This window comes from Phragmites australis, chromosome 21 (assembly GCF_958298935.1).
Source record: "Phragmites australis chromosome 21, lpPhrAust1.1, whole genome shotgun sequence".
Lineage (NCBI taxonomy): Eukaryota > Viridiplantae > Streptophyta > Magnoliopsida > Poales > Poaceae > Phragmites > Phragmites australis.
Genome location: NC_084941.1, coordinates 7,691,932 through 7,754,013, shown reverse-complemented (window position 1 = coordinate 7,754,013; position 62,082 = coordinate 7,691,932). Strand labels below are relative to the sequence as shown.

At 48.0% G+C, this 62,082-nt stretch overlaps 2 protein-coding genes, 1 long non-coding RNA gene and 1 other non-coding gene across 4 annotated transcripts in view; all 4 read right to left on the bottom strand.

Moving 5' to 3' along the window:
• Nucleotides 1-34,878: 34,878 nt before the first annotated feature.
• LOC133904168 (E3 ubiquitin-protein ligase WAV3-like) lies at nucleotides 34,879-39,177 on the bottom strand. Its single transcript, XM_062345679.1, has 2 exons — nucleotides 38,874-39,177; nucleotides 34,879-36,915 (listed from the first exon to the last, which is right to left on the bottom strand). Exons 1-2 carry the CDS (start codon nucleotides 39,045-39,047, stop codon nucleotides 35,005-35,007), a joined length of 2,085 nt encoding a protein of 694 aa, XP_062201663.1. The 5' UTR covers nucleotides 39,048-39,177; the 3' UTR covers nucleotides 34,879-35,004.
• A 4,375-nt stretch (nucleotides 39,178-43,552) lies between these two features.
• Nucleotides 43,553-44,525, bottom strand: LOC133903093 (uncharacterized). Its single transcript, XR_009907201.1, has 3 exons — nucleotides 44,387-44,525; nucleotides 43,764-43,849; nucleotides 43,553-43,672 (listed from the first exon to the last, which is right to left on the bottom strand). It is a non-coding gene; the product is annotated as an uncharacterized LOC133903093 (long non-coding RNA).
• A 15,088-nt stretch (nucleotides 44,526-59,613) lies between these two features.
• On the bottom strand, nucleotides 59,614-59,752 carry LOC133904183 (small nucleolar RNA Z247). Its single transcript, XR_009907418.1, has one exon. It is a non-coding gene; the product is annotated as a small nucleolar RNA Z247 (small nucleolar RNA).
• Nucleotides 59,753-60,989: 1,237 nt separating this feature from the next.
• LOC133903978 (E3 ubiquitin-protein ligase WAV3-like) overlaps nucleotides 60,990-62,082 on the bottom strand; it is a 2,075-nt gene continuing 982 nt past the window's right edge. The window contains exon 1 of the mRNA XM_062345478.1: nucleotides 60,990-62,082. This exon is cut by the window's right edge and continues 982 nt beyond it. Coding sequence (XP_062201462.1) covers nucleotides 61,145-62,082 — 938 coding nt within the window. The 3' untranslated portion in view covers nucleotides 60,990-61,144.

Here is a 62,082-nt window from a genome sequence, read left to right as displayed (position 1 = left end):
ATTTTGTGCTGATTACTCTTCGCTATGACTTCTATGAAATATAATATTCTGCTGCTAGACCGAGATACAAGGTTTTCTATATAGCAAGTCAAGATGCAAGCTGTTCTTGCGCATACTGATCTGAATGATGCACTTGATAATTTTGGAAACAAAGATCAAAAGTCTTGATCCGATGAAGAAAACAAAAAGAATCGTAAGGCTTTGTCACAAATTCATCTTCATTTATCAAACAATATTTTGCAGGAGATTCTGCAGGAGAAAACCACTGCTTTATGAGTAAAGCTGGAATCGATCTGCATGTCCAAGGATCTAACCAGTAAAATGCATCTAAAGATGAAGTTGTTTACGCACAAATTACAGGAGGGTGGTTCTATGTTGAATCATCTTTTGGTCTTTAAGGAGATCATTGCTGACCTACAGTCTATGGAGGTAAAATACGATGATGAGGATTTGAGTCTTATTCTTCTGTGCTCATTACCCAGTTCTTTTGCAAACTTCAGAGATACCATATTATACAGTCATGATACACTAATTTTTAAAGAAGTTTATGAGACCTTGCATGCCAAGCAAAAGATGAAACAGATGGTATCAACTGATGGCTCTACTTCCAATGGAGAAGATTTGATTGTGCGTGGCAGGACAAAGGAGAAGAATTCGCATAATAGCCAAATAGATAAAAGTTCTTACGGTTACAGGGGTCGTTCAAAGTTCAAAGGTAAAAAAAATTCTGCAGGTATTGCAAGAAAAATAATCATGACATATTTAAATGTTACAAGTTGAAGAATAAAGAAAAGAGGAAAGGTAAATCTAATAAAGAAGGTAAAGCATCTGTTGTTGTTTCCGATAATAGTTTTGATGGAGAGACTCTCGTTGCTTTTGCTGGATGTGCTAGTAGTGGTGATGAATGGATTATTGACTCTGCTGCGTCTTTTCATATATGCATACATAGAGATTGGTTCACCACTTATAATTCTGTTCAAGATGCTGGTTTTGTTAGGATGGGTGATGACAGCCCACGTCTAATTGTTGGAATTGGATCAATTATGATAAAGATGCATTATGGTATTGTTAGAAGTTTGATAGATGTGAGGCATGTTCCAGGTATAAAAAGGAACCTTATTTTTTTGAGTACTTTTGATAATAAAGGGTATGATTGTCAGGTGAAGATGGTGTTTTGAAGGTGAAAAATGGTTCTCTTATTGTAATGAAAGGTGATTTGAAATCTGCCAATTTATATCATCTCTGAGGCACTACAATCACAGGTGATGCCGGTGTAAGTTCACATTCATTATCAGATTCTGATGCTACTAATCTTTGGCATATGCGTCTTGGGTATATGAGTGAACTTGGTTTGGTGGAATTAAGCAAGAGAGGTCTTCTTGATGGATATAGTATCGGCAAGCTAAAATTTTGTGAGCATTGTATTTTTGGCAATCATAAGAGGGTGAAATTCAACACTTCGGTTCATACAACAGAAGATATTTTTGATTATGTGCATTCTGATTTATGGGGACCATCTTATAGGTCTTCACTAGGTGGTTCTCGTTATATGTTAACTATTATTGATGATTACTCAAGAAGTGTTTAGCCTTATCCTTGAAGCATAAATCAGAAGCATTTAAAACATTTAAAGAGTGGAAGGTTATGGTTGAAAGGCAAACTGAAAAGAAGGTAAAGAAGCTTCGCACTGATAATGGGATGGAATTCTGTTCTAATGAATTTGATTCATATTGTAAGTTTGAAGGCATTGTAAGATACTACACTGTTCCTGGTACTCCACAACAAAATAGTGTAGCTGAATGTATGAACAAAACTATCATCTCGAGGGCCTGTTGCATGTTGTCTATTGCAGGTATGCATAGACGTTTTTGGGCTGAAGCCGCTTCCACTGCTTGCTATCTTATTAATCGATCACCTAACATTTTCATTGATAAGAAAACTCCAATTGAGGTATGGTCTGGTCTCCAACTGATTATTCAGAATTGAGAGTTTTTTGTTGTCCTGCTTATGCTCACGTTGATAATGTTAAATTGGAGCCTAGAGCTGTTAAATGTATCTTTCTTGGTTATAAATTTGGTGTTAAAGGTTATAAATTGTGGAATCCCGCAACACAAAAGGTGGTGATTAGCAGGAATGTTGTCTTTAATGAATCTGCTATGTTGCTAAATGCTCCTGTTCAGAGTCAGCAGAGTTCTAGCGTGCAGGTGGAGCATTTTATTAATGCAGAAAGTACATCAGATACCGTTGTGCAAGATATACATATTGCTGAAAATTTATTTATTGATCATGATTCATCTAGTGCTCCACATTCTTCATCCGTTGTGCAGCCTATACAAAATCTATTGCAGTTGATAGGCCTAGAAGGCAAATTAATCCATGCAAGAGGTTAATTGAGGAGTGTAATATTGCTGCTTATGCTTTGAGTTGTGCAGAAGAGGCTGAAGATAATGCAGAACCTTCTAATTACAATGAGGCTATTACTTCTGTTGATTGCAATAATTGGATGACTGCAATGCAAGATGAGATGAAGTCACTTGAAATGAATGGTATATGGGATTTAGTTAAATTGCCAAAAGAGAAGAAGCCTGTTCGTTGCAAATGGATTTTCAAAAGAAAGGAGGGTATTTCTCCCAATGAAGCAGCAAGGTATAAAGCAAGGTTGGTTGTTAAAGGCTATAGCTAGATTCTAGGTATTGATTATAATGATGTTTTCTCCCCTGTTGTGAAGCATAGTTCTATTCGCATTTTACTCAGTATTGTTGCTATGCGTGATTATAAACTTGAGAAATTAGATGTTAAAACTACATTTTTACATGGGGAGTTAGATGAAGATATTTATGTGGATCAACCTGAAGGTTTTGTTATTCCTGGAAAAGAAGATTTTGTCTGTAAATTAAAGAAATCTCTTTATGGTTTGAAGCAGTCTCCTGGACAGTGGTACAAGAGGTTTGACTCATTTATACTCTCTAATGGTTTTAAGCGTTTTGATTATGATAGTTGTGTCTATTTAAAGACTGTTAATGGTTTAGCTATTTATTTGCTTCTCTATGTCGATGATATGTTGAGTGCTGCAAAGGATAAATTAGAAATAGCCAAATTGAAATCACAGTTGAGTAATTAATTTGAGATGAAGGATTTAGGTGTAGCAAAGAAAAATCTTGGTATGGAGATCATTAGAGACAGGAAAACTGATAAGTTATATCTTAGTCAGTAAGGTTATATTGAGAAGGTCCTTCGTCGTTTCAATATGCATGATGCAAAACTAGTGAGTACTCCATTAGCTGCTCATTTCTTATCTTCAGCTCTATGTCCTGAGTCAGAGTATGATATTGAGTACATGTCTAGAGTTCCATATTCTACCGTAGTTGGTTCACTTATGTATGCCATGGTCTGTTCTCGTCCTAATTTATCTCATGCACTAAGTGTTGTTAGTAGATTCATGGCTAATCCTGGCAAAGAGCATTGGAAAGCTGTTAAGTGGATTTTTCAGATATTTGCGTGGTACTTCTAATGCTTGTTTGCAGTTTAGGAAATTTGGAGATGGACTTATTGGTTATGTTGACTCAGATTATGCTGGTGATTTGGATAAGAGGAGATCTCTCACAAGTTATATTTTCACCGTTGGTGGTTATGCTGTTAGTTGGAAAGCATGTTTGCAGGCTACTGTTGCTTTATCAACCACTGAAGCTGAATATATGGCTATTTCTGAACTATGTAAAGAAACTGTTTGGCTGAGAGGTTTGTACACTAAGCTTTGTGAAGATAATTCTTATATTAGCATTTTTTGTGATAGTCAGAGTGCTATTTGCCTTACAAAGGATCAGATATTTCATGAAAGAACAAAGCACATTGATGTGAGGTATCATTATATTCGAGATGTCATTGCTCAATGTGATATTAAAATATGCAAGACAAGCACTAATGATAATCCTGCTAATATGATGACAAAGCCAGTTTCTGCTACTAAATTTGAGCTATGCTCAAGTTTAGTTGGTGTTACAGTTTGAGTCTGTCGGAGTATCAGGAACCGGGGGTCCCTGAGTCCCGAGGCCAGGCCAGCCGTCCGCCACGCGTCACCATCCTGTGAGGTCCCTCCTGCGGGATGAGGAAAATCTAAGTTCCGGGAGAAGGTGCTCGGGGCCACAGCCTCTGGTCCCCGAGCACCCCAGTTCCCCAATGACCCGCAGAGTCCAAGTACCGGGAAGAAAGTGCTCGGGGAGGTGCCCGCTCGCCCCCGAGTACCCTAGTCCCCCGATGGGCAAAAGAGCTAAGTGCTCGGGAGAGAGTGCTCGGGGCTGCACGTGACAGCCCCCGAGCACTCGGTTCCCCGAAGGTTCTACAGAAGTGCTCGGGAGAGAGTGCTCCGGGCTGCACGTGGCAGCCCCCGAGCCCTCGGTTCCCTGAAGGTTCTACAGAAGTGCTCGGGAGAGAGTGCTCGGGGCTGCACGTGGCAGCCCCCGAGCGCTCGGTTCCCTGAAGGTTCGCGCGAGAACACCCGATGCCCTTACGACCCAGAAGGGCCCGCCGACGAGGTGTCAACCAGTTAGAGGTCCAAGGCCGCATTTAATGGGCATGCGCGGCCTGACATCTTGACATCCCCAACTGCTCCCGCCGCAGTGTCAGTCCCTGCCATGCTTTGGCAGGGGGGCGTGGGTCCATTAATTGCACGGGTCCCGTCCCGTATCATCCGTGGTATCTCGTGATAACGTTGCCAGGATCAAAGCGTTCCGCCTGCCACCCTGCCCTGGCAGAGGAACAAGACAGGGTGGGCGCGCCGGGTGCCTCTGTGGCTGCCCGGTGGGCCCTCTCAATGGCGGCAGGGCGTCCACAGTGACGGGTGGTCGGACGCGCACCGCGTTTTTCCACCGCCCCTGTCACTTCGCCCAGAGGGAATGATGACGCCTTTCTCAGTCGTGGCGTCTTGGAACATGTGCCCCTTATTTCCCATTTGGGGTATGTCGTGGCCGACGAGTGCATAAAAGGATGGGCATACAGAAAGAAGACGAAGGGATCGAGAACACAGACCAAGACAACCCGAACACACAAAAAAAACATCCGAAGACAGATCGAGACGATCGAAGACATCATCCGAAGAACACCGCAAGCAAGCTTGAGCAGAGCTAGAACAAGGGAGCCTCAAGCTCTCAGTTAAACAATATATTCTTGTAACCAGACATATCCCTGAGGGATCCCCTTCAAGGAAGGATATTGCATCCACACAGGAGTAGGGTATTACGCCCCCGTGCGGCCCGAACCTGTCTAAACTTCGGTGCATTTATTTCTCTTTGCACTAGGTCGATCATCCCCCACCACCGGCCGTTGCATTTATTTCCACTTCCATTTATTTCTCCGACGAACTCATTCAGGATCATCCCCCCGGCCGAATCTCTAAAAAGGGGTCTCTCGGGATCCCTGCGACAGGAGTTCATCCTCCGACAGCTGGCACGCCAGGTAAGGGGGAACATCCCTGAATCTGTTCGTTTGTTTTCTTCACAGGAAAAGATGGCCGGTGGGCACCGTCTCCAGCGTTCCGGCTCCACTTCCAGTGACGGAGTGCTGCCCGACGTCCAGGAGGCCCCAGTCGCTGCTGCGTTCCAGCAGCAGCCACTATCTGCGCGCGCGGTTTTTCCCTCCCAGGGGGACCAAGGCGCTGGGCCCAGCAAGGCCTCCGCCGCCGCTGCCGCTGATGCACCCTCCGACCCCCAGCAGGTGGTCGAAACCCCGGCCGCCAGGTCCGCCTCTGGACAGCACCGGGTGCCACTTCGGCGTAGACTCGCCTTTAGCGAGGCCAGCCCGGGAAGCGCACTGCTTGCGGCGCATGCTCTCCTCAGGCACCCACCAGTCCAGGCAACGCCGAATACTCCGGAAGGCCGGTGGATCCAAGATGTCGTCGCCCTGGTCGGCACTGCTCGCCGCCAGGTGCTGGCCGGGAGTTCTCGCACCACCACCCAGCGTGGCGCTGCCAGAACTGGCTCATCAACGGGTAACATCCGCACGGGCCGGGGGGCCTCCAGGCGGAGCGCCGCCCCCCTGGCCGTGTCCGAAGCTCGGGACCTCCGCTTGCGTCTCAACGAGCGGAGGGGCCACGAGGATGCCCGCGTCACTCTCGAGCGCCCGCGAGAAACTGTGAGGAACCGTCCAAATAGTATTCTAACTAATCATCAGGAGGATCATTATTCATGATCACAACCTCGACGATTAACCAGAATACCATTCCGGTAGTCCCGGCACGTGTTTTGTGCCCAGGATCGGAACACATGCCTTCCAACTCAAATATCACAACACAGTTTAATAGAGAGCAAATAATTAAACTGGATTACAATTATTAAACATGCAACTGCTTCCACAATTTACAACAAAAGAGGAACAACAACAACTACGCAGCGGAAGATAAACCTATACAACAAAAGAGTATGGAGCCGTATGCCCTTAGGCTCCATACCAAAAGCGCCGGAGTTCGGAGCAGAAGGTGCTACTCCTACCCGCCACCCTGATCGGCAGGCACAAAGTAGCCGAACACCGCCTCTTCCTCGCCAACCTGAGAACCTGAAAACAACTTAAGGGCAGCACCCCTTAGTACGAAGGTACTAGCAAGTCTTACACAGTATGAGTATATATATTCTCGACTCCAAGGATCATGCATTTAAAGCTGTAGCAAGGATTAAGACATGTTTAAGTTCATTAAGCGGTAAGCAACCTAGACTCTAGGTGTAAGCAACTGACTTAACCAACCACCGACTCAAACTCTGCCAACCAACTGACCACATCAGATATGTAAACAACAAGTGTATAAAAGTAAGCCCTTACCACCAAATCACCGACCACATACCGACCAAACCACCCAAATCCAACCATGCCACAACCCACATCGAAACTCTACGACCAAACATGGTCGCTCGGTGGAGATAAGCGATAGCGATGCTCATGACCGAGAGCGCGACAGTTCGAACTGATTATACACCCTGCAGGGGGATACTCCTGGACCCACACGACACAGGGACCATACGGCTTGTGCCACCCGCTAAGATGCACACAAGGGGCTACCCGTGACAACCTTTCCCAACCAGGCCCAACCATGTGGATCAACCATAGCTCGGCACGGCGGTATTAGAACTACTCCCCGAGCAAACTAATACCGCTAAAAGCCCGGACTCAAACCGGACTCACACCGTCTATGACGAGGCCCACATGACCACGTCTGCGAAGGTAATCGGCTCGCCTACCATTATATCAGCATGTGGTGAGTAAGGTAAGTGCTAAAGCCGACTACACCGATGATCGGTGCTTAACCGGTGCAAGCGGTCTACGGTGTCCGGGTTCCCTCCCCCAACTGCCTGAGGACTCCTCGTGAGCAGATGACACCCCTAACACCGCCCACACCTCGTCTCAACTCACCACTCACCAAACCGACTCATCCTCAACACAACCACAAGTGTGAACAAGTAATAAGCCCTAGGCTCGCGACAACGGTGGACGCCGTCGTCGACTTCTACCGGAAAGCCTAAGTACCACTAAGCATAGCGAACTATCATTAGACCTCGACGACACCACTAGGCTCCTAGGAACAACACATGACACGTGACCAAAATGGGATAATGCATCGGCATAGGTTCTACCCAACTCGGTACCCGACACATGCAATGTATACATAAGCGTAGATAACATATTAAATTTTTAAGTAGACACGGTGCAATATGAACGATGCTTGCCTTGCTGCCCTAGCTGCTGCTCACAGCTACCCGAGTCACAATCACCACTGCGGGAACCTCCGGGGACAGCCTCGTTCGCCTCGTCGAAGTTCCCTAAAAGAATCACGCATGCAATGTAATGAATATGAATGACATGTAATGAAAGATGCTTCACTGTAAGACAACAGTGGAGATGCAATGCACTTACGCCATGAGTTAAAAGCCTTAAGGATTTCCTTATCTGAACTACTGTTTAGCATTTAACAACTCATTAATCCTCAGTAAGTATTTCATAAACCCTAGCATTTTTAAAGAACATGGCATAATTTAACAAGATTGACAAAATTGGATTTACCAACTTTGGACTTATCAAAATTTGTTTAAGAATTATTGAAGATTAAACATATTTCATTAATTGAACAAATTTAATTATACATTTCACAACACCTAGTATTTTTCATGTGCAGAGTATGACAATACAAGGCCAACAAAATTAGATTCATCAATTTTGGAAATACAAAACTTTAACTATGAATTATCAAAGCCTAGACATATTTCATTAACTCAATAATTCACAGCACACATTTCATGGCTACTGGTATTTTTAATGGATAGATCATGTTACAACAAAACCAACAAAATTGGTTTCACGAATTTTGGAGCTCTACATAATTTCCTATGCATTTTTCAAGTTTTCAGCCGATTTATCAACTCAACAGATATTCATTTCGCAATTTCCGATTTTCTCTAATATTCAAATGGGCCCACACCTTTTTCTACCGGCACCGCTCCAGCCCCAGTTACTGACCGGTGGGGCCGGCTCCCTTGACCGAAGTCAAAATCGGTCATGGCAGCTGCGCGCGCGCAAATGGAGGACGGCCGGTGGCCCTTGCGGTGGCTGCCGGCGGCGAGCGGCAGCCTGCACGGCTCGGCCGAGGGCGAAAATGGCACTAGCGCGAGCACGCGGTCACGGTGGGGGCACACGTCGACGCCGGCGACGGCCGGAGCACGGCGAGCGGCGGCGAGGGGCAAAACTAGCACGGCGGCGGCACAGCTTTGACACGCCGACGGCGAACGGCGACGCAATAAGCCCGGCCGAGCACACCAATACGTTCTACGCGAGCGCGTAGAGCTAACGGCGCGCTTCCCGACCGACGAGCTCGATGGCAGCCCGACCGGCGGCGTGCGTGGGGAGGCGGCGGCGACTCAACCACCGCGGAACACCGCGCCGGCGACGGGACAGAAAGAAGACGGCGCGCGCATAAGGCGTACAGGAGTATGGGGAAGCTCACCGTGCAGCGGTTTAGGCTGGCGAGGCTGTAGAATAGCGGGGCGACGGAGGACGGCGGAGCTCGGCTGCCGCCGTTGGGGAAGAAGGCGCGGGCGGCTCCAATCCGCGCGGGAAACGGCCGGGGAAGGAGGGGAAACGGCGGAGGAGCTCGGGGTACTCCTCCCTGCGGCTCCACGGGGCTCGGGCTCGATGGAAACTGTCAACGGCGCGTCGGATTTGGCCGGCGGTGCGGCGCAACGTGGCTCTGCTCTGAGGTGTGCTGGGCGACCGGGAGAGCAAGCGAGGAAGAGAGAAGAGAGACACCACGAGAGAGTGTCCAGGGGGGGGGGGGGTTATGGCCGACGACGCTTCCACTCGAAGGCTCGGCCGGTGACTCGACGGCGTGCTGAGTTTGCCGGCCGCGGAAGTCAACAAAGCCGGCACCGCGCTCTGGAAGCAGCGCGGCTGAGTGAGGAGGGAGGATGACGAGTGGGTCCCGTATGAACAGTAATCGCCAGGCAAAAATATCTCCACCACTTTAGCCATCCATTTGAACACCTTCCCAAAGTCCAAAATTTGCAAAACAAATTTTGCTGGAAACTAAAGCTCATAAGGAACCCATTTGAACTTGTTTGACTCAGAAAGCTTGCACCAATTTCAAATGAAAATTCTCCAAAGAGGCAAGCTTTTCAAACTTGTGCTGATTTTTATGCCTATAAAATAATCCCCAAAAATTTGGGAAAATTCATTTATATTCTCCTCCAGGCACCTACTAATTTCTAAAATTGTCACCGGGCCTATGTTCCATAGAATTTTTAGGAGATGCTTCACAACGCATCAGTTAAACCCAGTTCAATTAAATTCGGTTTAATCCACACTGCAAGTCTATGTGGCTCAAAACGAAAACAAATGATGCTCATTAGCACTTAATTACGTGTTTAGAAACTCTGGGCCGTGACAAACCTCCCCCCCTAAAAAGAATCTCGTCCCGAGATTCGGTACGAGCCAGAGAGGGGACAATGAGAACGCTGTGATGACTTAGCAGGTTGTGAGCCGACATCACGACGCATGAGATGGAATCCAACGCAGATTTTTATTCAATCATAGAGATGAACACATACATGCGAGAGATTCCAAATACGCTATATTACATTGGCATTACAAATTCTCAAAGAACTCAGGATACTCGGAACGAAGCTGATCTTCCCGCTCCCAAGTCGCTTCGGACTCGGAGTGGTTACTCCACTGAATCTTCAAGAATTTGATTGAACTCCGCCGCGTCTTGCGCTCGGTTTCACCCAAGACTCGCATCGGTTTCTCACAATATGTCAAGTCCGGTTGCAATTCTTCGGGCGCAACATCAACGACATCGGTCAGGACTCGGAGACACTTCTTGAGTTGTGAGACATGAAACACATTATGTACCGCGGAGAGGGACGGTGGCAACTCCAATTGATATGCAACCTCTCCACGCCGAGCTAGAATCTGAAATGGCCAACATACCGAGGCGCCAACTTGCCTCGGACTTGGAATCGACGAACGCCTTTGAGAGGTGAGACCTTCAGGTACACGTGATCCCCCACCTCAAATGTGAGCTCTCGGCGACGTCGATCTGCATAACTCTTCTGCCTTGACTGGGCCGTGAGAATACTCTTGCGGACATTCTGGACATGATCTTCTGCCTCCTTGACCAAATCCGGACCCAAAAAGGCCCGTTCACCGGATTCGAACCAATTCAGCGGCGTACGGCACCTTCGACCATAAAGGGCCTCGAATGGCGCCATCTCAATACTAGCCTGAAAACTGTTGTTATACGAAAATTCCGCGAACGGCAGGCATATGTCCCACTTCTTCCCATAAGTGAGCACACAAGCACGGAGCATATCTTCGAGAATCTGATTTACCCTCTCCGTCTGACCATCCGTCTGTGGGTGATACGCCGTGCTGTGGAACAACTCAGTCTCCATAGCCTCCTGGAAATTTCTCCAGAAATGCGAAGTAAACTGTGTACCTCGATCAGAGATGATCTTCTTCGGCACCCCATGGAGGCAAACAATTCTAGTGAGGTACAATTCCGCATACTGCTTAGCAGAATAAGTGGTTCTGACAGGAAGGAAGTGTGCGGACTTTGTCAACCGGTCCACGATGACCCAAATAGAGTCATACCCACTCGAAGTCTTCGGTAAGCCGGTAATGAAATCCATCCCAACTTCTTCCCACTTCCAAGATGGAATGGGCAAAGGCTGGAGTGTGCCGGCAGGCTTGATGTGTTCAGCCTTCACCCTTCGGCAGACGTCGCACTCAGACACATACCTAGCAATCTCCCGCTTCATGCGAGTCCACCAGAAATGGGGTTTCAAATCCTGATACATCTTCGTACTGCCAGGGTGAATGGATAGCAACGAATCATGAGCCTCATCAAGGATCTTCTTCCTCAGCGCCTCGACCCTCGGAACCACTAGACGGTCCCCAAACCAGATAACGCCTCGATCATCCTCAGTAAAGCACAAGGCCTGCCCGATCTTCCTTTTCTCTCGAATTCGGGCCATACCCTTATCATCCCTCTGTGCAGCCTCAATCTCATCAATGAGCGTGGACTTAATTTCGAGATTGGCAATAAAACCATCCGGCACCATATCAAGCCCAAGACGCCGGAAATCGTCGCATAACGTGGAATCCATCGGCGAGGCTACAAGGCAGTGACAATGAGCCCTTCGACTCAAAGCATCGGCGACCACATTCGCCTTGCCAGGATGGTAGTGAACCTCCAGTTCGTAGTCTTTGATCAACTCAAGCCACCGGCGCTGCCTCATATTCAAATCTGACTGCGTGAAGATGTAGTTCAGGCTCTTGTGATCCGTGTAGATACGGCACAAGTTGCCCATCAAGTAGTGGCGCCACATCTTCAGAGCGTGCACGACAGCTGCAAGTTCAAGATCATGTGTCGGATAGTTCTCCTCGTGACGCTTCAGCTGTCGGGATGCATATGCAACGACTCGGTCCTCCTGCATCAAAACACAGCCGAGACCGATGCCGGACGCGTCGCAATACACATCAAATCCTCTGGTCACATCAGGCTGAGCAAGCACTGGAGCGGTCGTGAGCAGCTTCTTCAATGTCTGGAAGGCAGACTCACAGGCATCTGACCACTCAAACACGCTACCTTGCTTCAACAACTCAGTCATCGGCTTCGCAACCTTGGAGAAGTTCTCGATGAACCGACGGTAATAGCCCGCAAGTCCAAGAAAACTCCGGATCTCACTGACATTCTGGGGCTGAACCCAGTCGAGCACATCCTGCACCTTGCTCGGGTCAACTGCCACCCCGTTCTCTGATAGAACATATCCTAGAAAGGCCACCTTCCTGAGCCAGAACTCACACTTGCTGAACTTGGCGTACAGCTGATGCTCTCGGAGTCTGCCCAGAACAACCCGAAGATGCCCAATGTGTTCTTGCTCAGTCTTGGAGTATATCAGAATGTCGTCGATGAAAACAATGACAAACTTGTCCAATTCCTCCATGAACACCGAGTTCATGAGGTACATAAAGAAAGCCGGCGCATTAGTCAAGCCAAATGACATAACGGTGAACTCATACAAGCTGTATCGAGTAGAGAACGCTGTCTTTGGAATATCCTCTGGCCGGACCTTGATCTGGTGATAGCCCAGCCTTAAGTCAATCTTTGAGAAGACTCGGGCTCCAGTCAACTGATCAAACAAGATGTCAATCCTAGGAAGCAGATACACATTCTTCACCGTGACTGCATTCAGCGGACGGTAATCAACACACATCCGAAGAGTGTCATCTTTCTTCTTCACAAAAAGAGCCGAGCATCCCCAAGGTGAGGAACTCGGACGAATGAAACCCTTCGCCAGCAGCTCCTGAATCTGCTTCTTCAGCTCAACTAGCTCAACTGGTGACATCTTGTACATCTTCTTCGAAATCGGGGCCGCACCGGGCACGAGATCAATCGAGAACTCCACTGCCCTGCCAGGCGGCATTCCAGGCAACTCATCCGGAAAGACATCCGGAAATTCCCACACCACAGGAATGGTCTCCATAATCCTGGCGGGGACAGCCTTTATGGCAAACAGGCAGGACTTGACCCCCTTTATCTTCAACTTGACCCGAGTACCTGACAGACCATTTAGGGTGACAGTTCGCCGAGCACAGTCCAACACAGCCTTGTTCTTGGAGAGCCAATTCATTCCCAAAATAACATCAATTCCCTTCGAGTTCATCACTAACAGATTGACAAATAAAGGCACTTCGTTGACAATTACCGCCGCTTTATTCACACACTGGTTGATTAGAACTTTGGCCCCCGGGGCGTCTATAAGATACGGTGTGTGGGTAGCACTGACTCTCAACCCACTCTTCCAAACATAATCCGAAGATATAAAGGAGTGAGAGGCTCCTGAATCAAACAAAACCACTGCAGAAAAGATGTCAGAGTTGAAACTCATATCCAACGTACCCATCAGGACGGTGTCACCCTCCTGAACCTCATCGGCGGTAGTATGGCGAGCTCGACCACGATTGGGAACGTGGGTCGCCTGCGAAGACTGCGGTGCTGACTGAGCCGGCGGTGGTCGTGGGGCACTCACCGCGGCTCCCGGCCTCGGATACGGGCACTCCCTCGAGAAATGGCCGACGCGGCCACAGTTGAAGCACGGACCACCTGAGCCACCGGTCACGCTCACTTGGGAGCCGGCTAGTCGTGCAGCCTGCCCCTGTGGAGCAGAGAACGCAAGACGTGGTACAAACCACATCGGCCGTGGGTAGCCAGCAGACGGCACCTGAGACTGTGGAGGCTGACTCTCAGTGCGGGCGCGCTGCGAGCTACCGCCCACAGAAGACGAGGAACCCCTCTTCCGCCTCTTCTCCTCTTGGTGGCTCTTATACTTGAGCTCCACCGTGATCGACGTGCTCACCAACTCGTTGAAGTCGGCGAACTTATGCGCAGACAACCGGTCCTGCATCTTCGAGTTCAGGCCATTCACGAAGCGGCGTTGCTTGCGCGCATCCGTGCTGACCTCCTCAGTAGCGTATTGTGCAAGGTGGTTGAACACCTGCACGTACTCCATCACCGCCCGACCTCCTTGCTTGAGGTCCTCAAACTCCCGCCTCTTAGCCTCCATGAGACCACTAGGTATGTGAAACGAGCGGAAGGCCTCACGGAACTCCGCCCATGACACGCGGTGATCGGCGGGGTGCATGGCCAGAAAGCCGGACCACCACGCACCCGCCGGGCCCTAAAGCTGATGGGCGGCGAAAAGCGCCTTCTCGTGATCCTCGCAGTGAAGAAGGACGAGCTTCTGCTCGATCGTCCGGAGCCAGTGATCGGCATCCAGAGGATCCTCAGCTCACGAGAAGACCGGCGGCTGAGTCCGCAAGAAGTCCGAGAAGTCGTCTCGGCGCACGGCTCCACCTCCTCCATGAGGAGCCGCGTTGCGCACGAGAGCCTCCAGGAGCGCTTGGTTCGTCTGGAGGAGAGCGTGATTCGCTTGGCGGTTCTGCTCGATTTGCATGAGCACATCCGCCATAGTCGGTGGTGGAGGAGGGTTGTTCTGATCGGAACCCTCCGGAACTTCCCCACCACGCCGAGTGACAACCATTCTGAACTGTAAACAAAAGGGGAAACATCAAACTCCGACTTAGCACCATGCATTTGCCGGATACATTGTTAGAATCCCTTAATACATGCATAAATATGAATGCATGCATGAATGCCATGAAATGATGCATGCTCGAACCTCCTCTCCAAGGAGGCTTTTGAAAAGCTACAGGTGTCCTCCAGGCGCCTAAGGCCGTCGCTCCCCTTCTGCGGAGTGACCCCCGGGCACTCCCTGCCCCTCGGGCAGGTCGAGCTACCCGTGACCTTTGGGAGTCGGGACAACTTCCGCACTGAGAGCGTCCTCTTCGACGTTGCGGAGCTCCCCCTCCCCTACAACGCCATCCTCGGGCGTCCGGCGCTCGCCAAGTTCATGATGGCCGTGCATTATGCGTATCTCACGGTTAAGATGCCGGGCCCAGCGGGCCCCATCTCCTTGATCGCCGACTCCGGCGGCGCCGTCTCCTGCACCGAGCAGTCGTACATGGCCTTGGTTTCAGCGCGGGTCGAGGTCGAAGGCTGCACAGGGGGTCCGGGACCCTCTTCATCCAAACCCCGACTCGCCGCCGACGCCTCTGTTCCTACGAAGGAGGTCGTGGTGGGCGAAGGCGCTACCCAGGTCGTCCGGATCGGCGGTGACCTGGGCAGCAAATAGGAAAAAGCACGCTCGTCACCTTCCTCCGGGCTAACGCAGACGTGTTTGCCTAGCAACCGTCCGACATGCCCGGGATCCCTAGGGAGGTGATCGAGCATCACTTGGCGGTGCGCCCGGACGCCCGCCCGGTGAAGCAGAAGGTCCGGCGGCAGGCGCCTGAGCGCCAGGAGTTTATCCGGGAGCAGGTCAGCAAGCTCCTTGACGCCGGAATTATCCGAGAGGTCCTCCACCCCGACTGGCTGGCAAATCCAGTCATCGTCCCGAAGGCCAACGGCAAGCTCCGCATGTGTGTGGACTACACCGACCTAAATAAGGCTTGCCCTAAAGATCCCTTCCCCTTACCTCGCATTGATCAAATTGTAGATGCAACTGCGGGATGCGATCTTTTATGCTTTTTAGATGCAAACTCTGGGTATCACCAGATCCGCATGGCCGTAGGGGACGAGGAAAAAACTGCTTTTACCACTCCGGTGGGGACTTACTGTTATATGTCAATGCCTTTTGGTTTGCGCAACGCTGGATCCTCTTTCCAGCGCGCCATTCGCATTACCCTTGATTCACAGGTTGGCCGCAACGTCGAGGCTTACATCGACGATCTCGTGGTCAAAACCCGAGACCTCGCCACCCTGCTCGAGGACCTTGCTGAGACTTTCAACAGTCTCCGCACCACCCGCCTCAAGCTCAACCCCGAGAAGTGCGTCTTCGGGGTGCCGGCGGGCAAACTCCTCGGTTTCTTGGTTTCTGGCCGAGAAATCGAGGCCAATCCAGAGAAGGTCTGGGCCATCAAGCAGATGCAACCCCCGGCTCGACTCAAAGAGGTCCAGCGTCTCGCCGGCTGCATGGCGGCCCTCGGGCGCTTCATCTCCAAGCTCGGGGAGCGAGGGCTCCCCCTCTTCAAACTTCTGAAGAAGACCGATCGTTTCGACTGGACGCCGGAGGCCGAGCAGGCCTTCCGCGATATGAAGAAGTACCTCACCTCGCCACCCGTGCTGGTGGCTCCCTCTGAAGGTGAGCCCCTACTGCTCTACGTTTCGGCCACTCCTCAGGTCGTGAGCATGGTGCTGGTGGTGGAGAGTGATGAGTGCGTGGGGCCAGGTGCTGGGTCCCAGCTCCCAGTGGCCCCCGAGCACTCACCCGTCCTTGCGGCTCCCCTCGAGCAAGGGGTCGAGCCTGAGCACTCTGCTCATCCCAACCAGGGAGTCGAGCCCGAGCACCCGGCCAGCCCCGACCATGCCGCCAAGCCTGGGGGCTGCAGCAGCCCCCTGGGTAAAGCCGCCGTCCGAGCCTGCTGGGTACAACGACCGGTGTACTTCGTTAGTGAAGTCCTCCAGGAGGCCAAAACAAGGTATCCCCAGGCTCAGAAGCTGCTCTACGCCGTGCTCATCGCTTCCCGGAAGCTGCGCCACTACTTCCAGGCGCACAAGGTCTCGGTGGTTACCACGTATCCACTGGGACCCATTCTTCGGAACCGGGAAGGCACCGGGCGTGTTGTCAAGTGGGCAGTGGAGCTGGCGGAATTCGACCTGCACTTTGTCAGTCGCCAGGCGATCAAAAGCCAGGCGCTCTCCGACTTCGTGGCAGAGTGGACACCCGTCCCCGAGATCGTCCCAGAAGAGATCTCTGCCTATCCCGGGCACGACGCGCCCGGGTACTGGGTCATGCACTTCGACGGCTCCCTCTCGCTGAAAGGCGCAGGGGCCGGAGTGGTTCTCACCTCCCCAACGGGTGAAGAGCTCCGGTACGTCGTGCAGTTGCAGTTCCGCGCATCCAACAACATGGCGGAATATGAAGGTCTCATCGCCGGCCTCTGGGCTGCGGTGGGGCTCGGGATTCGTCGCCTCCTGGTCAAAGGAGACTCCCAACTGGTGGTCAACCAGGTATCCAAGGAGTACCAGTGCACGGATCCTCAAATGGCGGCGTACGTGGCAGCGGTCAGGAAGCTGGAGAGGCGTTTCGATGGCCCGGAGTTGCGGCACATCCCTCGCCATGACAACACTCTGGCCGACGAGCTCTCTCGCCTGGCCTCCTCCCGTGCGCGTGTCCCTGCCGGAGTCTTTGAAGAAAGACTCGCACGGCCTTCCGTCCTGCCTGCCGAACAGGACAAAGGGGAAACCTCGAACTCATTTTAGGGGACCCCGACGGTGCCCTCAGTGGGAAGCCCCGTCAGGGTGCCGCCGTCCGGCGAGTGCGCTGCGCTCGCTGAATGTTCTCAAGATGCCTCGTGGATGTCTGACATCCGAGGGTACTTGAAGGAAAAGTTCCTTCCCGTGGATGAGGCGTCTGCCGAAAGAGTTACTCGGCAGTCCAGACGCTATGCCATAGTAGATGGGGATCTCTACCGGCGTAGCACAGGAGGTGTCCTCCTGAAATGCATCTCCCGGGTAGAAGGCGGCGAGCTTCTCGCTGAGATCCATGAGGGCGAGTGCGGTGGCCATTCATCGTTCCGCACGCTGGTCGGGAAGGCCTTCCGGCAAGGTTTCTACTGGCCTACAGCTCTCCAGGATGCTTTCGAGCTGGTTCGGCGCTGCAGGGCGTGCCAGTTCCACGCAAAGCAGATTCACCAGCCAGCTCAGGCTCTTCATACCATCCCCCTGTCATGGCCTTTCGCGGTCTGGGGGTTGGACATTCTGGGTCCATTCCCCCGAGCAATCGGGGGCTATGCGTACCTCTATGTCGCCATCGACAAGTTCACCAAGTGGCCGAAGGCGGTCCCAGTCCTCAAGGTGACCAAAAACACGGCGCTCCAGTTTATCCGCGCCATCACCAATCGCTTTGGCATCCCGAACCGGATCATCACCGACAACGGCACCCAGTTCACGAGTGCCCTGTTCGGGGACTACTGCGAAGACCTCGGCATCAAGCTTTGCTTCGCCTCCGTCGCTCATCCTCGGAGTAACGGGCAAGTCGAGCGCGCCAACGCGGAGATACTGAAGGGCCTCAAAACCCGGACCTATAACGTGCTCGCCAAGCAGGGGAAGGGATGGGTGGACGAGCTGCCCGCCGTGCTATGGGCTAATTGGACCACGCCAAGCCGCGCCACCGGGGAGACTCCATTCTTCCTCGTCTACGGCGCTGAGGCGGTCCTCCCCTCCGAGCTCACTTTAGGCTCCCCCCGGGTGCATGCATATTCTGAGGGTGAGCAGGAGCAGCAAAGGCGCGACGACGTTGACTACCTGGAAGAGCGCCGGCGGCGTGCTGCCGTCCGGGCGGCTCGGTACCAGCAGAGTCTGTGGCGATACCATCTGCGCCATGTCCGGGCCCGGTCTCTCAAGGTGGCAGACCTAGTTCTCCGACGCGTCCAGTCGCACGAAGGAAAGAATAAGCTGTCCCCCATGTGGGAAGGTCCCTTCACCGTGATCGGGGTCCAGCGAGAAGGTTCTTTCAGGTTGGCGGCAGAGGATGGGCATCCACTCCCGAACCCGTGGAACATCGAGCACCTGCGCAGGTTCTACCCGTAGACGGCCGTGCTCGCGCCTCAGGTCAACCAGGCCGGGGGCTTCCCCCCGCCCAAGTTGACCGGGGGCTACCACCCATTGGGTAAGTCACCCAAACTGTAAAATTTGTAAATTCAATATCTCAAATATTTCAGTCGTATGTCAATTTCTTTTTCCTGGATTCCGTATGTTTAACCTGTCTGGTGAGATGCTCGATTGTGCGAGAAAAAGTTCGCTCCCTCATTTTCCCCGCTGATAAAAGAATCCCAATCGGTATGCATGCGGGCAGTTGCCGCTGACTTACGTCCGACATGGTAGGCTGTGGTGTTCGGTGTCGTGGCAGGCTCCCGGGCACTACCGAGTTCTGAGGCGCTCTGGGTAATCCTATCGCTCGAGCCACTCGAGTAGTCCGGAGCTCAGGCCCCCGGGACGGGCTGTCGGTGCTCGGTCTAGTCTGTCATACCCGGGTGCCACCGGACCATAGGACCTCTGGGTTATGCCTCTGTCTGCTCTCGTCCGCCGGTTTGGGTATTCGAGAGGTCTCGGGTCGAAAACGAGAGCAGTCTATAACAAGTACCGCATTGACAGAGCGCACCAGGCAAAGAAATTCCCTATTCTCTCTTAAGTCACAGGCCGACAATCAAGAGCAGCTCGACCACGAGGGCCTCGATGCCCAGGTCGCTGATCGGCCCCAAGGGTCCTCGGGTGGTCCTACCGCTTAGGCATAAGTGGTCGAGATCACCCGACCCCGGGATCCTCATGTGCCCCTTGACGCTCGGGCACTCCGGCTGAAGGAACCAAGTCCCCAGGCACCCCGAGCTCGGAAGCACACGCTCCTCCTGGATCGGTTGGACGGAAGGCCGACAGCTGTCCGGTGAGTGGTTAAATTCAGACAAATTTGCGTTCAATAATATTATGTTCCCGAGTCATCCTCGGGGGCCCTCGCATTTTAATCTACCCGGTGAGATGATCTCCTCGCACACAAAACCCTACCGTGTGTCTACTTTTTCCTGGAACGACAGAACGGTTTGTAGAAAGGTGTACCGCACGTACGGTAATGTCCGTCCGAAGCCCTTCGTGGTGGTCATGGTGTTCAGTCCGCTTTTAAGGACCCCGAGCACTACTGAGTCCTTGGGTGCCCTGGGTAATCCTATCACTCGAGCCACTCGAGTAGTCTGGAGCCTAGGCCTCAGGGGCGGGCTGTCAGTGCTCGGTCCGGTCCATCTTAAGCCCGGGCACCACTGAACCACGGGGACTCTTGGTCACATTTCCGTCCGCGCGCGTCTCCGGTCTACTGACTGAGTGGTCGCGAAGTGAAAAAGTATTCACCGGTCATGGCGTGTTCCGTGCTGGATCGATCCATCTCCCGAGCAAGGAAGTTCGTGTCTTTGTCTTTTGACTTAGACGATGCGGACTCGCGAGGGCTTGGGGGCTAAACGCGCCAAGAACGACGATCGGGACGACTTCATTCTCGGGGATGGAAAGGTCGGGAACGGTCCGACTGAGTACTCCCCGGGGCTTTAAGGCAAAACATCGGAAGGAACCCTAAGTACTCAAGAACACTGGAGTTGCGAGCCCAAAGAAAAGCTGCCATTGTATTCACAAGGAAGATACAAGCATTTCTGAGGGATCACTCCCATATTTACATCCATCCAAGACAACAACAAAAGAAAAAGAAACTATTGCAAAAAGCCTAATCGGCGGCGGAGTCGGCATCCGAGTCGTCTGGGTCATCCCCGGGGGCTGGCGGCGGTGGCGCTTCCTGCCTATCGCCGGCCGCCACCTCGGCAGCGGTACTCCGAACCGCTTCCCGGGCGGCCTCTCCCTCGGCTTCAACCACTCCTTCCCGCGCCGGCTCCAGTGGGAAGTTCGGGTCTCTGCTTCGGTAGCAGGCCAGGACGTGCTCGGCCACCGTGTGGGCCAAGCCGCGTCCTTCCTGGGCGGCGAGTTCCTGGACGGCCCAGGGTAGCGCCTTGAGGCGCTCGCAGACCTGCTGAAGCCCTAGGACTTGTCGTGCGGGGCTATCACTCTTCTTATCCTCAACGAGTCGCCCGAGATCGGCCTTCTCCACGGCCCGCCGCATCCGGCGGAGTATGTCCTCCAACATTTGCTGCAGGTTGACCCGCGAGACGAACGCGGTCTCGAGCTTCTCCTTCGCAGCCCGCAGCTGCGCCTCGAGTCCCTGGCCCCCGGCCGGGCCAAAAGAACCGCCGACGGTTGCGGAGCCGGCGGCTTGCTTTGTTTGCGCCACCAGTTCGGACAAGGCGCGCTCACGGGCGGTTAGCTCCGCCTCGTGTTTTGCGTTCTCCTCCTCCCTGGTGGCGACGGCCGCTACCGCCGCGGTTGCCTCCCCCTCTCGACGGCTCAGCTCCCCCTCCCGGTGGGTCAGCGCGTCCTCCTGGTGGGCCAGCGTGTCCTCCCGGGCGCCCAGATCCGCCACCGTGATCTCATTGTCCACCTCCCAGAGGGAGATGTCCTCCTCCCACCGGCGGATGTCTTCTTCAATCTTTCGGAGGTCGTCTGCCCAACGCCGGAGGTCGGCGCGCGTCTGTTCGGCCTCGCCCTCCCGGCGGGTCAGCTCGGCCTAGAGCTCCTCCGCCGCCTTCTCACGGACCGCGACCGCTGCCTCCCTCTCCTGCGCCGGCCCCGCCCTGGCAAGGGCCTCGGCAGCTTGCTGCCATGACGCCTCAGCCAGGCGGGCGGCGTCTTCTCGCTCCCGCGCGACTTCGGCGCGGGCGGCTTTCAAAATCTCTCATTCCCGCGCGACCTCCGCGTGAGTATCTTCCAGGAGTTTCTGCTCCCGCGCGGCCGCCGCGCGGGCCTCTTCCTGAGCGCTCGCAAGCTGCGCCCTCTCCAGGATCAGCCAGGCGCGCTCTGCTTCGAGCTGCCCCTCCTTTGCGTCCACCGCCGCGCCCAGCCGCCCGACCGCCACCTGGACGCCCTCGATCGCGGCCAGGAGGGGGTCGGCGGGCCGGCCGGGCGCCGATGGAGCGCTGGCCTCCCCACGATCCGCCTCCGGCGGGTCCGAGGCCCCCATGGGACGCCACACAACCATCCGCCCCGGGCTCTGCATGCCCGGGGTAGGTTCCACCGATGCCAAAGGCTCGTGCGACGGCCGCATTCCCGCCTCGGTCGCCGCGTCCGTCGGCCCCAGCAAGGCCGCTGTTTCCGCCACCATCCGCCCCGGGCTCTGCATGCCCAGGGTAGGTTCCACCGGTGCCGAGGGCTCGGGCGACTGCTCCGTCCTCCCCTCGGCCGCCGCTTCCGCCGTCCTCCCCTTGGCCGCCGCGTCCACTGGCGCCCCCGCCGTCGCTGCGTCCGCCTGCTTCGACGCGGCCGGCGGGCTTGGCTCTGGCCCCGGCGCCTGCGCTCCTTCAATCGCGGTGGCACCTACGGGCGGCCTGCGGGAGATAGGCGAAGATTACAATCAAAGCTCAGTTCGGGCAAAGAGCGCCCAAGAAAGAGCAAAGAATGAAACTTACTCGGTCGTCGTCCCCCGGTACTGCCATTTGGCCGCCGGGAGCCTGAAGTCCGGGTCCGGCGGCGCCGGCCTGGAATCCTCCCATCTCCTCTTCCGCCGGGGGCTCGGCGGGGCCGCCGCGCGGCTCTCAGGCGCCGGGTCAGGCCCCATCCGCACAAGTCGCGGTTCCAGGACTGGGAACGCCGCCGCTGCCGACGGCGACAGCGGGGAGTCCGGCACTGGGATGTAGACTCGGGGGCGCTTCCCCCGATCCCCCGGCGCCGCCACCTCTACGACGTCGGTGGTGCCCTCTTCTCTGGTGCGGCGGCTGCTGCCCGCAGCGGCCCCGCCACCAGCCCACGCCGGGCTGCTCGTGGCCTCCTCGCTGGCCATCTCGTCCAGCCCCGGGAGCTCGGGGGCCTCGGGGCTCGGGGGCCTCGGGGCTCCGGCTCCTCGGCCGGTCCACAAGCCCCTGGGTGTCGAACTCTAGCAGCTGCGCCATGTTCACCGTGTGCTCGGGGTTGGCGCAGAGCACCATCTCCGGCCACGGGAGCTCCGCCCGGCTCATGTCTTCCACTCCGGTTATCACTCGGGTCATGCCCCTCAGCTCCGCTGGGCCCAGGTCCCAGCTTGCACCGATTTGGGTCCGAGTGATGTCCTCAGGCCCGGTGTAGAACCAGCACGGCTGGGCCCGCTCCCGCAGGGGCGCCAGGCGACGACGCAAGAAGTCCGCCACCACCATGACCGAGGTCAGCCCGGAGTCGCGCAGCAATCTAATGCGCTCGAGTACCGGCTCCATCCTCGCGTCCTCCAGCGGCGGCATCTCCCACGTCGACCTCCGGGGCTCCGCCGCCGCTTCCGGTAGAGCAAGACGATCATGGGGGTCGACGTCGATGAAGAACCAGTCCCGTCGCCATTCCTCCCACTTGCTGCGCAGTACCTGGGGGATGTAGTGCTCCCCCAAGCCGTCTCGTAGCCGAAGGCACCACCCCCACGAACATCTCGCAGAGGTGCGCGAAGACCGCCAGCACCACCACGGAGTTGGGGCTCAAGTGCACCAGCTAGATGCCGTAGGTATCAAGCACTTGGAGGAAGAAGGTAGAGAACGGCGGCACCAACCCCGCCGCCAAGAAAGAAGTGAATAATACAATCCGCCCGGGAACGGTTGTCGCCGGCGGAAAGTTCCCCAGCGTCACCACCACGGCTCTCTCCTGCCCCTCGAGCACCAGCAGCTTCCTAATTTTGGCCGCCGCTTCTTCATTCTTCAGGCGAGACTCCGGCAGAATGCTGTCCGGAGTCTTGTCGCGATGGCCTCCTCCGACTCTCGGCATCTCGACGGGAGCGGAGGTGTTCTGGTGGGGGAAAGAAAGGAGGAGAAGCGCTCCGATCGCCTGAAAGGTCTCCAAGGGCTTCGGAGCACGAAGGAGGAAAGAGCAAGAGTGCAAGAAGGCGTAAAGAGGGGGGCGGATCGATCCCCTCCTCCTTTTATATCTCAGAGTTCAAACGTTGCCGGCCAACGGTGCGCTCGGCGGGACGGCCTCCTCGGTCGACGCAACTGCCAGGCAAATCTCTCGCCGATCGTGCGGTGTCAGCGGCTGCCAGGCGTATTTTCCTCGATCTGCGCGGCAGCCGCGCGTGCCGCCCGTACCGTTGTCACGCCCTTTGGGAGTTGTGTGGACACGCGTCTACTCGTCTCCCCGCTGGGCCGTACCCGAGGCCCGGGTCTAAAGGGCCACCTCTTGAAAGCCAGCCATGTGGCGTCCACGCCAGCCTCGGCCTCGTTCGTGACGAAGAGCCCATCCGCAGTCTCCGTGCCATCACCTACCAATGGGCCCGGAGGCTACTGTCGAGTATCAGAAACCGGGGGTCCCTGAGTCCCGAGGCCAGGCCAGCCGTCCGCCACGCGTCACCATCCTGCGAGGTCCCTCCTGCGGGATGAGGAAAATCTAAGTTCCGGGAGAAGGTGCTCGGGGCCACAGCCTCTGGTCCCCGAGCACCCCAGTTCCCCGATGACCCGCAGAGTCCAAGTACCGGGAAGAAAGTGCTCGGGGAGGTGCCCGCTCGCCCCCGAGTACCCTAGTCCCCCGATGGGCAAAAGAGCTAAGTGCTCGGGAGAGAGTGCTCGGGGCTGCACGTGGCAGCCCCCGAGCACTCGGTTCCCCGAAGGTTCTACAGAAGTGCTCGGGAGAGAGTGCTCGGGGCTGCACGTGGCAGCCCCCGAGCACTCGGTTCCCCGAAGGTTCTACAGAAGTGCTCGGGAGAGAGTGCTCGGGGTTGCACGTGGCAGCCCCCGAGCGCTCGGTTCCCCGAAGGTTCGCGCGAGAACACCCGATGCCCTTACGACCCAGAAGGGCCCGCCGACGAGGTGTCAACCAGTCAGAGGTCCAAGGCCGCATTTAATGGGCATGCGCGACCTGACATCCTGACATCCCCAACTGCTCCCGCCGCAGTGTCAGTCCTTGCCATGCTTTGGCAGGGGGGCGTGGGTCCATTAATTGCACGGGTCCCGTCCCGTATCATCCGGGGTATCTCGGGATAATGTTGCCAGGATCAAAGCGTTCCGCCTGCCACCCTGCCCTGGCAGACGAACAAGACAGGGTGGGCGCGCCAGGTGCCTCTGTGGCTGCCCGGTGGGCCCTCTCAATGGCGCCAGGGCGTCCACAGTGACGGGTGGTCGGACGCGTGCCGCGTTTTTCCACCGCCCCTGTCACTTCGCCCAGAGGGAATGATGACGCCTTTCTCAGTCGTGGCATCTTGGAACATGTGCCCCTTCTTTCCCATTTGGGGTATGTCGTGGCCGGCGAGTGCATAAAAGGATGGGCATACAGAAAGAAGACGAAGGGATCGAGAACACAGACCAAGACAACCCGAACACACAAAAAAAACATCCGAAGACAGATCGAGACGATCGAAGACATCATCCGAAGAACACCGCAAGCAAGCTTGAGCAGAGCTAGAACAAGGGAGCCTCAAGCTCTCAGTTAAACAATATATTCTTGTAACCAGACATATCCCTGAGGGATCCCCTTCAAGGAAGGATATTGCATCCACACAGGAGTAGGGTATTACGCCCCCGTGCGGCCCGAACCTGTCTAAACTTCGGTGCATTTATTTCTCTTTGCACTAGGTCGATCATGCCCCACCACCGGCCGTTGCATTTATTTCCACTTCCATTTATTTCTCCGACGAACTCATTCAGGATCATCCCCCCGGCCGAATCTCTAAAAAGGGGTCTCTCGGGATCCCTGCGACAGGAGTTCATCCTTCGACAGAGTCCTAGAGACTTTTGGCGTCGGTGATATTTATTATTAAAAGGAGTTCATTGATGATTTTTTATTTGCTACAAGATGGAATTCGTCTCAAGGTGGAGTTTGTTGGATTATGATCCGAATTCTTGTTGGGCCATACAAGGGACGTCTTCAGTCCATGTTCCGGAACAGTCCGTATTAGACTCGAGTCGTATGTGTCCATCCTTATAAATATATCTTGTAAGCTGCAAGAAGAGTCAAGAGGCTCATTACAATCCTTTGCATTGTACACATCTTTGATATAGTGAAGATCGTTGATTGGCACCCGTGGTTTTTTTCTCGCAAGGATTTTTCACGTAAAAATTGTGTCTCGTGTTCGATCCTGTCGTGCTTTATTCCTAACATAAATGCTATTGAAATGGCCTTTGCTTTTGAATTCAGAAAGTGGGAAAAAGATAAAGTGTGGAGCATGCACTCTACTGGAACATACGTGCTGCTGCAATAAGGCAGTTTGATTCACACATGTAGGTCAGGATGGACAGGACATTGGCGCTGAAAACAAACTCACATATTTTTTTTAAAAAACAGTGAGACCTATTTTCTCACAGCCTTCACTGAGGCAGGGTCGTGCGAGGTCGGGGCTCAAATCCCCGACCAGCTAGGTCCCTCCCTGGAACTTTGCCACCGGGCTATGAGCCCGTTCGCAATTATGCTCATGAAGCTGATGCAACATACTTAGTCAATCATAATTACAGTCCTTCACATATTTGGTCAAGAAGTAGACTGACATGCATTCATTCACATAATTGCTCTTGTTTTGACCTTACAGGCGGCAAAAAATTACATGCAGCGATTGCACTGCATGAATAGGCTACTGTTTTACGAAACCTAAACCTGAAACTCTCAGGCTACTGAGTACTGAACAAGATAATTGCACTCTACTGGACAAGACAATTTCTCTACTAAACCTAAACCTGAAACTCCACTGAACAAGACGATTGTTTACACACTCCAAGCAACTGCACTCTACTCCTGAACTCTCAGGCTCAACTACAAGAAAAGGCGTTGATGCGGTGTCCAAAGTGCAAACAATCCTCTGCACTTCGCTGTGATGTGGCGTCGAAGGCGCGCGCCGGATGCGGACGGCCCCGGCGTCAGATTATTGGTGCTGGCGGCCTCAGCGCCGACACGTCGACTCGTGGGCGGTGGCTGCCCCGGCGTCGAGCTCCGGCGAACCGCGCAAGGGGCCAAGGGCTCGGGCGATGCCCTATAATGGCTCAGGGCTCCGACGCTCCGTGCACCATGACAAGCTCGTTGCCGATGTTAAGGTGCCCCGTCACGGGGGAGTGTATAGTACACCATCCAGGTCGGCTTCGAGGGAGATCGCTGCGCTGTTCATTCCTGTCCATGGAGGCGAGTCGGGTTCGCGAGGTGGTGGCCAAGGACAGTTTAACGCAAGGTTATAGATCGCAGTGTGCTCCACGAGCTCAAGCACCTGCCTCACCACTAGGTAAATAAACAAGTCAAGACCGGGAATGGCACCAAAAAACCGTACAATTTAGTTCACCCTGCCAAGAATTGATGCAAGAAACAAGCTGGAGGTGCTGAGGCCTGGCGATGTGGTTGCACATTGTGATCTTGGGAGGAGGAGATGAAGTTTGAGTGGGGAAGTAGTAGGAGGAAGAAGACGGGATTCATTGTAGTCGTACACGTTAATATTTAATCACACTTTCGGAATCTCTAAGTGCCTCAAATCTTTAAAATCTCAAAGGATTTGAGGTGCCTGGTGTGAACACGCGTCGACGAGAGTAGGCATGTTCTGGCCAGGGATTGATTCGATGGGTAGGAGGGCTTCTTTCGTCGCCAGCTTTAGAGGAAGCTCTGGTGGAGCAGATCAACACGATGGAAGAGGCAGGCTTGGGGCAGGGTGGTAGGGCCATCGTCGGTCACGGGCAATGAAGGATGGCTGATGGGCCAAGGTGGGGTAGGGGAGCGTGAAAACAAGATGTTAGCGAGGGAGGGGTGGCGACCGCGGATCCAACGACAGGGTTGCCATCGGAGATGGTTGGAGGAGGGCGGGAGGCGAGAGAGCGAGACGGTGTCATATGGTGTTGGATGAAGAAGCTGCAGCGGAGCTTGATCTTGAGGTTGAAGAAAGGTTATGAGCTGTTGGATGTCTATCGAGTGACTCATAACCATCACTAAAAACAAAACAAAAATAGGCCCATGAAAAATAGGATCCACCCCCGCGTGACAGCTGCGACCACCTCGACTGCCACAGCGGATGCTTCCTCGTGGCATTCGTGGGCACGGACGACGAAGGGATCACTTCTGCCTGCGTCTACTCCTCGGAGACTGCCTCTGAGCACTCCAATGATCTCGCCATCATGAACATGAAGCCCAACACACTTATTTTTTTTAGACAGGAATATAGTAATATATGCACATCTTGACAATAAGTAGAGGTAAAAAGTTTAAGTCATATGTAGCTTAAATGTAGAAATGAATTGACAATGATACCAATTGAAATATTTAAGCATTGCATACCTCCGAGGACATGTTGATTTCTCCATAAGATTACAAAAGATACATCTAGCAGCACATATTAGTCTCAAAATCACAACCCATAGGATATACTCCCCTTAAATGTGTGCATATAAGTTTTGAATACTTAAAAGACATATGCACTTGTTATTAATAACAATGGGAAGGATACTCTATGGATTAGTTCATGGCACATAGAAGATATCAATTATGAAACTAATGCCATGAAAAAAAACTATAACTAATAAACCATGTAGGTTGTTCATAAGAAAGAGATAAATACAAGCAACCTACCATATGAAAATCTACACTAGGCATTGCAATAAATTGAAATAAGCACGTGCAATCCTAGACAAGGCAAATGAGCTACAACAATTAAAAGATTTGCATCTAGCTCTATTACCTTTGTACCTTTTGATGTGGATTTGGGTATATAATGATCATGATCTTCATTAAAACGCTTAATCTAATACACTTGGCTACTTTGCTTGAACCTTCACTTCATTTTGTGAGCCAAGTCTCCAAATCTCATAGTCACCTCAGGCTTCAAGTCTTCTTTGGAACCCAAACCGATTGGGCCTCTTCATGTTAGTGATGACTAACTTGGGCACCAAAATAGGTTGGTTCCATCTCTAATTCTTTCTTCCAACCATATGTGCAACCACCTTATCATTGTTCTTCTTCTTGAGCTTATAGTTGTTGCTCTTGGTTTTGGTTTTGTAGTTTAGCTTGGTGTAGATGTTGGAGTTCTTGTTGAAGAGGTTCACTGCTTTCTTCTTATTCTTGGTCTCCTTTTTGACTTACTTGATTTGGAAGGACTTGTGGCCTTCTAGATGACATTTGAAATATGTCACGGTGGATCCCTCCGTAAGCTTCTTCATTATAGTAACATGGTTATCTTGAGGAGGTTGGACACGGTTCTTGCCCTTTAATCTTGCCAAGTCCTTTTTGAGCTTTTTGATTTTTTTTTTTTGCTTAAGCTCATCATTTTCTTCCGCCATGAGGTCATTAGATGGTTCTACAAGAACATTCTTAACACATGTCTCATTGCAAAGGGGTGAGCTAGATAGATCAATTAAATCATTATAAGAAGTGCAAGCATCTACCTTATGATTAAAATTTAATAGAGATGTAGATTGCTCCAAAGGGGACTTAGTTTGAGATTCAATGCACTCAAATTTTACCTTAAGCTCTTCATGCTCTTTGTTTAGCAAATTGAATTTGCTCAATAATTGTTCGTAATTAGAAATAAAGGTAGCGTGAATGTCATTGGGGGCAATGAATTTCTTAAGTTACTTAGATTGTTGCTTAAAGACCCTTTATTGCTCATTGATCAAATGAATGAATTCATCATATGAGGGAGAATCCTCATCGGATTCAACATTACTTATATCGCTATTCATACAATTGGCCATAAGACACTTGTGTGATGACTTGCGCGATAACGACTTGCGTGATTATGACTTTAAGGAAGAGCTTCTCTTAGAGGAATGGGTGGTGAAGATCTCATCAGTTGAGCTTGAATCTTCATCTTCACTCACCCATCTTCCCATACTTGCAAATGATTTAGCTCTTCCCCTTTTCTCCCTCTTGCTCTTGGTCTTCTTCTCCTTCTTCGTGCAATCAATAGTTTTGGCTAAGTCTTTCATGGAGATTCGATAATCAATCTTGGTGTTGATCTTCTTGATGTTCATTTCTTCATCACTTGATGTGCTTTGCTTATCATCTTCATTGTTGTAGGATTGAATATGCGCAAAATACCCAATCAAAGGGGGGGGTGAATGATTGCGGAAACCAAATTCAAAGATTAGCTCACCCAAATCGAAACTCGATTTATACTCGGTATTCCACTCGAAACAGAATGTACATGTTCTAGTAAAAATGATGTACAGAAAGATCCGCTGGTTGGATTTCTCTCAAATTTGATCAGCAGAAACTAGATTCAAATACGAAATTAACCCAATAAGTATCGAGTAAATCGGATATGTGATTAAAAAGTTATTCCTGATCAAAGCAGACTATGCCAACCAATATCGAGTAGATCAAAACTTAGTTGAGTTGACAAAAAGCTACTCGAGAACAAACCAAATCCACTCGAAATTTTCTTAGATCAAACATTAGATATTCTAGCAAGATTTTGGATGGATTAAACCAAGATGAAACTTCATAGACACTTGAAATTAACTGAAAACCAAAACCAAACATGCAGAATATAGAACATAGAGAAAATTATGAATAAGCAACTCATCAACTTACGAAACTTGATTTTCATTGCATAGATGAGTTTACAAGATACCTCTCCAAAGCATCCAACAAGGAGTTCCACGAAATCCCAAAACAGCTCTCTCTCAAATTTCTCGATCTCTTTACTGCGTTGTTCTACGCCTCTGTTGTTCTGCCCAATACAACAGACCTCTATTTATAGGGTAGCCACACGCACAAACGTGAAACTACAATTCCCTGTCGTATTCAATCTAGTCTCTATCCTCCTCTAATCACAAGAGGATAAACAACTTCTGCTAATTAATCTAATTAGCAAACTACTCTTACGTAATCATGCATGCACATCTCCCATGCACACATGCATATACGTAACCAACTCTGAGTCTGTCTCCGACACCAACTCTTGTCTCGAGTCCAGCCACCACACGACTCTCTTGTGCCTGCTCCGACTCGAACAAGAATTCGTCCTCACGTCCTCTCACGATCAGATTGCCTCCAACGTCCATCGTGAAACCTTGTCTCCATATTCATTGTTCTCTCAGCTCGAACGTCCCGCATGACATCCTCAATCACCACGACCTCAGTTCCTCATGAACCTAGTCGCCGAACCTCAGTTCCTCCCTGAACTTATTTCATCGATCTGTTATTGACCATGTTCGCCTTCGAGCAACATCTGCACATGAATCAAACAACAATCGAGTACAAGCACAAGTCCTTCCCGACTTGACTCAAGATCAGTTCACGCAAACTCCAAACAAAACCAACACACTAACATAAGCATACCCAACTAATGATAATGCATCAAACCAACTATACTATCCAAACATATCTTAGCATCTCATGAATATCAACCAAATGTCATTATGCTAAATCACTTTGCTCTATCAATTTCATCAATCAAACCAATTTTTCATCACATGATCTCACAATTACCCTCTTCATATTCATCTTCATCTCCATCATCTTCGCTTGAGCTTGACTCTTGCTCTTGCCTCCTTATCTTCGCTTTCATGTGTGGTTATGGTGCTTGCTTGCTTGTGAGAGAAAGGTTCTTGGCGTCAGATGAGGAAGAAGCTTCAACCCCTATGTTCCTGGTCATCTCATGGGAGGTGATCTTACCGAGCAATTGACTTGGAGTCATCTTCTTGATGTCGTTGTTGTCGTAGATGATAGAGACTATTAACTTGTACTTCGAAAGAAAAGCTTGAAGTACTCTTCTCACCACTTGATCATCGTCAATTGACGTCAAACCTAACTCATTAATCTCATTGACAAGAATATTCAAATGAATGCTATTGAGCTTAGTAACAAGCACATGATATTTCTCATTACACATCCTTTGTGCCTTCATGTATTTCAATGAGACTAGTCCAAATATCATGTGCATTGGTGAGAAAATAAATATGATTAAATGTATCAACATTTAAAGATGATAAAATGATACTCTTTTCTAATGCATCTAATTGTCTCTCCTTGTTGGTGATGTGAGATCTCATCCATTCATCAATGACACTCCAAACATCTAGACTTTTGACTTGCAAATAACAAGCCATTAGAATTTTTCAACGGGAAAAATTTGTGCCATAAAAAAGTAGAGCATTATGGGTATCCATCCAAACCTCAGACGTCACAACTCTAGGATGTTAAGCCTATCAAGAGCATGAGTCTCTGATACCAATTGTGAGGAATGGTGACGTCCTAAGAGGGGGTGAATTATGACACTTAGAAACCTAATCAAATTGGCTTCAAAAACTTTACAAGATAAACCTATCTCAACTTTTATCTAAATATGCTCTAAGTTTATCTAGTGTGTCTACTCTACCACTCAAGAGGATTGCAACATACTCTAACAAGGTAAATTGCAAGTATGTAAATGGAGAAAGGTAAATAGGATAGAGAGATAAACTCGGCACAATAGATTTTTATCTCGTGGTATCGATGGCATGAGTGCCACCTCTAATTCACGTTAGAGTTCTACAAAGGATATACTCCCAGTCGTCAAGTCTCTTTCGGTCATGACTCTTGAGCTACCAAGTCACCAAGACAAGGTCTCAAGCACGATGAGCCACCAAGCCAAGGTCTCACCACTAGCCTCTCTTTCGGTCACTTACCGTCATGATCACTTCGGATCTTAAGCCATCAAAGCAAGGGTCTTTACGTCCCCGTACACATGTCTTGTCGCCGCTCTACACTAAGTCGGAGGGTCAACAAGTGTGAACCACCAAGGCCCAAGATGCCGACGAGTCACTAAGACTCTAAGGTGCCGACATACCACTCGGTACAAACTAGAATCACATCTTGATCTCTTCTTCAAGCCGCAACACCTAGCTACAACTCACTCTAGGCCTATAAGCACTAAACACTATCTAATCTTGTGCTTAATCACCTTGGATGATCACTTTAAGCACTTTGGTAGCTTGGATATCTTCTCAAGTGTATATGAGCTTCCTCTAAACTCTAGCAGCATGCCGCACCTTCGAATGACCGAGTGGAGGGGCATTTATAGCCTCGAATCCACCCACTAGCCGTTTTTCCAACGGCTCAAAAAAATTGTTAACAATGGATGATCCGGTGAGAATAGTAGTACTAACATTGGATCATCTGATGAGTACAAACTCAGAAACTAGCTGTTGGATTTTCGCTCAAAGTCTTTGTGAACACCGAACACTTCGGTGTGCCTTCAAATCCATCACCGGACCTTCCGGTGAGTTATCTTGAGTCATTCGAGCCTTTACAGCCTCTATGTGTAAAATACTCTGGTGCATTCATCTGATGTTCGTTCCATTCACACCAGACCATCTGGTGAGTTAAATCTTCTCTTCTTTTTCCTAGAAATGCTCTGGTGCAACTATCTCTGTGATCGCCAGACTATCCGGTGAGTTGATCTTCATTCTTCAGCAATTGTTGTCGCCTCTACAAGAAATGCTCTGGTGCCATACTTTGGTGTGCATAAACCAAGCACGGACCTTCCGCTGGGTTGATCTTCGGTCTTCTGCAGTTACATTCTTCTTTGCAAGAAATGCACATGTGTTACCCTCTGCAGATCACCGGACTATCCGGTGAAGTCCTCAGCCTTCTCCCCCTTTGTCAGAAATACTCCGATGAGTTCAACATACAGAGCACCAGACTATCTGGTGAGGCTATCAGCCTCTATGCATAATGCTCCGATGAGTTCAAACTCCTTTGCATCGGACATTTCGGGGAGATCAATTCTCCTGGGACTTCTCCAATTCAATCAAACTTTATCTCGGCTGCGGTGGCTTCTTCATATATTGCATTAATGAGATATACTAATATATATTCTTTACAAATATGTTAGTCTCAATTACTATATTGTTATTAATCACCAAAATCACAATTATAGCCTAATAGGGCTATTTTTGCTACATCTGACTATATGCACCGCGTCCTTTGCCAGCTCTAAGCAGTATTGTGTGTTCCTCGACCACCTTCGCGACCACGAAGTGGATGTAGTTGATCACCTCCGCGACCACGTAGAGGAAATAGTCAAACTCGTCCTCTAGTGTCCTTATCGCTGATCAGCACCACAGCAATCGTAGCAGTGCCTCCACGATATCCACACGTACAGGGATAGAACATCATATACCGGTGTGCTAGCACCACGCGCCCGACTAGCGTTTCATATGGAGTTCGGGAAGAGGTGGCGGTTAGGGTTTTGGTGACCGAATTAACTCATGTGCCCACAGCTCCTACCTCCTCTTATATAGAGTATGCTAATGGATCTTTAATCATATTAAAGTACATCATGACTCTATACTCTATTGGACATTCAATCATATTAAATCTCATTCGCAAATCCAATTTGCATACGCGATTGTCTCTAAGGCATATCACCAACATATTCATATTTCAAATATACGCTGAAATACTAAAGAGAACTGGTATGAATTATGCTCAGACTAAGCTTGATGATGCATATGCATGGTGAAGACCATGGTTCATGTTGCATCCCTTTCTCTCATAAGCTCACCTCTTCCATATCCCCTCTACTTTCTTCAACAACATGCATTGCACTTCAAGCTTCTTCCTAGCAGATTGTTTCTCTATTCATCCTCATCCTAAAAAAGTGCACAAATATTTCTATCAAATTGCAGGGACACTCTACGGAATGATGAATGTGACATCGGAATAGAATTTACATCTACATGTATATGCAATATGTAAAAATTACTCAGTATTCTATTGTATAAATATGTATGCATACTGGACATGTATTCAACTCTCTCTATATATTCTTATTGATGTATGCCTTAATGTTTAATAGTGTATGCGATAACAATGCGTTAGCTATGTGGCTCCCGATAAACTGTGGACTGCTTTCGAAATAACTTGTTGACTCAATTTGTGTTTAAGAAGAAAAAAAATGTAATGAGATCAGTTGCGTCTCTATTAAACAAACAACAAACAAGTCATCATTTTTCTCAGGAACATTTTAATCTTTTTACACTTATAATAAATAATCTCTCTAAAAAAAATCAGAGTTGTTAAATAACCAGCTTCTTTCGCCGACAGTTTCTCAGAAATAGCCAGCTTATCATAAAACATATCCCAAACAAGGCTGCAATTCCAATCTTAGATGTGGTGATCCTCGAAATAAAAACTTTCCGTACATCCTCAAACAATCCCAGTCGTTTATTATTTATTTACACGAACCAAGCATGTCTCCAAGGATTAATTAATTCACAGCCAAACAATAAATAAGAAATCCAAAACAACCGGTATAGCGGCAGGAAAGATGCATGTATCAAACAAACGAAACAATGGTGATGGGTTTCTTCTTGCTTCTAACTACTACTTCAGGATGGTATCTGCTACCGATGGATGCACTGCCAATGGAGCAGCAAGCATCACGAGGATCGCCCGTTAAAAGACTTGGTCGGCCTGAACGCCCGGGCCAGAGACCGGCGCTGCGAGGCGGGGTCGGCGGCCGGGCTGCGCGACGGCGCCACGGTCGGGGACCGGTTGAGCGCCTCAACGACCTCGGGCAGGAGCGCCTGCGACCGGTGCAGCATGTCAACCATGGACGGCGTCTGGTAGGTGTGGACGAGGCCCGTGAGCTCCGTCGAGTCGCCGCGCGCCGTGGCGCGCTGCCACGAGTGGGAGCTCAGCCCGGCCAGGATGTAGGCGCGGCCAGACTCCTCGTACCGCTGCCGGCTCTCCGCGCGGTCCTGCATCTCCCGCAGCTCGGCCACCAGCGCCAGCGTCTGCGGGTCCGAGGACAGCGATGCGAGCGACTCAAGCGCCCGTCGGCGGGACTCCAGGATCGACGCGGCGCGCGCGAAGTCGTTGTCCTCGGCGGCGGCGCGCGCCGCGGCCATATCCTCCGTGGCGTGGACGCGGTGCCACTCGCGCTCCACCTGCGGGGACATCGCGGCGCTCACCGGGCCCGCCGGGCGAGGCACGGTCACCCGGTCGCCTTCCACCCGGACGGTCTCAGTGGTGACCGCGTCGCGGTAGGTGCAGCTAGGCAGGATCAGCGCGGTGTCCCCGGGCGCGACAGGGACGCGCACGGTGACCAGGAAGTCCCTCTCCTCGTCAGCGTACAGGTCGCCGACGTCGACGAACCCGCCGCGCCCATCGCCGGCCACCTCGTTTGCGTAGCCCCCCGACTTGATGGACGTCAGCAGGACGCCTTCGTCGGCGCACTCGATGCTCAGCCGCGTCTCCTGAGCCACCACGCTGAGGAGGCCGCCGATGCACTGCGCGAACGCGTCCTGGATGGTGCCCACCTCGTCGATGAACGAGAACGTGCCGCCGGACATCTCGGCGATGGAGTGCATCGCTGCCGAGTCGTGGTCCGCGCCGAAGCCGAAGGCGTGGACCTGCACGTGGTGGCCGCTCCCAGGGAGGATAGAGCGCGGGACGAGCGGCTCGTAGTCCGGCGGCGCGCCTTGCGTAGGCGTCACGATGTAGGTGTCCACGCCGTCGGAGAGGAGGATAATGCTGCACACAGGGTTCCTCGCCTGCCTGTCCTCCATCACCCTGGCAGCTTTCCTCAGCCCGTCGGCGATGTTCGTGCCGCCATTGGCAACGAGGGAGCCGACAGCCTGCAGCGACTGCTGCCGCCCGAACGCGGTCATCTTCCGCAGCGGGAACAGCCTCCAAGCACACGACGAGAAGGCGATGACGGAGAGCCGGTCACTGGGGCCGAGGCTCTGAATCACGAAGCTCATGGCACGCTTCAGGAGCGCGAGCTTGGTCCCCGCCATGCTCCCGCTCACGTCGAGCACGGTCACCAGGTCCAGCGGCGCGCGGGAGCTCACCGACGCTGGCGCATGCGGAGCCTTGAGGTGGATCAAGATGGTAAAATTCTTCTGTGCCACAGACTCCTTAATGGCTGGGAATTCAGTGTATGTCACGATCTCAACTGAAGAAGGAATCCCATCCCCATCATGGCCTCCACCCACTGTTGTTTCAGACTGAAGATTTATCTGCTCATCATCATTGAAAATTTCCGACTCCGGAGTGCGAAAGACCGGAAAATGATCCTGCCGGTTCACGGTATCGGCACGCGGTAGCCTGCCCTGGGGCCAATCCGATGGGTTTGCAGTGGCTGTCCCTTGAGCAGCAACATCGGCAATCAGAGGACCATGGAAAGGCAGTTCCTTCCATATGGCGCGGCAAATCGGGCAGACTTTGTTGCCATGCTGCACATTTGAGGAGATGCAGTGGAAGTGGAACTTGTGGCAGCATTCAGCAGTGAACAAAGCTTGTCCGTGTCCTGATCTCATGCCGCCGAGGCAAATGGCGCATATTTTCTGAAATCAACAAGGCCGATAGTTAGTAGATGCATATTAGCATGTAACAACTTCAAGTTGGCAGATAAGAACCAGAATATATTGACAAAGCTTTGGAATAAGGGATGGTGGCCTTAAAAATAATCCTGATAAATACTAGTAATAACATTGTCAAATGCTATTTCTCTAACAAAGAACATCAGCATAAGAGGAGAATATCCTGTTCAAGTCATGCAATAAATCAAGTCAACTTATAAACTATGCATCAAGCATGAGTCGATTGTATTATTAGTCTGATATTATCCAAAGCAAACACAAATTCGAATTAGAAGCGCCCATCAACAGATAAAACATGTGGAGAAGTGCAAACACATGAGCCAGAGCTACCTATCAGCCCATCCTCTCATTATTCAGCTCTTTCCTTTTCGGAAAGATACGCAGCACATGGGAAAAAGGCGCAGCGCATCATATACTCTGGATTTCTCAAAAGGTCCAGGCTTGCAAGTTACAACCATGCATGTTTCAGAAGATATTCATTGCAAAGGTGGAGTTTTAGATGGATTTGATTGCTGAAGAAAATCCTATGAAATTACTCATCTCTTTGCAGCAAAATATCGTTGTCGCAAGTTTACTTTCAAAACTCCTTCTGAGAATAGCACAACATAATATAACTTATAGCATACTACCCGGAAATATAACTTATAGCATACTACCCGCAAAATATCGTTTGAGTGCTTTGTTCAGCAGAATGATGTCAACAGATTTTTTTTTTCCCTAAAAGTCATGTCAGCCTTATCTCCTACATGGCAACACCCCAACTGGTCAACGAAAAACTTGGGCTGGAAAGGGTTATAAAACAGTAGCCAGTGGGCTTCTTAAGAAAAAGCAGAAGTTGGTGACCAATAATGATTTTTCTTTTGGGGAATTGCACGCATATGAATGCAAGAGAACCAGCAATCGGTTTTCCTTTTTTCTAATCACAGCTGGCTCCTAAAAGTATAACAACACAGAAACTATTGCTTAAATGGCCGGTTGCTTGCTTGGTTTCTCTTACTAATCCACAGCGCGCTAAATGCGTAATATATCCACGGATAAAAAAAAATTGGAAACCAAACATGAACAAGATATGTAAATGCAAGATCAGTTCAAGGACTTAACATAAAAGTATATATTACGAATTCAATAGATGAGGAAGTTTGAAATGTTGAAATGCAAGCAGCTGGTTTCCTTAGCAGATGAGGCATCATAGCAAACAACTCATAACTGTATTCTGTGATGTTGAGTAAGAACAGCGTTTCTTTTTCCAGAGCTTTTTACAGAATTTAACATCAGAAGCTGACCTAAACGATGATCCTATTTCTGATGAAGCAGGAGTTTGGTCCTATAGAGAAATAAGAACAAAGAAGAACAAACCATGCACCACAATTGTTCATACGTATGACATATCAGAATAACCGAAAAAACACTTTGCACGATGAAAGTTTCCAATTTGCGAACGTACCAAAAAAATCCCTTTTAACGGGGCATAAAAATGATATCCAACGCCGATAAAATCAATACCTCGATTATCTACATCCCACAAGATGATACGGTAGCATTATAGTTATCTAAGCTGATGCAACCTTGATCATTGACCAGATTTGTACACTAGAATAATGAAACAATATTTCATAAAAAAAAGAAACAATAGAATACCGTATACTAGAGTTATCTCATTTCAAGGTAACTTCTCACAGCACAAAAAAAAAAACCGAAAAAGCGCAGATTTCGAATTCGAAAAATTCGAAAACAATCCATTTTATTCAAATATTTTCTCTCCACCTTCCACACAAATCTGATCCCCTTGGCAAACAACCCATATCAACGACAAGAACAAGACGATCCTACGAAAAAATCATGACCTGAATCGCGCATTTGATGCACCACGGGCACCCGACGGAAACGTAAGGCGGCAACAAGGGCGTGAAAGAATTTCTCACCGCCGAACTCCGGCTCCCGGACCTCCTCTCCTCCTGCTCCTCCACCTCCGGCAACGGCGCCTCCACGTCATCCAGCTCACGCGGCACGTCCTGGATGGCCACGTGCCGCGCCGGAAAGCGGATGCAGAGCCTGGTGGCGAGCGCGCGCCTGGCGCGCTCCCACGCCAGCGCCATCCGCCAAGAACGTGTCACGGCCCGAAAGGCGCCTCCTCGGCGGCGGTGCGGATCGGTGGCGTGGGGTACGGGGAGCCGATTCGTCCGGCTCGTCGCCGGGCGAAATTCTTGCGGGTGGAACGGGTTTAGGTTTTTGCGGCGAAGTGGTATTAGAGAGCGAAAGCAGGGGAGATATATAACGGAGGAGGGAAACGAGGAATCTGTGGGGTGTTTCGACTTCTTCCCACTTTGCCCCTCTGAAAAGTACTAGGAGTTTTAGTGTTGAATTTCTTTTTTTCCCTGCCATTTGGGCGATTTTAGGAGTTGATACTGGACATTGGTAGTCTTTTTCTGGGTTATGAAAAGGTGAAAAGGGAGGATCTTTGTTTGATTGGAATTTGGAGAAGGGATTCCCACAGGAAATTTACATGGCATTACACTTTTTTGTTTTTTTAGAAAAGGGATTTATTCATGCACTTCTACATAAACCAGAATCAATTGTGATGTTGTTTTTTATTCATTTTTGAAAAAGTTGTTGCACTTTCATGGATGTTATTGTTACATATCTAAAGAGATAAAATTTGTATGAAATATACGGTGAAAAAGCTAAACACAGGATAGGATACATATATATCATGTGATGTCTACAGAATTCTAGGTGAAAATAATTAATTTTTAACAGTTGCATCAAGATATTGCGGATCTCTTAAACCTCTTTTACTCCCCACCTACCTATTACGCCACCACCTCGCTACACCAACCCACACCGCCACTATAGCCAACATTCATATTACCTCAAATACAATCCCGCCTCCCATATCTTCCGTTTGGCACCTCCAGCTCATGCATGGTCGCCAATTGTGACACCAAAATCATTCTCATACCTTCCACGTTACACCCCCAACTCATACATGGTCTCCATTTGTCATCGAAGTCAGTTCACTAGCAACACTTTTCAGAATATTGCGAGAAACTAGGGATCAAAGTCTATTTTGCATATGTAGCTTATCCGCAGAGCAATGACTAGGTGAAAAGAGCTAATGACATCGTACAACAAGGAATAAAGACTCAAGATTTTTATAGACATTCAAACTACTCGAGCCTTGGGTCCGCGAACATCTTTTGGTTTTATGTGTCGTTTGACCCACTGCTAGCGGGGCCACTGGTGAGACTCCATTCTTTCTAGTTTACGAAGCAGAGGCGATGCTTCCTTGTGAACTAGATATATGATCTTCACGAGTGAAAGCTTTTTTAGAACAAAGTCAACATCTAAAATTAACGAATGACACCAATTTCCTTGAGGAATTCTGTCATTCTCCTTGAGGAATTGAGGAATCGAGCCTTAATAAGGTTGGCCAAATATCAACAAGCACTCCATAGCTATCATGGCCAAAAGGTCAAAGTAGAATCGTTGTTGGCAATTTGGTTTTGAAAGACTTGAAACTAGAATAAACTTTCACCCAAATGGGAAAGCTCCTACATAGTAGTCAAGGTTATCCAACCAGGGTCGGTTAGACAGGTGACGGAGGATTGCTGAGTACTCAATAACTCTTGGAATATTGACTGGCTTCGTAAGTACATAGTGTAAGTTTGGTCAATTGGTTAGACTAATCTTTTCATTTTATAAATTTTCCTGATTTAATTTCTTGAATAAAAGTCGAGATAATATAGTTGTATGAAATCTTTGCGTCATTAAACATTTTTATCCTAATAACCATCCTGTGAAACTCAAAGTCGAGATAATTTCTGACTTGGTAGATCTTCACCGAGTCAACATAAAATACTGAGTATATACTACATGGTGTTCTTTAACCTTATCCTAAGTGAACAAAGGTACGAGTTGAGTGAAGTTGTTCTTTAAGCAATGAGTATGAGTAAGATAATCATATCTGATTTATCGGTATGTCAGCAAAAAAACAAAAGAAAAAATATGTCTAATTACCAAAATAGGGGATTTAATATTTTCTTGACTTTAACTGCCCACTCGGATGTCTTCTTCTCGATCAAGTAGTTGGGGGCCAGGGAAGGGAAGGCATTTTTTTAATAATATTTATATCACTTTGATCTTCTCATTTATAATTATGTTTGATCTATCGGAGAGACATTTGGCATGGAGTCTATAAGCTGTTGACGACGAGCTAGGTTCCAATATACCCGGGGTTAAGGATTACCACACAAAGAATCCCTGCCCTCAGAGCAGGGCATGGAGCAGGGATGACATGGATAATCACATCCTCAAATTCTGTCTCCGTGTCATCTGTTATAACTAGAGGTGGCAACGGGTCTGCCCCTGTTGGTATCCTAGAATAGACCCAACCCGAAACCTGAGACCTGACCTAGGCCTGACAGTTAAATTGGGTCCAAAACCACCCTGGCCCCGGACCCGGTGGGGACCCGAGACTCGATGGGGACCCTAGACCCGATCTGATTGTACGCACTCTGTTGTCTAAGTCTAATTGTCTCTATGACTCTATCTATTGAATTTTGATCCCATCAATGAAACAAGTAAACAACAGCAATCGAGCACATGCACATGCATTAGAAATTGATAATACAAGCAATTAAGCACATGCACATGTTGTCATGCAGCCCATGCAGCACATCATCTGCTACAGTGCTACTACTACTAGCAGCTAGCATCACAAAATAACATAAAAAAAAATAACATCATCCGTTGACTACTGCTAGCATCACAAGTTTACATATCACAAATCACAAGCACCAGATAAAGCAATAGTAATAGACCGATAGTAGTACATCACAATAATTGCATCAATCAAGCTAAAAACATCAATACATATTTACTGACTGCATCAATCAGGTTGACCATTGAAAGTTGTTCACAAGTATCAGAATTATTTGCATATCAAAGTAAATAAGCACTAGCAAGCAAGTGAAGCAATAGCAGTAGACTAGCAGTAGTAGCAAGCAACAGCAGTAGCAGCAAGCAACAATAGTACCTGCACTACATAGCAAACAACAGCACCAGGATTCAAGCAAACAATAGCAGTAGTAGCAGACTAGCAGCAAGCATTTCAAGCTTCCAGCAGCAAGCAAGCATCATTGCATCAATGATCAATCAACAACAGTTGAATCAGCTTCATCCTAGAAACATAGATCACAAATGCAAAAACCATGACTTAAGTAGTAAGTATGAACCATAATTTACGAGAATGATCGGATGATATTACCACCTCTTCATCTTCATCTTTAAGATAAGTTGTTAATGCGTTAACAAAGGCAGCCTCTTGACCTATTAATAGTGTTAAAAAGTCAAGAGTCTGTACATAGCCATAGAACAATATACATTAAAAGTATTGAAGTTGCATGTAAACTACTTAACTTACTAACATGGTTGCTCGAGACCAAGCTTGCATACACATAAGTGCTTCTACCATAGTTGGTGTAAGTCTACTATGATGTGGAATAATTATCCTCCCATTAGTACTAAAGACTGACTCGGATGCTACTGTTGTCATGGGAATTGTCATCACATCCCTAGCAATATTTTGCAAGGTAGGATATTTGATCCCTGCATACTGCCACCAATGAATAATGTCCAAATCTTGTGTTCTAGGCAGTGTTGGCTCCTCCAAGTACAAATCCAACTCCATTCGGACATAAGACAAAACAACTGGTTGCTTAGCCATGTAATCATCAAATATGTTCAAAAATTCATCATCTCCTTGGTTTTGGACAGCAACACATGTACTAGTGCTACCTCCATCTGCTGTTGCAACACTTTTCATGGAACCTTGGTATTCAAGTCTTTAATGTTATATAACAAGTTTTTAATTGTTATAGCTTCCCTAGCTGCACCTTCTGTCCCATAAATTGTGAGTAAAAGAGCATTGATCATATGTAGTTTATACTTAGGATCTTGAATTGTAGCAACTACCATGAGACCATGAACATCTGTCCAATATTTATCAAATTTCTCCTTCATCAACTTTGACATTTCTTTTATCTTAGGGTCCTCACTAGCTTGCTATTTCCTAATAGCCAAATAAACACAACATATCTTGGGAAAGAAAATGTTTGATGTAACATAAGCGGTTCCTGACAATTGTTCTGTTATGTCATTAAACAACTTTAATCTATCACAAATCAATCTAGCAAACCTCCAATCATCCTTGCTTGGACTCATATGAGTGAACATTTTCTCACACTCTGTAGGTCGATTAAAGACCCTTTGATACTCTAGTGCAATTTCAAGCATGATATAAGTGGAATTCCATCTAGTTTTACAATCAAGTGCAATTCTCTTTTCGTACTTAATACTCATTTGGGGTTCCATTCTTTCAAACCTCTCATGTCTTTTTAGTGTGGCCAACCAAAGCCCAACACTGCCACGAACCCTCTCAATCCCTTTACCCAAAACAGCCAACCCATCTTTCACTATTAAATTCAATATATGTGTGGCACAATGCATATTCACCAATGAACCATTCAATATACAAGAGTCAAGTGGCAACTTATATTGCATTTTTCTCTTATATTGCATTTTTCTCATGAGATTGTCATTTGTGGTGCAATTATCAGGAGTCACTGTTGTCAAATTCTGCTCGATGTGCCAATCCAAGAGAACCTCATGCAAAACATCACTTATAACATCACTAGTATGTAGGGCTGAAATATAGATGAACCTACAAAATAGGTAATGCAAAGGAATATAAGCTTCAATACAACTATACAAGTGTATAATCCACAAGCAAGGAATATAATCTTCAACATTACCTTAAAAGGAAACCTTTTAGTTTCCACTCATCATCAATGTGGTGTGCGGTAACTGCCATATATCCTTCCCTCTGATGATCTGTGGTCTACAAGTCAGTAGTGACAGCAACACGTGATTGACATTCCTATAAGTACTTCACCATAGAGAGCTTTTGAATGTTAAACATATCTAGTATGTCTTTCCTTATTGTGTTCCAGGACACAACCTTAAAAAATGGCTGCAAGGCGGCACAAAACTTGCGAAAGCCGGTATGTTCCACCATAGATAGAGGGTACTAATGGACACAAATCATTCATGCAAGTTCTTTCTTAGCAACATCTTGATCAAAGACATATTTTTCCACAACAACTGACTCGTCTAGATTTTTTGATTAATTTCAAAGAGGACTATTTTAAACCTTTTCTAACTTGACGATGTTCAGAAATTTCAAGAAGGCCATGCAAATGTTTGGTCCCATTTTTTGTCTCCCCTCCTAGAAGTTTCTTACACAACATATATTTAGCTTTACATGCACCTCCTACTTGAATCCTATCAAACTCTTCCGAGACTACATATTTTAATTTCCTCTTACTACCAACAGCAACACAATCATCTATCTCAATCACATTCACATTAGCAGTACCTTGAGATTCTTGTTGAGTTGCTGACTCAGCTTGAATTCCAGTAGTTGCACCGCTGGCAGGTGACCCACTAGTACCAGGAGTAGACATATCCAAATAATCCAATCAAGCTGAAAAAATGACACAATATTAAGATTATGGTAGATCTCCAGAAAAATGGAAGTAACATCAACTGGCGGCCACCGGCCACATGAATAACTAAACGATGGTAGCAAATAAACGACTAGCAAGTACGAGCAGAACACTCTGGGGAGTTCAATCTTTCAATTTGTCCACAATTCACAACACATGTGAACCCATAGTCTTCTCTTTGTACATTTCAATTCACATGTGACCAGGGGAGCAGATGTAAATTTCGCTATTGCATACATTGAAATTTTCACCTATCTTTTGTCTTTAACAGCTAATGAATGTAAATACACTACTTTGGTGAGGTGCATCAATAGAACTAGACCCTATGGACTGATTGCGGTGAAAAAAAGACAATCACTCAAAATGGAAAAAACATTCAACAGGATTGTACCACATTCCTACAATATTATTCATTTGTGAAAAGTAATAGGAAGAACTGAAGAAGGAGCATGAAGCTGAACTGAAGAACTGAAAAGTAATAGGGATTAGGGAGCACTAGACTACTGGAGGCCAGATGTGGGAGTGCAAAACAATAGTTCCACAGACTACAATCGAGTTGCCCGAGCAGGGGAGGACCGGAGCATAAAGTGTTGCACTGCCGCTGAACCCCCGCGAGGTTGACCACCCGTGCTACCGAGCACCTAGATGAGCCGTCGAGAGCCCAGATGCGCCACTGAGCACACACGTGTCGCTGCTAGCCTGCGCCAAGCTGCTGCTCCCTCCGTGCTGCACTCGTGATGTAGACGTGCCATCGAGCGCCCGTGCGGCTGAGCACCCGCGCTAACAAAAGCCCAAATGCGTCGCCAACCTTACACACGTCGGTGCTTGCCTGCACCGCTACTCCCTGCTCGCCAGTCGCGGAGTCACCACTCTCTAGATCTACTAGTGTTGATGGCTCGGCGCGGGTGTTGGCCAGGTCTAGATCTACCAGGAGTCTAGGACTCACGGCGCCTAGGGTTAGCACTTAGCAGGGCAACCAAGCTGATAGAATTTACTGGGCTGGGATTTGGGAGTTGGCCCATGGAGTTTCGGGTGCCCCTCGCAGGTGAAATAATAAACCTAGACCTGAACCCAGTTCGGGTTGGGGCCCCGACCCACCAGCTCTATGGGGACATTTTTCGACCCAAACCCGCCCCCGTCGGGTCTGAAACCCACGGGGACCTGACCCAACGGGGAAAACTACCACCCTTAGTTATGACCCATGCCTACTTCTTAGTTCGGTTAGGACTGGGCTACCTTAGGCCAAGGGAGATCTTGTACTCTTTATCCCATTACCATTGGTTCCTTGATCAAAGGGCCTTGTCACGCTGGTCCCCGAGGTCAATTCGATTTGAGAAAACTTATGAGGATTAACAACAAATTATGACTCAGGAGATAATGTGAAAAGCATATAAAGGTAAATGAAATTAATTGAATTTCTACCTCCTTTACTTCAAGTAGCAAGTCACAAAGAGATTTTGGGATGCCATCCTGATTGTTTGCTGGGGGCTTGTCGAGGAGGTACCACACTCTCTTGTTGGTGGCACTCGGGAATAGCTCTATGAGAAGATACAAGCACTTAGAATCTACATATATATAGACGGGGATTGTGAGAAGACGACAAGCTTGCCTTTGTTGTTGTCCCTTGTCGGATTTGAGAGTCTCTAATGTATACACGTTGGATGCACTTGAGACTTCAATGGACTAATGTGGCGTTGGATGAAATCCAGTGCCATGTCCCAAGCTGTCAGACCGTGAGCCCTAAGGCCCTTGATACAGTTGAGAGCATGTTCATCTATATATGTGCTTAATTGCTCATATGTTTCAAATTCGAGTTGAATTTTCTCAAATTTCATTCAAATTCAAGTCAAATCCAAGCAATTTCTTGCTTAGGATTCAATTTCGGGTCACTATCACGTCAATTTCATATACCCAATGCAATTGCTCATCTTGTTATCATCTATCTGCTGTCAGATGGGTCATGAGCGTACTGAAAAGGGCAAGGGCAAGGCCGTTTAGTAGCCAAAGAAGAAGTTAAAGGCTCAGAAGGAGTGGGATAGAGCTTTGGTAACAGCTGATGTAGCAGATACTCAGCGAGGTTTCTAGATCCAAGATGACTCTACTACTCCACGTCGGTCCACCCGCACCCGTCCTGCTGGGAGATTAGGCTCGATGCCTTTCGACCAGTCAGGCAGCCAGAAGAGGGCTCGTCAGGAGCCAGAGCCAGATGAGGAGGAGGAGGAGCAGTCAGAGAAGTAGTAGTCAAAGCAGCCACAGGCACAGGCAGAGCTCAGGCTGATTGATGTGACTTCTTACAAGTCATCAAGGATTAAGAAGCTGCGTTTTGTGCCAGTTGATGAGTGGTTTCCTGAGATCAGAGATGAGGGGGTTGATCCCAGGTTCTAGAGCCAGCACAAGACGCTCAACTGGCGCTTTATGTAGTCAGTTGTAGGGGGAGTGGACGTGAGGCAGCACTTTGATGCCTTCCCTGGGCTTTCAGCTCTGCTCACTGATGTGGACAGATATGTAGAGGACTAGGTAATAGTGTTTTATGCTACTGTATGGATTGCACCAGAGAGGAACTTCATTCAGTTCATGTTCCAGGGTGACACTTTCAGATTATATAGGAACAGTCTACATGAGGCTCTGGGGGTTCAGGCGAGTTCCAGTATCCGCACGAGCTCATTCATCCGAACGCCGAACCCCCTCGTCATCCTCTGGTTGGTGGCATCTTCCCGACTAATGAGGAGATTAGGCCACGTTTTAGATAGTCCTTCGCTCAAGGTTCGCCGTGACTGCCAGACATGTTGACACCTGTGGTAAAGGCCATCCACTTTGCCTTGAGACGCAATTTGCCATCGAGGATCGGCTACGGAGAGGCTATCACCAGCTTTCAGCAATGGTTGATTCTTTCTATCCTCACTCACCGATGTTTTTATATCGTGGATCTGATCCTGTGTGAGATTGAGGATGTTATAGTAGAGGGGATGTCCCTGGCCAGATAGCAGACGCATGCGCATTTCATCTCTCATTTGCTTGATCACGTCATCAGGTATCCTGAGTTTCTCGAGACCTATGAGGAATCTACTACTCGCTACAAGGAGTATTCTCCTTCTACTCTCACATACAGATGCCATGGTCAACGAGCCATGGTTCATGCTCAGGAGCTAATCCCTATTGATGAGCGAGAGAGAAGTAGCAGCTGAGGACCAGGCCCTAGCATAGGCCGAGGCAGAGCTACCTTAGTATATATTTGACATGGACAATGATTCAGACTCGGATGATATTGAGTATATTCTTCCGGTCGCTAAGTCACACCATGTCAAGGCAGAAGGTTCTTCTCAGACTGCCCCCCAGACCTCAATTCTTACTTCTTCAGCGCCTGAGATAGCTCCTCCAGTGTCCCATGCTATACAGACTTCAGAGCTTGCACTGATTCTTCAGCAGATGTAGCAACAGCAAGTAGTTCAGCAGCAGCAGGTTCAGCAGCAGCTTGTAGCACAGGCTGAGATGCATGCGAAGCTTCAGACCGATATGTTTCGCCAGTAGGAGTAGCAGATGGTCTTTTTACAGTCTCTTCAATAGCAGCAGCAGTATGTCATGTTCTCAGTGCTTCAGTCGGACAAAGAGAACAATGCTTGCATGTTCTCATTCTTGTTCCAGTATACCGGTATTCAGTTGCCAGCTGCACCTCCAGCTCCAGCCGCTAGTCCTCTCCCAGGCAGTGTCAGTGGTCTTTTGACTACTCCGGGGTCAAACTTTCCTCTCTCATCAATCTTCTCCATCGGTCTTCTTTCTCATCCTACTGGAACGTCTCTGAGGCTAGTGCTTACTTCATTGTTGTCACCTCTGCCTATTGGACCTCTCAGTTTCAAGGACTCACTGCAGTCGATAGTCCCTGCTCAGGAGCCTCCAGTTGTGCCTCCAGCTGTCTCGCAGCCTGTGCTTGATGCGGTCGATCCTACTCTTCGAGAGGTGCTGAGTCAGGTTGACCAGGAGATGGCTGCTCAGGGTCTCGACACCTCCAGCTCTGACCCCCATCCAGACACAGTGCAGAGTCAGCCTGCAGTAGGAGCATCCTCACCTGTTGTCGACACTGACATTGAGATTATCTTGTCTGTATCTCACTCCGACACTGATGTTTCTCAGTTCGTTGTGCAGCCTTTCAACATCGTCTGCTCCCTCGTCTCCTCAATCTCCAGATGTGTAGATGTGTTCTCTTTTTGGTGCTTAGATTCCAAGGGGGGGAGTCTAGTGTTAGGGGTTTTTTTTTTAGAGAGATAGCTAGTCTTGAGTGTCTAGAGAGCTTGTTAGTTTCAGGGGGAGTCTAGTTTAGCTTTTGGGTAGCTAGGTTCGACTTGTTGGATATTATGGTTTTTGATGTAATGAGAGGCCATTTGATTCTTAATCGATGTGTTTAGCTTGTCATCACATTATGTTTCATTTCATGTGTGCTTGATTGTAGTCGTTCTAGCATATTAGATTGTTCTAGTGCTAGCCTTTCTCTTGTTTTATTGTTATATGCTGTCAATTGCCTAGTATGATAGTGTGTGCTTCATTTGATATCTCTATATTCTCATTTGTATTTTCATCAATAACCAAAAAAGGAGAGATTGTAGCATCTAAGCCCCTAGGTAAGTGGTAAATATTTCGGCGATTAATGACAACAATATCATTGTGACTGACAATTTGTTTTGAAGGGAATCAAAAATTTAGTTCACAATGATAATTGGGTATGCTTGGTCCCTAAAGTGATTATATGGATGATCAAAGAACATGTGTGTCAAGATTAAGAATCTTCTAGTTCTAAGTGTCACAAAGGAGATGAAGGACACTTAGAGTAGTATAGGTCTATTTTCTTAATCTTTTGATCGTACTATAAAGAGGGGCTAAGAGGAGTAGCTTGACCTAGTGAGTCTAGATTTGGTTTGATGCACACTTATAAAATTTTAGCACTAGGTAGCTCAAAGAAGCCCATGGTTGAGATGTCGAGAAGTTGGAGCTCAAGAAAGTTTGAATTGAACAAGCTCAGAGTTTTTTTTAGTTCATCGGATGATCCTGTCTTCTGAAGCCTGCTTCTCGCCAAATCATGTTTGGTTATCAAGACAGAAAACACATTTCATACATAGGATGGTCCGGTGATTAAAGCTGTGGAATCACCGGATGCTTTTTCTAGGTGACACATGTCCAAAAATATTAGAGGTGTTACACTGGATGGTCCAGTGCTAGTTTGCACATAGCACCAGACTAATTTCAACAAAAGTAGAATTGTCTAAATTAAGTTAAATTCACCAGATTATCTGGTGATGTAATGATGAAATCACCAGACTATTTATTCCAGAGGTGGTTCCAAGTGATGAAGTTCACCGGATGGTCCGGTGATCATGATGTGTGCACCGAACTCTCATCACTGGAGAAATATTTCCAGAGAGGGTTGCTTCGGATGGTGTGAAGGAATTCTACTCACTAGATAGTCTGGTGATGGACAAATATGTACACCGGAGTATTTCCTGTAGAGAAGTTTTTTAGAGCAGAAGAAATTCAACTCACCAGATAGTTCGGTGATGGTAATGAAATAATCACCAGAGCATATTTTCCAGAGAATATTGCAAAAGGGCATTTTTGCTATGTTGCACTGACAGGATGGTCCGATGCTAAGTGTGCGTTTATCGGATGATAGCACTAGTCTATTTCTCAGCAATAATAGCTAATGACAGCTAGCACAGTGGGGATTAAAATTTGTACTCACTGGATTATCCAGTGTGAGTAAGGAGATACTCATTGGATCATCCGGTGGTAACAGAAAAAGTGAGTGGTCAAGCAACAGCTAAAATTTGGATCTCTAGCCTATAAATAGCCCTCCACTTGGTTTCATTTGGCTCTCTTGTGACCTAGAGGAGTTCATACACTGTGTGTGTCATCAAGAAACAAGAGAGGGCACTTGAGTTGACTTCTAAGTCCCTAATTGAAGACTAAGGATATCATTAGTACTTGGAGAGTAGTAAGTGTGCATCTAACTCTAGTTTAGGCTTGATCTTGATCAAGTAAAGCTATTGACTTATTATTCTTAGTGGTTGGCAACACCTAGTCAGTCTTTAGTGATTGGAGGTATCTCGGTGAGCTCTTGGAGTTTCTTGTGGGAGCTTAGGACGAGCTATGTACTTGGTTTGATGCCTGTCAATCTGAAGATGAAGAAGTGGTAATCATGAGGGAGCACTTGAGTCTTGGTGACTCAATGGGGAGTGATATCATTGGTGGATGCTCCAACAAAGACTAGGGGGAGTGCCAACTCCTTGATACCTTGAGAACAAATTCGGTGTTCTCTTGTCCATCTTTTTACTATTCCAAAATTTAATTTAAGCATCTACTTTCTTGCAAGCTTTCAATTTCGTATTTTCTTATTGTCTTTGCTTGCTTGTTTTGTTGCCTTCTCCTAGCTTAACCGTGTAGTCACAATTCCTTTCTTCTAGGCTAAGGTTGCTATTTGTTCTAGATTTCGATAGGAGTTTTAAATTGCCCAATTCACCCCCTCCCCCTCTTGGGCCATTTGATCTTTTCAAGAGCCCTTTAGGAAAACCCTAAATGCCTTGAAGATGGAGAAGAATAGAAAAGGGGGAATAGAATAAAGCTTTTAGCACAAGACCGCTCTCGCGGTCTAACCATGCTTGAGTTGGAAGCACATTTAGTTTGAATTGAATGGAGTCTAAATTGATAAGTTGTTGCTTATGTATGTTTGCATGTTTAGCTATGTTGATGTTGGGTTTATATGGGTAGAACCTATATTGAGGTTCATCACCTGTACCGCGAGTTGTTGATTATCCATATCCTTGTAGCATTAATAACATTGTTGATATCTAACTTAAAAGTTTGTTCGGTATGCTTAGCAATGCTTAGGTCCTCAGTAAAATTCGAGCAATGGTTCAACCGTTTTTTGCTAGCTTAGGGCTTACTTATTGTTTATAAATACAATGATAATAATGTGGGTTGTATAAGATGTAAGGATGAGGAGAGATGTGAGCGGTGCTAGGAGTAGGTCGGGAGAGGAGCTCGAATGTTATAGATCGCTTGCATCGTTTAAGCACCGTCCGTCGGTGCCGTTAGCTTTAGCACTTTCCGTACAACCACATATTCGATACGTCGTGCTGATACTTGCCTTGCGGCCCTATGACGCGTAAGAAAAATAAAAGAGAAGCAAGGTGGAGGGGAGCTAGAGGTGTCCGGGACACGCTCGCGGTAACCCCGGTGCTATAGAGCATGTGAAAGTGGGTAGTTCTGGGTATGAGAAAGGTTATCTCCGGGGGCCAAGAGAATGGACCCAGGTTGTGTGGGTAAAGTTGTACCCCCTGCGGGATGTAAAAGAAATTCAAATTGTCACGCTCTCGGTTATGAGCATGCTTCTATCAATCTGCATCGGTCGTAGAGTCTCCAGATTTGGGTTGATTGGTATGGTAGGTCGGGTTTGGTTGTTGAGGGTTATTGATTACATGAGATGGTTTCTTTTACATTTATATGCAGGTTGATGTTGCAGGATAGTTGTGCCTTGAGTTAAGTATAAATGCTCACACATAGAAGTCTAGGTTGCTTACGCATTTGAATTTACTTAACCTTGTGGCCTCCTCCTTACTAATGACTCAATGCATAATCGTTGGAGTTGGGTTATTTATATGCACCCATTATGGATTAAGTCTTGCGAGTACCTTCGTACTCACGTTGCTCTTTCAAGTTCTACCGGTGAGGAGGAGCTCATGTTTGGCTACTTCACATCCACCGATGTAGGTGGCGGGAATGAGTAGTGCAAACTACTCGTGTGGTGAGGCTTTTGGGTGGAGCCTAAGGGCATATGGCTTTACCTAGCTTTGTTGGTTCATAAATGTTAATCATTCGCTGCATAGTTTCTAGTTTTGGTTAGGAGGTGATCTGTTCTTTATCCTCCTAGCTTATTTTTTATGTAAATTGTTGTAAATGGTTGAATGCTTAAGAACTTACAACATAATTTAATTACTAGCTCTTTTTCTTAAGCTTTGTTATGATGTTATATGTTGGAAAGGCATGTGTTCCGATTTTGGGCACAAAACACGTGTTGGGACTACCAGGATGGTATTCTGATTAATCATCATGGTCGTGATTAAGGAAATGATAATCCTGATGATTAATTAGAATACTATTTGGATGGTTCCTCACAGCAGGGAAAACTGTGGTGGAGTGACTAGAGCGGGAGAAGATGGAGTGTAATCCTCCGTGCGGCACAATAGAGGCGGTGGAGGGGAGAGGGCGAAAGAGATCGAGTGTGAGAGTGAGTGAGATGAGAAATTGAGTTAAATTTAAAGGAGTTCGGGAGGAGCCAAGTAGGAGGGGCTAGAATTCGTATGATTTTTGGGCTATCACTGTCGGTTTGTAGATACAACCGGTAGTGATAGCCATTATCACTACCGATTATTAAATGCATGTTTTTTCATGAATTGTTATCACTGTCAGTTCTTGCTAGCTTAGTTTTTTATATGCGCCTTGAGCTTATGAACCAGCAGTGATAAATTATCATTGCAGGTTATTATCAAATCGGCAGTGAAATGGAGGTATGGATGACCTTTTCTGTAGTAGTGATCAAAGAGCTCATTTGATCTATACCATCAATGGCACTTGTTTGGGATCTTTGTTTGACTGCAATTTGGAGCGAATGATTTTCACACGAAATTTACGTGAAATTACACGTTCTTTTTTCCTTTTTCTTTTCTTTTTTGAGAAAAGGGTTTTTTTATTGACTTCTATAGAAGCTAGCAATTGTGATGATGCAGTTGTTTTTTATTCTTTTTACAAAAAAAAGATGTTGCACTTTCATGGAATTAATGTTATATATGTAAACATATAAACTTGTATGAAATGTACCGTGCAAAAAGCTAATCGTGGGGGTAGGATAGGAACATATAGATCAAGTAATATCTATAGAATTCTAGATAATTTTTCTCATAATAAAAATTAAATAATTTTTAACCGTCACACCAAGATCTTGTGGATCTCCTAAACTTCTTTTTCTTTCCCGCCTACCTTTTACGCTGCTGCCCTCGCTAAACCAACATTCCAGATCTTGTTGCCTCATAAATACACTCCTGCCTCCATGTCTTTAATTTGGCACCTCCAACTCATGCGTGGTCACCAATTGTGACACCGAAACCACTCTCCCACATTGCACTTGTGGCTCATGCATAGTCACCATTTGTGTCATGGAAGCCACCCCATACCTTTCATATCGCACCTTCAACTCAGGCATGGATCAAAATTGTGCCTTCTCAGTCACTCAATGCCTTCCATGTTGCGCCTCCAATTCGTGCATGGTCGCCACTTGGGCCAGTCATTATTAATACTTCTACTTTGCGCCTCCAACTATGCATTTTCACCATCTGTGCCAGCATTATGTTACTTCTTCATTGCGTCTCCAACTCATGCATGGGCATCAAATGTGCTACCGAAGTCAAACTATTGCCACATCCCTCTCTTCACATGTCAACATCCAACTTGGCTGCCCTACTAGCGCCGTCCACAAACCCTCTCCAGTGGTAGAGTCATGGCCTAAGTCTTGGCAAATTTACAAGGGATGCTCCTTTATTACTTACACTAGTAATTGAGAAAGTGCAACACTTGTTTCAACCAAAATGAATAAATTGTACAAATTGCAAGTGCACAAATTTTTCTTCCCTTATAAACCACATTCATCATATAGACTAAATATGATCCAAAGCTACACAACTTTTTGAAAAATCTCAGTGATGCACATAATGCACAATTACTAGCCATTGAAACTTTCTGTTCATGTGCACAATACACAACTATTAACATCCAATTGCAACCTGAATCACTATAAATGAAATTGAAACATTTTGCTTGTAGAAATCCAAGCTATTTTGTTTGTCACCTGCTTATTCCACTTTATACCAATGAAACCTATAAAATTGAAATATACATAAACCTAAATTTGTATGAAATATATGGTGCAAAAATATATACATGGGGATAGGAACATATACCTTGGGTTCATGTATGGTCACCATTTGTGTCATCTAAGCCACCAACATATTGTGCCTCCAACTCAAGCATGGTCAGCAATAGTGCCATCAAAGTCAGTCAATGTCTGCACGTTGCGCCACCAATTCATGCATGGTCACCACTTGTGCCAATCATTTTCGTAACTTCTACATCGCACCTCTTATTCATACATGGTCACCATTTGTGTCATTGAAGCTACCCCCATATTGTGCCTCTAACTCAGGCACGGTTAACAATTGTGTCATCGGAGTCACTCAAGGCCCGCCATGTTGTGCCTCCAACTCATGCATGGTCACTACCTATACCAGTTACCACTGCATCATGCCTCTAATTCATGCATGGTCACCGAGTAGTCTTGAGCATTTTGTGGGTTGGGGCGGCAAAAAGATTGATTTTTTTCAAGCCTAAAATTTGCACCCAAGCTATGTCTGCACATACTATTCACCAATACTACGAAAAGAAGTGATTTTCCATCTGGATATCACACAAAAAATGCACGCGCTCTCACCTCCGAAAACCTAGCTCGTCGGAACCTGAAGTGCGACACCTACACAGTGTTCTTCCAGGTACAGGTGCAACAGCATCGGAGGTGAAAGAACCATGTTTTACAGGATGGGGACTCGGTTGTGCTCTTGCATGAAGAGAAAAAGGACCTCGTCTACCAGCACTTCATATCAATCTTGGGCACAGAGATTGCTACAATCCCTTAGTTTGTCTTAGCTCACACACCGAGCTTCTCTCTACGCGGATGACATAGCTCTCTTCCTGTCTTTGATAGAATTGGATCTGATGCTAACCAAGGCGATCCTGCTATGTTTCGCCAAGTGCTCCATCAATCCAATCCGCTGACAGCACGAGCAACTTTGAGTGATTCAGAGTTGCTTCCCTTGAGTGATCCCTGATTTCCCTTGCAACTATCAATGTGAAAGCTCTGAGAGGCATGCTTACAGCCAATTCTTGACCAGGTTGGCAGGCAGATCCCCACTCAGAAAGCACAGGTGCTTCATTGGTTTGCACCAAGCCACTAACCAAGTGGCACTCTCATGTCTCCTTTGTGCGAATAGTTGGTAACTGGTGAAGCGTTTCTACACCTATAAGTGCCATATATTACGTGTTAATATAGGCCAAACTGGCAGCAGGATTTACGTGATTCGGTTTACATACTTGACCGGCAAGATTAGATATTTCTATCTATACAAATGAGTCTAACCATAGTTGTATCTTAACTTGAATGCGAAGATACAATTTTATCTACAACAGGTATTTCCTAACAGCCCCCCTCAATCAAACCTTGTCAAGGATTAGATTGTGTTTCAAGTTCTCTATCACACTGTGAGGGCCTTTGTAAATCCATCTGCCACTTGATCACCGGAAGGAACAAAGCTGATGTCCAACAAATTGTGTGAAACCCTTTCCCTAATGAAACTATAATCAACTTCTATATGTTTTGTTCTGGCATGAAAGACAAGATTTGCAGAGAGGTAAGTGGCACCAATGTTATCACACCACAGTCTTGCCACTGGTGGATTATGAACTCCAAACTCTTTTAGAAAAAACTAAACCAACATGATTTCTACAGTAGCATTTGCAAGAGCTTTAGATCCTACTTTTGTGCTCTATCTTGACACTGTAGCCTATTTACGAGCACTCCATGATATAAGATTAAATCCCAGGAAAATAGCAAAGCCACCACTTGATCTTCTATCATCAAGACATCCTACCCAATCTGCATCTGAAAAGGCACAAACAAGCATAGATGCAGACTTGCTTATCTTTAATCCAAGTCTAACAATATTTAAGTATCTTAATATCTATTTCACAGCTGTCCAATGAAATGTGGTACGTGCATGTAAGAACTAACATACCTTATTTATTGAAAAAGAAATATCTAATCTAGTCAAAGTTAAATACTGTAAAGTACCTACAATGCTCTTATACTAGGTTGCATTTTGAGACCCTAAAGTTGTGCCATCTTGTGTAGACAGTTTTTTAGAAGTAGATAAAGGAGTATTACCTGATTTGCAATTAGATATTCTAACCTTTTGTAATAAATCAGAGGCATACTTTTCTTGTGTCATGATAATATAGTTTGGTACTTTGTTCACTTCAATACCAAGGAAGTAGTGAATATCTCCTAGATCCTTGAGTGCAAAATCTTTCTTGAGATCCTATAGTAGAGCTAAAGTCGCTTCCTATGTGGAACTTGCAACAATTATATCATCCACATAAATGAGCACAAACATAAGAACATCTCCTTTGTTATAGAAGAATAGTGAAGTGTCAGCTCTTGAAGATTTAAAACCCAAAGCATACAGCTTAGCACTTAGGCAAGAGTACCATGCTCTTAGTGCTTGCTTCAACCCATATAAAGCTTTGTCTAGCTTGCAAACATAATTTGGTAGAGACTGCTTCTCATGACTTGGTAGCTATCTCATGTATACCTCCTCCTCCAGAACACCATGAAGAAATATGTTCTGTACATCTAGCTGGCGAAGGATTCAACCCCTAGATATTGCAATAGATAGAACAAGTCTACTAGTAGTTGCTCTGACTACAGGACTAAAGGTATCTTCATTGTCTATATTATATCTTTGTTTAAACCATTTAGCAACTAGACGAATCTTGTATCTATCTATAGATCCATCAGACTTTCTTTTAATCTTGTACACCCATTTACAATCTATAATATTGCTACCCTTTTTTGGTGGTACTAGGTGCCAAGTTTTATTTTCCATCAGAGCTATATACTCAATATCCATAGCAAGTTTCCATTCTCTATTATGTAAAGCTTCCTCTAAATTTTGAGGTTTTCCTACAGAACTAAGGAACCCATATTTAATTGTACCATCAGTGTATACCTTCTCCCTGCTAATACCACTTTGTAACCTTGTAGGAGCTGCAGGAGCTGCTGCTATAGATAATCCTAAGGCAGTTTGTCGTGCAACATCGTGAGTGGAGTCGGATCCAAGTGGGACACCGAGCTTACTGTTGTGCCACTGTGTGTTGCTGGTTTTGGCTGAAGTCGAGTGTGGCATAGGTGCGCTTGGCCCACACCCACTCGCTCTGCACCGCATGTCCGCTGTTAAGTGTGGCGCAAGATTAATCGGCTGCTCTCGCGTCGTGTCACCTGACGGCCAAGCCAGGTTTGAGCGAGGGGCCCGGAGTCATCACATGGTGCGTGACTCACATCACGCATAGACACACCAGACGCACCTGAGACAGATCCCAAAGGAGAGATAGATCCTGGCAGAGCAGGCTCAACACAAAGATCACCTCTGATTCCTATGTCGGTGCTCTCAAGTCCTGTTACGCCACCATAACTTAATATTTCTTGTTGAATTCTTGTTTCTTCATGCTCATAAAAAAATATTAGTGCTAGGACTATCAACCTAAATATTCACCCCCCATGATCAAAAGTAGTAGGCTTTGTCAAAGTTGGAGGAAGGACAAGAATCTCATAACGCAATATAGCACCAGCATTAGAATGTAATTTGGAGAATGGAAAAAACTATTTCATCAAAGATAACATCTCTAGAGATGTCAATACGGCCAGATGAAATATCAAGGCACTTAAAGCCTTTGTGAAAATTGTTGTACCCAAGAAAAACACACTCCTTTGAACGAAAATGTAGCTCGCGAGAATTATAAGGACGAAGATTATGCCAACAAGCACATACAAACACTCGCATGGAAGAGTAATATGGTTTTCATGAAACAGACATTCTAAAGGAGTAGTGTATTGTATAACTTTGCTAGGAGTGTGATTAATCAAATAGTAGCAGCGAGGAATGCTCGTCCCAAAATTTGAGAGGCATAGAAGCACGAGCAAGAAGAGCAAGACCAACTTCAACTATGTGTCTATGCTTTCTTTCCGTAGAACCATTATGTTGATGGGCATGAGAACAGGAGACATGATGAGTTATGCCAATTCTTTGAAAGAAAGAGTGAAGCTTTTCATACTCTCTTCCCCAATCAGTTTGCATGGTGATAAATTTTCTATCAAAGAGCATTTCAACTAGACTCTGAAACTCATGGAATTTCTAGAATACTTCAGTTTTAAACTTAAGAAGATAAATCCATGTAAGTTTACTATAATTGTCAATAAAACTAACATAATACTTTCTGCCTACAACAGAATCTACTGCATGACCCCAAACATCATAAAACACAAGTTCTAACGAGAATTTTGACACACTCGAAGACTTAGGATATGGCAACTAATGACTCTTGGCTCTTTGGCACACATCACAAACATATTCATTATTTAACTCACTTAGACAGGGGAGATTATTAAGACTAATAACTTTCTGAACTATAGGAGATGATAGGTGTCCTAGGCAACTATGCCATCTAGCAATAGAAGGCTTGACAACCCTAAAGGCTTGTTTCTTTGTGGACACAGAACGAAGAGGATAGAGTCCATTGTGACACCTCCCTCTAAGAAGTGTGTTCTTCATGGCCTGGTCTTTAATCAAGAAAAAATAGGATGAAATTCCAAAAAGGCATGATTATCAGTAGCAAGACGATGAATGGAAACAATATTTTTTTCTAACCTTCGGAACATGAAGAATATTATTTAGATGAAGATTACGACTAGGGGTATGAACATCAGCGTGACCAATATGGCTGATATCCATACATGCACCACTCGATGTATGAATCTTGTCATTACCATTGTACTTGTTTCGAACAGTTAGCTTGTCGAGCTCTCCAATGATGTGGTAAGTGGCTCCAATATCATCATACCACTTCATGTCCACTCCATTTGAGTGTGTTGCTGCACCGGCACTCCTCTACTTAGGAGCAAATGAGTCATCGTACCTATGCCAGCAATTGACAATCATGTGACCCTCCTTGTCACATAGCTGACACTTGGGGCGGTGTGAAGTGTTGTTGCTACTATTGTTGTAGTTGGAGCGCGTGTTATTGGAGTAGCCACCGCGGTTGCCGCAACCATTGTTGTTGTGCCCGCATCCTGCACAGCCATGCGAGCCACCACCACACCCGCTGCCACGACCACCACGAGATACGACATTGGTGGATGATTGAGATTGACTGCCTTGAAGAAGATCCATTCGCATCTCAAAACTCAGCAGCTGAGCATATAGCTCGCTTACTGAGATTGGTTCCACTCGTGACACAAGAGCCAACACGAGAGGAGTGTAGTCATAATCGAGGCCTGTTAGGATTTATGAAACCAACTCTTCGTTGTCTAGAGGTTTGCCGATGGACGCCATCTCATTATCGAGCGTCTTCATCTTCCTGACATATTCGGCACTCGTCATGTTGCCTTTCTTTGTCGTGGCCAACGCTATGCGCGTGTTCACCGACCGTGCAAGCGTCTGAGATGAAAACATGTCCTCAATGGCGTGCCATGCTTGCACAACCGTCTTCATGGCGACAACTTGTGTCAAGACTTCCCGAGAGAGAGAGAGAGAGAGAGAGAGAGAGAGAGAGAGAGAGAGAGAGAGAGAGAGAGAGAGGACAATAGATAGCCAAGGACCTGCTGATCCGAGGCTTCTCATCGTGCATACTTAGGGTTCAGTCCCTTGACCGTCTTGTCTCCTTCCTTGGCGTTGATTTCCTTCTTCGGAGGTATGCTTGTGCCATCGAGGAAGCCCTCCAGCTGTGCTCCACGCACAACCGGAAGGATTAGTGCCTTCCATAGGAGGTGGTTGTTCTTGGCTAGCTTCTTCGTGATTGGATGGCCGAACAACGGCTTCATGGTGAAGGCCAATGAGGAGGAGCCGACCGCCATGTGACCAAGATGCGATCTAATGAGGAGAAGGGGCTCTGGTTACCATGTGAGAATAGTTGGTAATTGGTGAGTATTACGTGTTAATATAGGTCAAACCGGCAGCAAGATTTACATGATTTGGTTTACATACTTGACCGACAAGATTAGATATTTCTATCTATACAAATGATTCTATCTATAGTCGGATCTTGACTTGAATACAAAGATACAATCATATTTACAACAAATATTTCCTAACATCCTTCAAATCTTGCTTAGAGGATGTTTGGTAGGGCTCTCGCTTTGCTCTACAGATCTACAGAGGAGCAGATTTATCGGTGGATCAATGGTAAAAGCAGATAACATCCTCTCAACTCAGATGAATGGTTGTTTTTCAAGGGGTGGGTCCACATTTGGAGCAATATTATGACCGCTCCACATAATCGTAAAGTGGTCCCGCTTGACATGGATTCGCCTAGATCCATTGTGGAATCCAGAGACTAGCTAAACATTCCCTTAGTGCATGTTTGGCATAGCTCCATCTCGAATTTTTTTTGGAGTTAGGTATCTCTAACTCTAAGAATTTGTGAAACTAGAGCTACATGTACGTCAGGTTATTTAGGTGATACATCTTATTTTGATTTTAAGCTATTTATCCACTTTATATTATTCTAAAAACTCTAGATCTAAAATAGATATGAGACTTGTAGTCCTCCAAATTAAGATAAAGAATTTCGCTCAGATATATCTAATATATCTAGTTTATCGGATCTACCAGTGAAAAAGGTTAATATAAACACAACAATATTTTATTTGAATTTTCGGTAAATTTTATTTACCGATAAAAACCCTACGCCAAACAGGGCTAGTAGGCTCAAAAGGTTCTTCTCCGCTCCTTCGACTGTTGTTGGCGTTGCTGCAGCAGCAGCTCCTGCGACCTCCGCGATCGGTCCAGCATGTCCAGCATCGCCGGCGTCATGTACGATGTCGTGGCGCCCGCTGTAGCCAACGCCACTCTGTGCTGCTCCACCGATTCGCCGTCCCGCGTCGTCCGCCCGCTGAACACCATTTGCCGCGACGTGGTGCGCTGCTGCGCGTGAGAGCTCAGCCCGGCGAGAACGTACGCGCGCCCCGATAGCTCGTACCGCCGCCGGTCCGCCACGCGCGCGCGCATCTCCTGCAACTCGCGCTCCAGCGCGGTGCACATGGAGTCCCCCGCCCGCGCCGCGGACGACCGCGCCACGGACCTCTGCCTGCTCCGGAGTATCTCCACCGCCTCCGCGTGCGCGCCCCGCTCCGCCGCCGCCCGGGCCGCGGCGATGCCGTCCATCGCCTTCACCCGGACGCGCTCGCGCTCGACTTCCACGGAGCGCTCCGCTGTCGCCGCGCGCGCGGGCCTCAGCACCACTGTGTCCTCGCTGCACACGTTCTTGGCCCGTCCGGTCGCCGTGTCACGGTAAGCGCAGCTCACCCTGACCAGGTGCGTGGCGTCGTCTGCGGCGAGGGCTCTCGGCACGTGCACGAACAGCAGGAAGCGCCTCTCCTCGTCCGCGTAGAGCTCGCCGACGTCGACGTAGGCGGCGCGGCCGTCCGCGTCGATGTGACTCTCGAAGCTGCCGGACTTGACCACTCGGACGCGCACGCCCTGGTCCATGCACGTGACGTCAACGCGCAGCTCCTGCACGGCGACCGAGAGAAGCCCGCCAATGCACTGCGCGAAGGCGTCCTGGATGGCCGCCTCGTCCTCTATGAACGAGAACGTGCCGCCCGTGGCCTCGGCGATGGTGTGCATCGCTGCCGCGTCGTGGTCCG

Bases quoted from the DNA above. Each gene is read 5' to 3' on its own strand.
- LOC133904168 (XM_062345679.1), bottom strand. From the start codon at position 39,047: ATGGCGCTGGCGTGGGAGCGCGCCAGGCGCGCGCTCGCCACCAGGCTC. The intron at 36,916-38,873 runs GTGAGAAATTCT...TGTTGATTTCAG, and splicing joins CCGGGAGCCGGAGTTCGGCG to AAAATATGCGCCATTTGCCT.